A 72,089-nucleotide genomic window follows, 5' to 3' on the forward strand; every position below is an offset into this window, starting at 1 on the left:
TATCGCAGCACACACTGCAGAGACCTTTGGGAGATGGTGCCAACCATCTGGTGAAGCGACCAGAGCACCTTTAACCATCAATGGTCATCCGCATCTGTGAGCAAAAGTTCCATCTGTCCACCACTCACCCTGTTCGGGAGGACTTACAAAATATTGATTACCACAGATTGTGCCTTGGGAATTTATCCCCCATCGTGTGACTGCTACATATGTCCAATTTGCCCAATCTAGGACCTGGTAACTATTTGTTACACATTTTATTTCTATGCTAACGTATTGATATGGCCTTTTAATGTAATATTGCATGCATGCAATTTATTTATGTTTCATGTTTTTTGTTATTTATTTATTATTTGTTTAATAAATTGTATATTAGTATACAGGAGGTGCCCACTGGTTCTCTTTTTTTTTTATTGGCCGGTGTATGCATCATCAGGGGACAACAGAGAGATCCCTCGCCGTAATATTTTGCGAAACAGCAGCCCATAGTCTAATGTCATCAGGAGATGGCATTGCCTATCGGAGCCAAGTTCTGCTTGATAGACCCATCTGCATAGCATCCGCCTTAGAAACCTGCTGCAGCTTCAACAATGAGTGATAAGGTTATCACTCACTACGAATGATAAATGGTGCTCTAGCCAATCAGCTGTATGCCATTGTTGAACGATAAATAGTCCCCTTGTAGTGCCGGGAGCGGTTACATACTAGCGTTCCACAAACCTCTATCCACCCATGACAGCAGGATAAGCCATAAGGTGGGTGGGTGGGGGGTGGCTTTCCATATTTTGTTATGGGGGCAACATAGTTCTAGTTACACCTCTGCTCCAGACCTTCAGCTCCTGTCAAGTGTTTGGAAAATGATGGGATCTGATTGGCTAAAGCCCCAATTATCATACAAAAGGACTTTTAAATAGCTAGAACTCATTGATAAATTGGGCCAAATGCATATTCTGTAAAGATAAAAAGATATTTTAAACTATATGTACATAATGGCTTCACTGGTTCTCCTGGTCATATTTCAGCTATAACCTTTTTGTTCAGCGAGGCCAAACACTTTACAGCCAATAGGAAAGAAACATTTATATTTTATGGTTTCTTTTATTTCCAAGCTCTGCTTCATTACTGTGCTATAGTGCAATAAGTGCTAATTATTCCGTTAACCTAAATGTACACGTGCTTCATGCTTCATTGGATTTGGGTTAGCAGGGTAATTGAAGCCTTGAATTCTTGATGACAGATACCCAGCAAAAATGTTTTTTTCTTCCTTAGCACTGCTATAAATGGGAGAATGTATCAAAGCAAACGTTCCTTAACCCCTTCCTGACAGAGCCAGTTTTTGCGTTCCTGACAGAGCCCTTTTTTTCAAATCTGACATGTATCACTTAAGTGGGGATAACTTTTTTTTGCTTTTACTTATCCCAGTGATTTTGAGATTGTTTTTTCGTGACACATTGTACTTCAAATTAGTGGTAAATTTGGGTCGATACAGTCTGTGTTTTTTTGTGAAAAATACCAAAATGTCGTGAAAAAATGGAAAATTTAGCAATTTGCAAAATGTCAAATTTTCTGCTTGTGAGACAAATAAACATACCACTCAAAATAGTTAATAACTAACATAGACCATATGTCTACTTTATGTTGCAATCATTATTTCAACCTCCTTTTCATTTTTTTGGACACTAGGAGGCTTCAAATATGAATAGCAAATTCTCAAATTTTCAAGAAAATTTCAAACTCTGATTTTTTTAGGGACCAGGTCAGTTATGATGTGACTTTGAGTGACTTGTATGTGAGACACCCCCATAAATGATGCCATTTCAAAAACTGCACCCCTCACAGTATTCAAAACAGCATTTTGGAAGTTTGTTAACCCTTTAGGTGTTTCACAGGAATTAAAACAAAGTGTAGGTGAAATTTCAAAATTTCATTTTTTTTGCAGATTTGCAATTTTAATACATTTTTCTAAGGAACACAGTACATTTTACTAGAGAAATGTGACTAAAAATTGATTCCCCCAATTCTTTGGTTTTCATAAATATCCTATATGTGGCCCTAGTGTGCACGGTGACCAAACCACAGGCTTCATAATAGAAGGAGCACCTACTTGATTTTGGAGCCTCCTTTTTATGAGATTATTTTTTAGGCACAATGTAGGTTTCTAGGAACCATAAGATGCTAAAAGTTAGGTACCCCCCCACAAGTGACCCCATTTTGCAAACTACACCCTTCAGGGAATTCATCTAGGGGTATAGTGTACATTTCAAACCCCCAGGGGTTTCACCAATTGTGGTACAACTGGGCAGTGAAAATGAAAAAAATTAATTTTTCATTTTCACAGCTCAGTTGTATCAAAATTGGTGAAACCCCGGGGGGTTTGAAATGTACACTATACCCCTTGATGAATTCCCTGAAGGGTGTAGTTTGCAAAATGGGGTCACTTGTGGGGGGGTTCCACTGTATGGGTGTTTCGGGGGTCATTCAACCAGAATCTGTGCTGCAAAATCCAAAAATCACTCCTTCCCTTCTGAGTCCTGCCATGCACCCAACTGGTATTTTTTGGTCACACATGAGGCATTGCCGTACTCGGGAGAAATTGGGGCACAGATTTTGGGGTGCTTTGTCTCCTTCATTCCTTGTGAAAATGAAAAATTTTGAGCCAGATCTGCATTTTTGTGTAAAAAAATGTAATTTTTTACAGAAAAATGCTGTTCTGGCTCAAAATTTTTTATTTTCACAAGGAATGAAGGAGACAAAGCACCCCAAAATCTGTGCCCCAATTTCTCCCGAGTACGGCAATGCCTCACGTGTGACCAAAAAATACCAGTTGGGTGCATGGCAGGACTCAGAAGGGAAGGAGTGATTTTTGGTGGTGGAATGAATGGTGGGTGCTATGTCGCATTAGCAAGACCCCCGAAGCACCAATACAGTGGAACCCCCCCACAAGTGACCCCATTTTTGTCACCAGCTTTGGGAGGGGGGCTGGCGCTGCGGCTGGCAGGGGGGTGGAAGGGGTGCTGGCGCTGCGGCAGCCGGGTGGGTGGGAGGGAGGGGGGCTGCCGGGTGGGAGGGGGGGGGGGGCTGGCGATCGGTGGTAATCGGTGCGGTATATACAGATGGGGCAGGTCCCATCCTTGCTGGCGGGTCGCCAGAACGTACGCGCTGGCGACCCGCCAGCAGCCTCGCCAGCGAGAAAACTGAGACGCGCGTGCGTCTCACGCGCACGCGCGTCTCAGTCTCCGTCGCTAGCGCGACGGAAACCCTGTCCGTCTCCGCCTCAGGGAGACGGACAGGGTTAGGGGGGGGTTAGGGGGGGAGCAGGCAGGCGGCGGGGACCCCGGGTTACCGCCGGCAAGCCGGCGGGGACCCGGGGAAACTTATGGAAGCGCCGTCGGAAGGGGACGCGCGCGCCTCTCGTGCGCGCGCGTCCCCTTCTCACGATCGCCATGGCGCTGGCGGGGGATGGCGGCTGGCGACGCCAGCGCCATCCCCTGCCAAGATGGGAAAAGACCCATCTGTACACACACACACACACACACACACACACACACATATATATATATATGTGTGTATATATATATATATATATATATATACATATATATACACACACACATATATATATATATATATATATATGTGTGTATATATATATATATATATATATAAATATATTTTTTCAGTGCATATATTTTTTACTTTTCCTGCAGCTTGATGCTGCTGCTGCTGCTGCGGGGGGGAGGAGGGGGGAGGAGGGGGGAGGAGGTCAGCGCTGCGTGCGCTTCAGACGCTCCGGGGGAGCCGGGGGAGCTGCTGCTGCTGCCGGGTGAGTGCCCGGCGGGTTGGAGGGGGGGCTGCACATCGGAGGTGATCGGTGCTGTACTTGACAGCACCGATCACCACCGATCCCTGTGTTACCGAGCGGCTTAGCCGCCGGTAACACAGGAAACGCTGTGAATGGCTGTTCAGATTTGAACAGCCAATCACAGCGATCGCCGACCGGGGGGGGCACCCCTGCCCCCCCTGGGCGGCGAGGGGGGATGTCTGCTGTCAGGGACAGCAGACATCACCTAACTGTCACTGCGTCTCTAGACGCAGTGACAGTTAGAAGTCATGACGTACATGTACGTCAAATGTCGGGAAGTACTTCCCGACCATGACGTACATGTACGTCAAATGTCGGGAAGGGGTTAAAATGTGAAAGAATTATGCAAACGATAATGAAAATGGTATTCAGTGCCTCTCTTTTTATCCATTAATTGTTCCCAAGAAACTCTATACTACAGTTAATTAAATACTTTTTTTTCTCCGTTGCTCATGTATTTATATTACATTTTACCATCAACAATACTTATTTTATACTTCTCTGAAAGAAAAAAAAAATATTGACCAAGGACCGGGGTCCAGGGCCGGTGCAAGGCACCGGAGCGCCCAGGCGAGTCGGGGTGGGGGCGCCCCGGTGCGCGGGGGGGGTACCTGTCCTGCGGCGCTGTCCGGTGCCGGGGGAGGGGGGTACCTGTCCTGCGGCGCTGTCTGGTGCCGGGGGAGGGGGTTACCTGTCCTGCGGCGCTGTGTATTTAAAGCTGGCGGCGGAGGCAGCGGGGGTCCCTGCAGTCCATTAGAAATAACAAGCGCTATCCGCCGGGCTATGCGGAAGCGCTTCTGTTGTGAAAACACTGGCAGCACGCTGATTGGCTGAGATCAGCGTGCGCCGTGCTGCCAGTGTTTTCACAACAGAAGCGCTTCCGCATAGCCCGGCGGATAGTGCTCGTTATTTCTAATGGACTGCAGGGACCCCCCGCTGCCTCCGCCGCCAGCTTTAAATACACAGCGCCGCAGGACAGGTACCCGGGCGGCACGGGGGGGGGCAAAATGCCGCCCCCCAGTGGCCGGCGCCCTAGGCAAATGCCTAGATTTGCCTAGTGGTGGCGCCGGCCCTGCTGGGGTCTAGAACAAACGTAAGGGTAAGGGTAAAAACAGTGGTGGAACTTGGGACAGGGGAAACCTTCCAGGTCTGAGGCCCACACTTGACTGCCCCACACCCTGATTGAACTCCATCAATTTGGCCACATACAGGGGTGAAATCTGTCCTTATGACTTTCAGGCCAACTGGCTTGTAATACAGGGTTTATTACTCCCTTTCACTGGGATCAGGGAATGACACTCATCCAACTCCATTTTAAAAACATGTCTGATGATTATGTTATTGCAGATATAGGGGGAAATTTACTAAAGGAAATTTGTAAAAAATAGGTGTATTTGTATCCAGAAATACACTTATTTTTGACATTTACTATCCCGAAAATACGGCAATTCGTATTTGTATTGATGTGCTATCAATACGAATACGAATTGCCATATTTTCGGGATAGTAAATGTCAAAAATACCTGTATTTCTGGATACAAATACACCTATTTTTTACAAATTTCTTTTAGTAAATTTCCCCCCCATAGTTTGTTTCTGCAGACACAAAAACATTGCATTGCATTCTGCCTTCTGAACGGACCTGAATAAGGTCCACTGTCCAGAAACACATACAAGCGAATGATATATAGTACTGTATATGATTTAACACATAGTTGCCTACCCTCCTGCATTCTGCAGGAGACTCCCTGAATTAGCAGCAATCTCCCTCTCTCCCTCATTAGTCTAGCAATCTCCCTCATGTCACCTAGCCCACATTACACTATTACATTTTGGGGGAAAAAAGGAATGAGAGACAGATACAGTTACATTGAATCATCAGCACCATTTCCCAGCACTTTACCAAGTATAGTAGCTCTTACTAACTGCTTTGGGGCTCATCTACATTTGGATATAAGTAATTTTAAATCACACACCCACGCTTCTAGGTGCCACGTTCACAATCTTTTTTCCACAATTTCTCCATATATGGAAGTAGCCACGCCCTTTGGGTGGAGCATGACACACCCCCTCAATGGGGCGCTGTGCAAAATTCTGCTACCAACCATAATCTCCCTGAAACTACTTTTCAAGAGTAGGCAAGTATGATTTAACATTACTTCTTATGTGGGATGTGCTGTAAATCGCACCAACATATTATCTGGCCATACACACTGCACTACATTGCCATGTCCAACCAGAGTTGGTCACATACGACAAGCGCACACTAGACAGTGAAGATGATTTCGATGATTTGTTGTGCCGATAACGGCGAAAATTAGAAATATTGTTCAGGTATGTGGTGCACTGCCTAAGCCTTAGAATGAGAGAAAGTACCAACCAAATCCTTTATTTTTCACAAACACAGCCTGTAACATGGTAGTTAGACACTGATTGGCTGGTCCTTTAACTTCGCCCACTTTATCTCTCTTTAAAGATTAGTACATAGACACCTGTGACCTAATGAACTAATCCACCAGCTCATCACACTGGAATTTAATAAGCCTGTGAGGGATAACCCTTGGTTCCAGTCATCCAACAGGAAACCATTATTGTAGGAATAAGAGATGGAAAACCACCATCAAGCAAAACAATACAAAACCATAGCTTAAGATATACCACACGCTACTATAGCAGCAGTTGCTGCATGAAACATTCCAGGTGATAAGGAGGCCAACAGCTATTTTAGTTTCGGCACCACAGGTAGTGGTATCCACTATGGCAGTACCAGCAGCACTAGTGATGTAGCAGCAAATTCAATGCTCATATTATTAGCATAGATCTGGTGGTCTGTCAGCACTGGTCTGGGATTCCCCCAGACCTGCTCTGGAGTTCCCTTAGCATTTGACTTTAGTTCCCTTGGTAATGGTCTGGAATTCCCTCGGCATTTGATTAGAGTTCTCTTGGTGTTGGCCTGGAGTTTCATCGGAATTGGTCCGGAGTTCTCTAAGCACTGGTCTGGAGTTGCCTAAGCACTGATCTGGAGTTCCTTCAGGATTGATCTGGAGTTCCTTCAGTATTTGTCTAGAGTACCCTCAGCACTGGTCTACAATTCCCTGCTGTTATATCTCCCATGCTGAGCATGCTTAGCATTGTGATATTGCTGCTACAAGAACCACACTTCTGCAGCCAATGATGTGGTCTGGCTAGAGACTTATACAATGGTAAGCCTGTGTCCATGAGCATCTATTAAATTGATTATTAGTTATTAACAGAGCGGCTCCAGAGGAGGGGCGGGAGTGCAATTTAGAATTCAAATAGGAGAGGCACAGCAACTGCCACCAACAGAAATTCCAAACAGACTCACTGGCAGTGGGTGTGGCTCCCCTGTTTGAATTTTGAACTGTGCTGCAGCGCCACCTCTGGAGCCGCCACTGGCATTAGTCCTTGCTGCAGCTACCTAGACTTGGGTGCCGCTTCTCCGCCCACTGTCTAAGATTTCTGAACGATTTGTTGTTTTTTTTCAAATGTGTCAAATTGTATATCTATGTTATACTTCACAATTTCTCAATTCTAATTTCCAATTGACTTAAAGCCTCCCAATGTTATATAATATTCTCTGTTGTGGTAATTGCCCTATATAGGGCTTGATTCAGTTTTGTTAGCAGCAAAGGAGCAAAACTATGTTGTGATGCAGGTAGGGCAGATGTAACGTGCATAGAGAGTGAGTTAGATATTTGAGTGGGGTGTGTTCAAACTGAAATCTAAATTGCAGTGTAAAAAATGGGATTTTTGTAAGAACTTAACGTTCAAATCCTTTTCTCTGAGTCCATCCTGGTGACACAGCTCAACCATGGGACGTAGTAGGGTCCGTTTTTGCCAAGCACCTATGCTATGACTTTGACAGAGGCAGGCTCCTCCCTCACTGCACAAAAGAAGGCTTTTGCAACACTGATAGCACCAGGGACAAATCCCAAGAAGCTACTGGTTGACGATATGGTGGTCTAATTCGCACAACCCCCTGAAAGCACTGAACCTCAGGTAAAAGAGCTACCCATTTCTGAAAAAATATAGAATATATATATATATATATATATATATATATATATATATATATATATGCACCTTTAGAGATGGAAGACTCAATCCTGCAGAAAACCCATCTTGAAGAAAGTCCAGTTTGAATCTAGACATATGCACCTTCTGTCGCTCACACCACCTGATGTATATCTTCCATACATGTAGTAATTTGCAGAAGAAACAGCCTTTCTGGCGTTCATCATAGTTTCAATTACTCCATCAAAAAATCCCTTCTTTTTCAACAATGAGCTTAGCCACGCCGTCAAATTTACTCGAGCTAGGTCCTGATGAAGAAACGGACCTTGCTGAAGCAGATCTGGTCGAAGTGGAAGGCGCCACGGAGGTGCTACTGATAATCTGAGAATGTCCGAATACCAGGACCTCCTGGGCCAGTCTGGGGCCACCAGGATCACCTGCAACCTCTGAAGACGAATTTTCTTGAAAACCCTCGCCAGCATTGGAAAAGGAGGAAACATGTAGGCCAGGCTGAACGTCCAAGCCACTGTCATGGCGTCCACATCCCACGCCCTTGGATCTCTGGTCCAGGAACAGAACAGGGGAACTTGACAGTTGTGCTGAGAGGCCATCAAGGCCATCAAGTCCACCTCCGGAATCCCCCAGCACCTCGTGATGTCCTTGAACACTTCTGGGTGTAAAGCCCACTCCACTTTCAGCAGTTCCGATCTGCTGAGTAAGTCCGCCTCCACATTCCGTATCCCTGGAATGAACATTGCTGACAACGCTGGGTCATGGGACTCCGCCCAATGGAATAGCTGAGATATCTCTTGCATCGCCATCTTGCTTCAAGTACCTCCTTGATGGCTCAGGTATGCCACCGTTGTGGCATTGTCCGACAGAATTCTCACTGGAGAACCCTGTATCACAGACTCTGCTTGCAAAAGGGCCCTCAGCACCGCCATGAGCTCCAAAATATTGATCAGCAGAAGAGCATCCGACTGTGACCATAGACCCTGAAGCCTGAGATGGAGAGCCACAGCTCCCCACCCCTTGAGACTCACATATGTTGTAATCACCAGCCAGTCCCAAGTCAAGAGAGATCTGCCCATCTGCAGAGATTTCACGTCCATCCACCACAACATGGACACCCACGACTCCTGAGAAAGAGAAATCCTTTCTGTTCTCATGGTATCGGTATTCCCCGACCAAGAAGTCAGAATGTTCCACTGGAACACCCTGGAATGAAATCTTGCATACTGTAGTGTCTCAAACGTGGCTATCATCTTTCGGAACAAATGAAGGTGTGGTGGCGCTGAACTTGTGTGTCCCACGGAACGTTTTTTTGTATAAACAGGAGCTTTGACACATATAAAGGTATCTTTAGTGACACATAACAGCTTATCCAGAGATCATAGCATATAAGACAAATCAATCCAATTGCCAAGATGGGTGCTGTTATGATGTCCACCGGGACCTGGGGAGTGAACGTTGGTGGTGAGAGCAGGTGGTTTAGGCGTGAGCCCGCAGCCGGGACCGCCGGTTAGGACGGCCACAGCGGATGCTACGCTAACTCTATTGAGCCCCTGAGGCCGATGGTAAACCCCTGCAGAGCTAGGCTTCACCTGTGGCCGCCGCGTCCGAAGGAGCGAGTTAAGCCCACTCCGACCCCGATGCAGCCAGGTCTTAGGAATGGACAAGGGGTAAACGATCGCCACAGGGTACTCAAGAGGACCACTGGCTAACGGGCCTAGCTGGGAGTTGACCCCTGACTGCCGGCACCTGGCCAAACCGGGATGCGACCGAGTCGCAGGCACAAGGAGGACCGGTAGAGGAATCCCCAGCAGGAAGCACCACGACTCCTCAAAACACTGTATCCACTGCGAGGTACGACCACGGCGGCCACGAGCAGGAACAGGACAAGGGAAAGTAAGCCCACGGAGGGGCACGGCCACGGCAAGGAGCCGGACACTGAAAAGTAAGCCCACGGGGGGGCACGGCCACGGCGGGCCACGGGAAGAATCTAGACGATAAAAGTAAGCCCACGGAGGGGCACGGCCACGGCGGGCCACGGGAAGAAACTAGACAATGAAAGTAAGCCCACGGAGGGGCACGGCCACGGCGGGCCACGGGATATGAGAGAAAGAGACCAAAGCTCCAAAGGAGCACTTACGTGACCCACGGATGATGGGAGATGTGGGCAGAAACGCAAGCTCACACTGAAGCTGGGACACAGGCAAAAGTAAGGTACTGCAGCAGACAGGACGCTGACAGGAGCAGGACGCTGGAGCTGACAGGTCACTAGGACCGAGGACCTGGGAGCCTCGGGGACCGGGAAGCGAGCATAGGCAGTGAACCAACCTAAAGCTATAACCGGCGTCTGTGCCCAGCAGACGCCGGCTATTTATTTGATTTTCGCGCCACCTGACTGACGTCAGGTGCGCGTATCTGCGGCCGCCGCGCGAGAGCTCGGGAACGTTGCCTAGCAACGTCCCGACGCTCGGCGCTAGAGTGAGGCTTGGGACGCTGCTTGGCAACGCCCCCAGCCGCGTCACTCAATGCCGCATCCGCCGTCCGTCCGGGTGCCTTGCAGCCCGGGCGGCGGCGTGCAACAGTACCCCCCCCTTGAGGAAGGGTTAACAACCCTTTACCACCAGGTTTATCGGGAAATTGCCGGAAATAATTCCTCTTCAGATTGGGCGAATGCAAGTCCCTATCGGGAACCCAAGACCTCTCCTCGGGACCGAACCCCCTCCAGTGTACGAGAAACTGCAGAGACCCTCTCACGAGTCTGGAATCAAGAATCTTCTCAACCCGGAACTCCTGTTGCCCCTGCACAATGACTGGGGCGGAGCCACTCTTCAGTCTGCGAGGAAACCTTTGCGAGAAGACCACTGGTTTGAGAAGCGAAGCATGGAAGGTACTGGAAATTCTAAGGGATTTAGGTAATGAAAGGCGGAACGCCACCGGATTAACCCTCCTGACAATCCGGAACGGGCCAATGAACCGAGGCCCCAATCTTGCCGATGGTTGGTGAAGCTTTATATTACGGGTGGATAGCCACACCCAGTCACCAACCTTAAAACGGCAAGGACGTCTGGATTTATCAGAAAATACCTTCTCTCTGAGGGACGCTTCTTTAAGGGCCAAATGGACCTTTTTCCAGATGACTCTGAGTCGAGAGGCAGCTGACGATGAGGAACTGGGGGCATCGGGTCCCAAAGAGTTGGCCCGCGGGTGGAATCCATAGACCGAAAAAAAGGGTGAGGCCTTGGACGCTGAATGATGTGCGTTATTATACGCAAATTCAGCTAATGGCAGAAAACTGACCCAATCATTTTGCATCTTGGAAACAAAGACCCTTAAATATTGTTTGAGGGACTGATTGAGACGTTCTGTTTGGCCATTGGCCTGTGGATGGAATGCAGAGGTGAGACTGATCTTTACTTTCAGGGCTGCACAGAACAGCCTCCAGAACTGTGCCACGAATTGTGGCCCACGGTCGGACACAATATCACTGGGCAATCCATGCAGCCGAAAAATGTGCTGAAGAAATAAAGTGGACAGTTCCTTGGCCGAAGGTAACTGTTTTAAGGCCACAAAGTGTGCCATCTTGGAGAATCTATCGATCACGACCCAGATGACCTGACACTGGGACGAGATCGGAAGACCAACAATAAAATCCATGGCCAGATGGGACCAAGGCCTGCTGGGAACAGACAGAGGCAACAATTCTCCTAATGGTCGGGCGCGTGGAACCTTATGACGGGCACATTCCGGGCAAGACAATACAAAGTCTTTGTTATCCCTGGCCATCCCTGGCCACCAGACCACGCGAGAGAGGAGAGCAAGAGTTTTATATACTCCTGGATGGCCAGCAATTTTGGAGTCATGACATTCTGCCAGAACCCTGCGTCTTAGTGACGGAGGAACGAACAACCTGTTCTCCGGAGTTTGGGCTGGAGCTTGTCCTTGTGCTTGACGGAGAAGGCCCTCCAAGGTTTGACTCACTCCAGCATGAATACAGGATGTGGGAACGATGGGCCCCAACTTGACTCTACTCTCCTGTTGAGGCAGAAAACATCTAGAAAGAGCGTCTGCTCTGATGTTTTTGGATCCCGGCCTATACGAAATAATAAAATTAAATCGCATAAAGAAAAGGGCCCACCGAGCCTGGCGAGCGTTCAGTCTCTTGGCTGACTCAATGTACTGAAGATTCTTATGATCTGTTAATACAAGAATCTGATGAGCTGCACCTTCTAACCATTGTCGCCACTCGTCAAAGGCCCATTTTATGGCAAGTAGTTCCCTGTTGCCAACGTCATAATTGGACTCCGCCTGGGAAAATTTTCGGGACATGTAGGCACAGGGGTGGAAAAGTAAAGACTTCGGATCTCTCTGAGAGAGAACCGCCCCGGCCCCTACCTCCGAGGCGTCGACCTCAACAACAAAAGGAAGCTCGGGATTGGGATGTTTCAGAATTGGAGCCGAAACGAAGGCCTGCTTCAACGTTTTAAAGGCCTGTTCCACCTGAGGACTCCATACTGATGGATCCGCCCCTTTTTTAGTCAGGGCCACTAAGGGTGCCACAATGGACGAAAAGGCATAAATAAAACGTCTATAATAATTGGCGAACCCAAGAAATCGTTGGACTGCTTTTAAATTAGTGGGCCTGACCCAATCCACAATGGCCTGCAATTTCTTGGGATCCATTTGGAACCCCTGGGAAGAGATAATATAGCCAAGAAAAGATACTTGGGTCACCTCGAACTCGCATTTCTCTAATTTAGCGAATAGCTGGTTTTCCCTGAGTTTCTGTAGCACCTGACGCACTTGTGCTCTATGTGACTCCAAGTCTCGGGAAAAAATTAGAATATCGTCTAAATAGACAACAACAAAATTGCCCAGGAACTCCCGAAGGACGTCGTTGATAAAATCCTGAAAGACGGCCGGGGCGTTGGAAAGACCGAATGGCATTACCAGGTACTCGTAGTGCCCCGTCTGAGTACTAAACGCCGTCTTCCATTCGTCCCCCTCCTTGATTCTTATCAGGTTATAGGCCCCCCTTAAATCGATTTTAGAAAAAATAGTAGCAGACCGTAGCTGGTCAAAGAGAACCGTGATCAGAGGAAGGGGATAGGTGTTTTACACCGTAATTTTGTTAAGGGTCCCGGAAATCTATGCAAGGCTTTAAAGACCCATCTTTTTTAGATACAAAAAAGAAACCGGCGCTGAGAGGGGATTTCGGGGGTCGAATAAAACCTTTAGCCAGACTCTCTTGGATGTATTCATCCATTGCTTTTGTCTCTGGGCCAGACAACGCATAAAGTCTGCATTTAGGAAATGAAGCATTAGGAATTAATTGGATGGCACAGTCATATGGCCGGTGTGGGGGTAACCTGTCGGCCTTGCCTTTAGAAAAGACGTCAATAAAATCCTGATAAGGAACAGGAACCCCTGCTAAAGAGGTGGATTTTACAGAGAGTGAAGAATGGAAGCACTGTTCCTGACAATAAGGACTCCAATGGGCAATCTCCCCCAGATGCCAGTCTATGACGGGATTATGCTTCTTCAACCAGGGGAAGCCCAACACGATGGGTACTGAGGGGCAAGATGTTATAAGAAAAGTAATCTCCTCCTGGTGAAACAGACCAATAGATAATAGTACTGGAGGAGTTTGAAATGAGACAGCCCCATTGGAGAGTACTCCACCATCTAAACCCCGTAGGGAAATGGGAACCGGGAGCGGAAGTTGGGGAATCCCCAAGCTCTGGGCAGTGACTATGTCTAGGAAGTTTCCTGCCGCGCCACTATCAATAAAAATAGACCCAGAAAACTTATATCCCTGAAAGGATAAACACCCCGGTACTAATAGCGAATCTAGAGAGGAAAATAACTGAAGGCCGAAGTGAACCCTCTCTCCGTTCACTTGGCCCGGCCTTTTACTGGCCGGTTGGGGCAATTTCTCAGAATATGACCTTTACCACCGCAGTACAGGCAAAGGCCTGAGCTTAGTCGGCGAGCCCTTTCCTCTGGGGAAATACGGGCTGCCCCGAGCTGCATAGGCTCCTCACTTTCCTCTGAGGTCATGGGTACATAAGGAACTACCCGAGTGAGAGAGCCTCGTTCAGACCTCCGCTCTCGGAGGCGACGGTCGATTTTAATGGCTAACTCCATTAATTTATCCAGCGTTTTGGGTGCTGGGTACTGAATAAGGCAATCCTTAATCTCGTCAGCCAGACCACAGCGAAATTGGCTGCGTAAAGCTGGATCGTTCCAGCCGCAATCGTTTGCCCATCGGCGGAACTCAGTGCAGTAGGCCTCCGCTGGATCCCTCCCTTGCTTAAGGGCTCTGAGATGAGTCTCAGCTGAGGCTTCTCGATCAGGATCATCATACAATAACCCCAGGGAGCTAAAGAAATTATCCAGCGAGGTCAAGGCTGGACTGTCTGATGGTAGCCCGAAGGCCCAGGTCTGGGGGTCACCTTGCAGTAAAGAAATCACCAGACCAATGCGCTGGACCTCGGAAATGAAAGAGCGTGGTTTGAGCCGAAAGTACAGTTTACAACTCTCACGAAAATTAAAAAAGGTTTTGCGATCCCCAGAAAACCGATCTGGAAGGTTCATCTTGGGGTCTGAACCCTCAACCTCTGGGGGCCGCGTCCTTTGCTCTTGGGCTGTAACTTTTAACGACAACTCCCGCACCATCTGGGTAAGCCCCTGGAGCTGATCCGAGAAGGTTTGGGAAGTGCTCATAGTAAACAAAAAAAAAAACACCCACACGAAAAAACTGTTATAAGACCACTAATGGTCTGTTTTGTTCTGGCCGGTTATAATGTTATGATGTCCACCGGGACCTGGGGAGTGAACGTTGGTGGTGAGAGCAGGTGGTTTAGGCGTGAGCCCGCAGCCGGGACCGCCGGTTAGGACGGCCACAGCGGATGCTACGCTAACTCTATTGAGCCCCTGAGGCCGATGGTAAACCCCTGCAGAGCTAGGCTTCACCTGTGGCCGCCGCGTCCGAAGGAGCGAGTTAAGCCCGCTCCGACCCCGATGCAGCCAGGTCTTAGGAATGGACAAGGGGTAAACGATCGCCACAGGGTACTCAAGAGGACCACTGGCTAACGGGCCTAGCTGGGAGTTGACCCCTGACTGCCGGCACCTGGCCAAACCGGGATGCGACCGAGTCGCAGGCACAAGGAGGACCGGTAGAGGAATCCCCAGCAGGAAGCACCACGACTCCTCAAAACACTGTATCCACTGCGAGGTACGACCACGGCGGCCACGAGCAGGAACAGGACAAGGGAAAGTAAGCCCACGGAGGGGCACGGCCACGGCAAGGAGCCGGACACTGAAAAGTAAGCCCACGGGGGGGCACGGCCACGGCGGGCCACGGGAAGAATCTAGACGATAAAAGTAAGCCCACGGAGGGGCACGGCCACGGCGGGCCACGGGAAGAAACTAGACAATGAAAGTAAGCCCACGGAGGGGCACGGCCACGGCGGGCCACGGGATATGAGAAAGAGACCAAAGCTCCAAAGGAGCACTTACGTGACCCACGGATGATGGGAGATGTGGGCAGAAACGCAAGCTCACACTGAAGCTGGGACACAGGCAAAAGTAAGGTACTGCAGCAGACAGGACGCTGACAGGAGCAGGACGCTGGAGCTGACAGGTCACTAGGACCGAGGACCTGGGAGCCTCGGGGACCGGGAAGCGAGCATAGGCAGTGAACCAACCTAAAGCTATAACCGGCGTCTGTGCCCAGCAGACGCCGGCTATTTATTTGATTTTCGCGCCACCTGACTGACGTCAGGTGCGCGTATCTGCGGCCGCCGCGCGAGAGCTCGGGAACGTTGCCTAGCAACGTCCCGACGCTCGGCGCTAGAGTGAGGCTTGGGAGGCTGCTTGGCAACGCCCCCAGCCGCGTCACTCAATGCCGCATCCGCCGTCCGTCCGGGTGCCTTGCAGCCCGGGCGGCGGCGTGCAACAGGTGCATACCGTACTCACTGTGGGTATGGATATGATAAGCACGTAGCGGTTTCTTTAAAGGACAGGTATAGCCTTATGCCTCATGGGCAGAGGTGTATATGCAAAAAAGGGAGGAGGACCGGTCCCAGTAAAAATATTTAATATTGGTACAGCTGAAATGTGGACAAATTGTCCAACAGTCACAAAATCAGGTAGTCCAATACACAAAAACAATAAAAACAGAATAACATGTAAAAAAACTTCTCTGCCAACATGTTTTGGTGGTCATAGCCACATTTTTAAAGGTAGAGAGTGAGTGACCTGGCAGTGGTTAAATAGCAATATGGAGGAAGTACTTCCGGTTCACCTTAATTAAGTGAACAGGGCTTTAACGCCATAATGTAGCACTTAGATGTACTAAATTTGTATAGCTTTGTGGCTACCATCTTGCCCAACAACCTTAGGCAAATCCAGACAGATGGATGAGATTCTTTGGTACTTATGTATTATCTGGGCTCCCATGTTAAATGCACCCCATTTTTTCATACCCCTACTATCCAACTACGCATGGAGTTAATTTTATATAGTGTGGCGAGCGCAGCGAGCCACCGTGCCCGAAGCGTGGCGAGCCCCGCGAGGGGACGCGGTCTCATAAGAAAAACGGGAGCCCAGATATTACATAAGTACCGATTCTTTGAGGATTTGCTCTGTCAATTTTTGAACTGCCCTGGCCTTTTCCTCTGGCAGGAACCCGATGGAGATGAGTGTCCAAAATCACGCCCAGAAACTGCATTCTATGGGACGGCACCAGGTGAGACTTTCTGGAATTCCTTAAAAAAATGTCAGGGCCACCTTGCAACAATTCTGCTGACTCCGCCTTGAACAGAAGGTCGTCAAGATATGGAATAATTACAATTCCCTTCAATCTGAGTGACACTGCCATGACAGCCATCACTTTGGTAAATACTCTTGGAGCTGTTGCCAGCCCAAAAGGTAGAGCCTGGAACTGCCAATGCTGTGAGCCCACAGCAAATCTCAGCAGAGATTGATGTTCCTTTAGAATGGGTACATGTAGATAGGCATCTTGAATATCTACTGCCGCCAAAAATTTTCCTGACTCCATACTGAGCAGGACTGATCAAAGAGATTCCATTTTGAAATGATCTACCCACAAATGCTTGTTCAGGGATTTGAGGTTCAAGATGGGTCAGAAAGACCCATCTGGCTTGGGAACCAGAAACAGAATCCCTTTTTCCGGTCTCGTGTCAAAACTGCAATAACCACCCCGTTAGGACACTGCCCCTAACAGAGCTATTCTCCTCCCTGCTTCCTTTGGTAAGGGAGTAAGAATAAAAAGCTTTGGAGGATCTCCCTTCAAGTTGATTTTGTACCCCTGAGATACAATGGTATTTACCCATTAAACCTGAGTGGAGCCGAACCAGACTTCTTGGAAGAGCAAGAGGCGACCCCCCCACCCTGCACCCAGAATGGGGAGTCCGCCCCCCCATCATGCAGAGGACTTATATTCAGGCTTGGATGCCTGCTTCTTTGAGTAGGTTTCAAAACAGTACTTGGATGCCTTTCCCTTTCCCGGCAGGAAATTTTCACTTACCAGACTGTCCTCTGCCAGTGGTCAGTTGCACCGTCCCGAAAGGATGAAGGAAAGGAAGGGCAAAAAGCACCAAAGGGAGACCCACTCTGCTTAGACGCAGGTGTTGGAAGAAAGGAACTCTTCCCTCCAGTGGCCTGTTTAATTAAGGCTTCCAATTCAGAGCCAAAAAGGACCTCTCCTTTAAAAGTCAAAGTTTCAAGTGACTTCTTTGAATCACCATCCGCCCCCAATCTTTTAACCATAAGACTCTCCTAGCCATGACAGACACAGCCAATACCCGAAAAGCCATTCTGATGCCTTCCTGATCTGCCTCACAAATCTGCAGCACACTTTAGCTTTTCCACTAAAGACAACAATTCAGGATTAGCTGCATCTCTTAATTGAGCACACAACATGTCCGCCCACACTATCATGGCCCTGGAGACCCAGGCCACAACTATGAGAGGCCCGCAGGGAAAACCCTACCCCTTCAAACATAGCCTTAAGACTCCCTTCCAACTTTTAGTCTACCGGGTCCTTAAAGGCCGCACCTCCTTGGACAGGGAGTGCCGTGGTTTTGGATAGATGGGCCACAGGTGCATCTACTAATGGGACTTTTCCCCACAATTTAGCATGATCCTCTGGCATGTGGAACTTATATATAATAGGCTTGCCTGAAGAGGTGAGTTTTCAGGGAATGCTTGAGAGTTTGGAGGCTAGTGGAGAAACACAGAGGCAATCACAAGGAAGCAGACTACCTGTCGAAGATTTAGATAGTGTTAAATATGAGTTCCTTTAGCGAATACCTAATCCCAATGGATCTGGACCTTATACTGGCTAAATAATGTGACACCGCAATGTACATCATTTATCAGACTGGGCGGCCATCAGCGGCAGCCACACTGGGGACAATTGCTCCCAAACCGGGCAACATGAATCTGTGTCTTGGCTCTGAGGCTGCCACTTCTGGGTATACATTATATGGATATAGACATGCCATATCCGTATAGGCAGAGAATATGTATACAGCACTTTGGGACCGATTCAGGCCTGTTCACTAGGCTGCATACAGTATATTAGCAGCCTAGTGAACGGATAATCGTTCCCGTTTCCGCCCCCTGCTCGCTCCTCACAAAAGCCGTTTGCTCCCGGGGGTTTGCACATGCGAATATTCACACATGTGCAAACCCTGACCATCGGGGGACAAATTCGGCCTGCTGCGAACGCGTCTGAATCGGCCCCATTGTACAAACAGAAGCTTTAGAAGTGAATGGCCCCTAGAAATCCCCTACTATTACAGTCATTCATTTCTGACAGCATCTCCGTCACTTTTCCCTGTACACTTGTTGGATAACTTTGTTCACTTTCTGATAAGGAAAATACCATTTAGGTGCATTGTAGGATTTTCTTAAAAAAAAAAAAAGTTCATTAGTACAAAGTGGAAATACTGCGTCACGCAGCTGTGCTAGTGTCACCTAGCTGAGAGTGTTTTTATATATGACTCACTTTCCATGAGTCAACACGCCGGCGCAGAAGAGCCATTAGCCTGCCTTGTTTACAAAGGCTAGCAGCATCTCCATTATGTGAACTCATCCTCCTCATCCTCCTCCTCCTCCTCAGCCGCACAGGAGCTGCCCACTCCCTGAGAATCCAGCAGCAACTCCTGTCCAAGTTTTAGGTTTTTATTTTTTGCCTTCTACAGCAACTGGATCCGTAACTATCGTACCCTGACCTTCACATCAGAGTGTACGAGTATGTTTCTATGCAGGACAGTGGCCAGGATGATGTATGTCTAACAAGGCAGATGGAAGTTCTCGGTCATTGTTATCTTATACTGATTGGTAGAGAATACTTCTGAATAACTGATATGGGAAGAAAACGTTATAGTCTAGTTTTCCTCTGTCAGTAAAGGATTTGCTGACATTTTGTGGCACTTCCCAGCATTTGTTTTGTTCTTTCCAAAACAAAAAGTGGATGTGGTCTAATTTATATAGCGCACTTTCTCCAACAGGACTCGTCACGAAGATTATATTGATGTAGTATTAGTGTTAGGGTCCTAATCCTATACCAGTCACCTATTCTATTCTCCCTCTATGGGGGTCGTGGACCCCAACGAGGGAAAATAGCGGGTGGCCGCTGGGCACCCAGCTGTCTGCGTTTTGACAGTCGGGATCCCGACGTCGGGTAAATCACTGTCGGGATCCCGACTGTCGGGAACCCGTCCGGCACACCATGAGGAGTGAGGGCCCTGCTCGTGAGAGCTTACATTCTAAAGCTCTACCAGTGAACAGTTAGTCAACTGGAACTTTTATGTGGACAGCACAGTAGCGCAGTGACTAGCACTACTGCCCAACAACGATGGGCAGAGGATTTAACCCAGAGGTTCCCAAACACGGGCCTCAAGGCACCCTAATGGTTCAAGTTTTAAGGATGTCCTTGGCTACTGGTACGTGCAGGACGGGCCCTGCGATATCATTGCAAAAATCCAATCGCCTCTGCCTGATAAAGTGGATGGAGATAAAGTACTCGCTCCAGCTGTTGTCAAACTATACATCCCAGCATGCATTGCCACAATTTTAGCATAGCCAAATAACAAAATTGTGGCTAGGCATGCTGGCACTTGTAGTTTAATATCTGGAGAGCCACGTGTTGCCCAAACCTGTACTAGCCAATCAGATCCTAACTGCCATGTTATAGATGGTGTTTGAAAAATTACAGTTAGGTGCAACTTGGCTGGTTCTTTCTCTCTCTACAAATCTTAGTACACAGACCCTTAAGTCACCAGTGGGCAATCATGGATATACTTTTAACCGAACTGTTCGATCGCCTTAAGGCAGGCATGTCCAAGATATGGCCCTCCAGCTGTTGTAAAACTATATGTCCCATTATGCCTAGCCACAGTTTTGCTATTAGGTATTGCTAAAACTATGGCAAGGCATCCTGGGATGTCTAGTTTCACAACAGCTGGAGGGCCACAGTGTGGACCTTCCTGCCTTAAGGACCATGGGCCTTATTCTGATCGGTGCGGCCCGATCAGAAATATGCGGTCATGTCCGTGCAGGCGAATCCCCGCCTTCCATACGGATCGCCACCTCCGTCCGTATGCGGATATGTGGCGGTCCGCATGAAAGTGGACGGGGATACGCCTCCTCCATGTTGGGAGCAGCCCCTGCATTCGATGGTCGCCGAACATCGAATGCAGGGCCGCACGCTCCACCAGGTCCCGCCACCCAAGACCACACGGACACTTGTCCGTGTGAAATCATGTATGGGGGCGGGCAGCTGACATCCGGCGATGTCAGATGCCCGCCCCCTACACACGCGTCACGGCTTCATTACCATGCATACGCCCCGCGTTTGCATGGGAACGCCCATGAAACGCGGGGCATATGCATAGGGTAATGAGGCTAAGTAGCCCCTCACGCCCCCCTACGCCCCCTGTGCGGCGTATAAAGAATATGTGCGGCGAAATCGCCTGCACATGCGCAGAGTGACCTCTGCACATGCGCAGACGATCAACATCGGCGGGACGTCCGCATGCGGTAAAATCCGCACCGATCAGAATAAGGCCCCATGTTTGGAAACATCTGATTTAGCCTATAAAAGCCAATGGTTCACAATAGGTTTGTGCTTTATATATAAAGCTTAATAATAAAACAGCAAATTATTTCTGTATCAGTTGGACAGGAAGCTCAAATTATCTGTCTGCTGCTTGTCACCACAGATGATGACATTGTCAAAGTACAGAATTTATAGCACTCTCCCCAAATCATGAAACAGTCAGTAACATGCAGCCGTGCCCTTCCTAACATGATCAGATCAGCAATAATCTGCATCTGAATGGTTACAACAGGGCTGGCCAAAACGGTCCTCGAGATCTACCAACGGTCCACGTTTTCCAAATCCCCTAGCTGGTGCACAGCTGTAGTCATTACTAACTGTCACATTCCCCAGACTTCCTAGCTGCTGCACAGCTGCAGTCATTACTGTCACATTCCCCAGACTCCCTAGCTGGTGCACAGCTGTAGTCATTACTAACTGTCCCATTCCCCAGACTTCCTAGCTGGTGCACAACTGTAGTCATTACTAACTGTCACATTTCCCAGATCACCTAGCTGGTGCACAGCTGTAGTCATCACTAACTGTCCCATTCCCCAGACTTTATAGCTGGTGCACAGCTGTAGTCATTACTAACTGTCACATTTCCCAGATCACCTTGCTGGTGCACAACTGTAGTCATTACTAACTGTCACATTTCCCAGACTCCCTAGCTGGTGCACAGCTGTAGTCATTACTGTCACTTTTTCCAGACTCCCTATCTGATGCACAGATGTAGTCATTACTAACTGTCACATTTCCCAGACTCCCCTAGCTGGTGCACAGCTGTAGTCATTACTAAAGGTGGCCATACACACGCAGATTTATCTTCAGATCTGTCTGGTTGGAACAAAAACATGGTTATGAATGAGAGCAAATGACAGTTGACCATTTGCTTGGAAATGCTGGAAAACTGACAAACTGTCACTCATCCATAATCATGTTTTTGTTCCAACCAGCCAGATCTGAAGATAAATCTTACTAGTGTATGGGCACCTTAACTGTCACATTCCCCAGACTCCCTAGCTGGTGCACAGCTGTAGTCATTACTAACTGTCACATTTTCAAACCTGCTGCATTAATTCCTACTATAGAACCACAGGTTTTCTGAAGGTGCCCATACATGTTTCTATTTTAGTTTGCTGTGCTTTTTGAACTTTATTGGTGCTGTGTGATTTTGGCACATGTATGGGATGCGATGCGATGTACTGTGCGATTAAATTTTAGCCTTTTTTTAGAGTTATATAGTGACCTTATGGTCACTAGGTGCATCGCATCGCATTGTACTACAAAAGTGATGTGATGCAATGTAGCACAAAAAGTACTGCCTGCTCATACTTTTTGTGTTATATAATAACACACTCGCGGGGACGCGCATCGCATCCCCGCAGAAACATGGTGCGATTCTAACCACATGCGAAGCGTTTTGAACTTAAAAGTTCAAAACACATGCGATAATCGCAACGTGTATAGGCAGCTTGAGACACATGAACTGTTGGGAGCATACTGCAGCATGCAGGTTTGGCCACTCCTGGTTTACAGGTTGTCTTATCCCCGCCATGCTAACATTAGGACAAGCTGATGAGAGTATGAAGTTTGAGGTCATGTATTCGATTCCCACCATGGCCCTTCCTGTGCGGAGATTGTATATTCTCCCCCATGTTTGCGTGGGTTTCCTCCGGGTACTCCAGTTTCCTCCCACAATCCAAAAATATATTGGTAGGCCAATTGGCTCCCAATAAATTAACCCTAGAATGTCTGTGTGTGTGTGAGTACATGTGGTAGGGAATATAGATTGTAAGCTCCACTGGGGCAGGGACTGATGTGAATGTTCAACTATACTCTGTAAAGCGCTGCAGAATATGTGTGCATTATATAAGAAACTTACTAAATAAAGGACCTCTGAGCCTAGTTCCCCCAATGGGTGATGTAACAAGCAGTAAAGAAGCAGACTAGTTGCAGAAAGAAACCAGCCAGCTTCTAGAGAGCATTTATACGGTGCGATCTGTAACAGGGGAAAGCAATCTGTGACAACGCAACTGCTGTTGATCTACATATGCTAGCATGTCCTGCCATTTACCTTGTGCGTAAAGCTGTGTACACACGGGGGTGATAGGGGCTGAAATCGCTGGAAATATGGTCGCAGGTGACCATATTGCCAGTGATGGGAGTGTGCCCCGGCGATAAATCACCGGGTGCGCGCTCCTGTTTTCAGCCCCGTTATGATCGCTGGTCGCAGAAGCTTGCTCCTGCGACCAGCTGATTACCTCTGCGGCACCGCCCGGCAGAGGTTCCCTTTCATCAGCGACCATCTCTGGTCGCTGATGAAAAGGAGAAACTGAGCAATATATCCCCCCCGTGTGTACGGTGGCTTAAGGTATGCTGTGATGCACACAGTAGCTGGAGGGCCACCAGTTGGCTACCCATTCTATAAAATTATAGAATCTAATAAGTTGCAATGGGCAACTTTACCACTCCTTAATAAATCTGCTGCAATATTTGGACAAACCATTATGGAATGAAGACCTGCTACTCAATAGGTTCCAATATCATCCAAATGTACCCATACTGTACTAGGGGGAGTATACCTGTAGGTATGAGGGCCAAGGAGACTCCAAAATTCACTTTTATGGGAAAGCATATTCCATTGTACTATACTTAATCATTGCACAGCAATTTATGTCAGGAGATCAGTTTCGGAAGCAAGTATTAAGCTGTCCAATCCTCAGTTCCAGGATCTCTTTCAAATTTGTTCACACCCGGTTAGAAGGATCTAGCACGAATACAGATCGTCAGATAGGAGTCTTGTTTGGAGACCTACACCGTGCTCGCCTCTCCTATATGTTTGACACTAGCCAAATTGGACTTCGGTGACCATAAAATAATGGGGCCTACACATAGGGTGATTTTAGCGCTATTTCTAAGCGATCCAACTAGATTGCTTAGATCGATCCTTGTGTGTATAGCCCCTGAGCGACGCGCTTCGCCTGACTATATTTATACTGCATACAGTGTAAACTCACCAGAGAACACTGGTCGTACAGATCGCTCAACACACATCTGGTGCATCGCATGTGTGTCAGAGACCTGGACTTAAGCACACTGCTCAGCTCCTATTGCCCCGTGTGTAGGCCCCATAAATGTGATTGTTTAATATGAATTATTGGTACTCTTTACCTAGAAGGGCGCCCACGATTTTGATCGTGGGCATCGTTAGTAAAAAAAAATTGCGTCAGTCGCATCGCATGCGACCAAAAATCGCATGCGATGCGACCGACGCGATGCCTGCAATTTGCCATAGGGAACAATGTTAAATGTCCCAATTGACCCGATTTTCCTGTTCAATGTCTAAATTGACCCGATTTTCCATAGGAAACAATGTTAAATGGGCCACAAAGGCCAAATAGGCACCCTGAAGTGTGAAATGGCCCCCACAATTGTTAACGCCACCCCACGATCAACGTGAACCTGAAGCGTGGCGAGCGCAGCGAGACCGCGAGGGGCGGCGGTACGCGTCCTACAACCTTTTCATACCCCCACTATCCACGTCGGCGTGGAGTTGAGAATAGAAAGTGTGGCGAGCGCAGTGAGCCATCGAGCCCGAAGCGTGGCGAGGGGACACGGACAGCTGTGAAGCCCGCGAGGGGACGCGTATACCTGTGAAGGTGTCCGTGTGCCACGCTTCGGGCTCGGTGCGCTCGCCACACTTTCTATTCTCAACTCCACGCCGACGTGGATAGTGGGGGTATGAAAAGGTCGTAATAGGCGTACCGCTGCACTCGCCACGCTTCAGGTTGACGTTGATCGTGGGGTGGCGTTAACAATTGTGGGGGCCATTTCACACTTCAGGGTGCCTATTTGGCCTCTGTGGGCCATTTAACATTGTTTCCTATGGAAAAATCGGGTCAATTGAGACATTGAACAGGAAAATCGGGTCAATTGGAACATTTAACATTGTTCCCTATGGGAAATCGCGGGCATCGCGTCGGTCGCATCGCATGCGATTTTTTAGTGCATGCGATGCCCGCGATGGGCGCCCTTCTAGGTAAAGAGTACCGAATTATTTAATCTTTCACTTCTTTACCAATACACACACCAAGAATAGAGCGTAGAACTAGTGTCCTATTGCTCTAGCACAGAATCAGAGAATGGAAAAAGACAACTTTGATTGCAATGGCCTGGAATGGCTTTGGTTATGTGTAATATTACCGGTGAACATGTGGTTATAAAATATTCAAACCCTCAGCCAAAGCTTTGTTTCAGCAGAGTACACTGTGTTCTTACATATAACCCCATTATATTGCACTGGTAACACCTGAGCAGCGCAATGAAGCGCACATCTGCAGCTTGTAGTAAGAGGTAGTTCTATACAGAAATACAGTGTCCATGAATCACTTCACACTGTTGGGAGAGTTATAAGTTTTAATATAAAGTACTCACAAGGTAGTACACGTCTTACTATGGATATCACACAGCTGAGGAGATATGTGACCATACAGATAAGCTCACGCATTTATACAGGATATATGCCGGTATATCCTCTACGATATCCATAATAGGAGCATAGAACGTGCTAGTCCTTATAATACACAAACATTCCTACTGAAGTGATGACACTAGAACCTAATGATGTTCCTTCTTCTAAATCCCCTCACACACTATGCAATATGTGGCACCACAAACCAATTTGTGCTTAAAACACTGAATAATAACTCTGTCACCAGGACTACGCCGAACATGCAGTCGCTGAAAATAGTGTTCCCGCTAAGCTGTTTTAGCCAGGCACTGTGCCCTGCCCGATTTGTAAAGGGCAAAATGCGCCCTGCTAGAACAGCCTGCTGCCGATGCGCACAGGGAAGCCCATGTTTAAGCCTGGCGCTTCTCCTGCAGTTACTTTGGCGGGGCCTGGCCCACCCCCTTTGGTGAAATGGCGGCCCTGGCCTGGCCCCTCTGGTGAAGTCGCGGCCCAGGCCTGGCCCCTCATGAGGTCAGCGGGCCGGCCTGCCCACTTTGGTGATGTCGGCGGATTCAGTCCGCCCCTTTCTTTCTGCCCGCGCCCTGCCCAGTTCCTAGAACCTTAAAGGCTAACCTTGACACTCCAGCATGCTCTACTTCAGTTTTGCTATTTGGCCATACTAATTCTACATAGTAACATAGAAATTAAGGCTGAAAAAAGACGTTAGTCCATTGAGTTTTTAACTTATCTGATGCAGAGCATGCTGGGATGTGTAGTTCAACAACAGCTGGAGTGTCAAGGTTAGCCATCAAGGTCCTAGAAGGAACACTAGGAAAATATTGTCAGATTTGACTACATGTTCAGATGACAATGGGGATAATTAACAATCTACAGGAATGTGCATGGTCAATTTAGCAGGTACACGAACTGTATTGTGTACATTGTCTGCCTTTATCGCAGATTTAAATTTATACCCCATCGTAGAATAATGCGATTGCAAATGCAACCACATGGTGGTATGCACAGGTGGCATTGCTAAGGATCTCTGCGAGCAGCTTATCATACGCGATCCTTACTGAATTAGGCCCCTAATATCTATTAGATAAATATTGCCAACTGTGTTTTATAGCGACTAATCCATTTTCCAAAGCTAGGTCATGTCTCCTAACGTGGGCATTAATGTGCCGCATAAATGGAGTGCAGAGGACACTGTAGCATAATAGATATTGCCCGCCATAATTACCTATTTATACATTCAAATCCGTAATTAGGTAAGTGGGAAGGTTGCGACAGAAATATGGATGCAGTAATTATCTGATTCATCAAAGCAGCCCTGACATTCAGCGAGAGGTAATACAACCCCGCCGCCTGTCCTCCGCAACCCAAATCCAGCTTATTTCATGTGTCACTTTGTGGTACAGACAAAGTCAGTCATTAAGTGTGGTATGGTGCAAGGAGCGCTAACTAAAATAAATAAATGAATAGATCAAACAGTATTGTGACCTGTGGAGAAAATAATTTGTTAAAAATGTTTACACTCTTCCGGGGAGTGCCCAGTGACAACCTATCTATCCCTGCTATCTGGCAATGTTTACCAGCACTGCGGCTGGTTTACCTGTTGGCCGCATTTCCTCTCTCCAGGTCCGGTGACAGCGGGAGGTACGGTGTGGCATTTGCCAGAGGTCAGCTTTGCGACTGTACTATAAGGCTCTGTAATTCAGCGGGAGTTAGCTATGCCGGCATGTGGTCTCTCATCGGATGTTGGTGGTGGCACGGGGCTTCTCTGTGCTGCTCTAATGCGTTTCGTGTCTGCTTCCTTGATGTTATGGTGGTGGCTGCTGAGCACAATCCAGTCACTTAAGCCCCGTACACATGGGGGAGATATATTGCTAGAAATATGTGGCTGAGCAATATATTGTTCAGTTTCTCCTTTTCATCAGCGACCAGAGATGGTCGCTGATGAAAGGGAACCTCTGCCGGCGGTGCCGCAGAGGTAATCAGCTGGTCGCAGCGACCAGTGATTAGAACGGGGCTGAAAATGGGAGCGCGCACCCAGCGATTTATCGCCGGGCCACACTCCCATCACTGTCAATATGGTCGCCTGCGATTTCAGCCCCTATCGTCCCTGTGTGTACACAGCTTAAGTGTGACTACTGCAAATGCTGATCATGTAAGTGTGCTAAACTTTAAAAAAAAAAAAAAAACACAACTCACACGCATGTTTTAACCAGTATTTATTCAATTCATATATCTACAGTATACGCCAATTAGAAGAAAACTAAAAGAACCTTAAGAATAAGCACTGGAAATAAAAACATGTAACATTAGATATTTTTTTTTCTCTCTTCACATGAAAAGTCTTTAAGAACAAACGTTTACTAAACCAGTACAAAAAAAGCTGTCTCGCGTCACGTTTCAGTCAGTCAGCTGAGGGTCATGTCATAACTTAGTCTCTGTTCTGTAGAAAGAGCACAATACAATTATGAAAATAATTATCTGTATAAAGGGATACCACAATAATAACCAAGTACTGCATAACTGCCTATTGTACAGGCTTCCTCATTTAAGACAAGGAGGCAGATTTATTAAGCCTGGTGAAGTGATAAAGTTGTATATGATAACGTAGCAAGCCAATCATCTCCTAACTGACCTTTTTCAAACCCAGCCTGTAACTTGAAAGGTAGGAGCTGATTGGCTGGTGCGTTATCACCAGCCACTTCATCACTTCCCCAGACGCAATAAATCTGGCCCAAGGATATTGGGCAAGTTTAAAAGGTGAATGTTACAGGGTTTACATAACAAAGTATAAAAGGTTTAAACATTAATGCAGGCATGGCCAAACTATGACCCTCCTGCTGTTGTGAAATTACACATCCCAGCATGCCTTGCTATTATTTTAGCATTCACTATTAGCAAAACTGGGGCAAGGCATGCTGGGATGTGTAGTTTGGCCATGCCTGCCTTAAGGTCAGTAAGAATAATCAGTTTATGTCCCTTCAGAATACTAATGGTTTCATGGGACCGGTTAAATGGGACAGACTCAGAATTGTTATTCTATTGCCAACAGTCAGGAAATTAACCGACAACCATTAGAAAGGGCTACAGATCTACAGTTAAACTACATAAAAACTGTCCCATCTGAATAAAAAACAGTCACAGTATTGTCACACCATTTTTAGATTTCAGAGCGCTAAGAACCTCAAACACCCATTTTGCTGTTATTTAAATTTTGTTCTACAATGACGTGTTGGCTGTAACAAGCAACCGTGCACTAGGCCTTCACACATTTACCTCAGAAACCTAGTATTGTCCAGAGAAAAATGTCGCTTAGTAAGGTCAAGAGACAGCGGTGTCTGGCTGCATGAAGCCGGATCCTCAAAGTGGAAATGTTTTACAATGGAAACCATTGGTAAAGTGGAAGGGAAGAGGAGACGAATGTGTAGTTACAGAGTCTGCACCACCATTATTGACCAGTAATATGTTTGTTTTTTTCTGTTTTAAATGAAGAGCTGCTAGCTATCAAAAGCATTTAACCTACTCCAGTCCAGCAGAATGGGGTTAATAAACTACTTTAGACGATATATAAATAAAACAACCTGTTATGTCAGACATACTTTAACACTTAACTTCAGGAGAACACCACCATAAGACCGCATTTAAAGATAATATACAACATTTTGCAATATAAACTAATTGCGTAATTTAGAAACATGACCTCATGCGAGTGAGCCCAAAGTAAGGACATATTTAGCGGATGACTAATAAAGATCCCGCTGAATAGGTGGGCAAATGATTCATTAGTACACATTTAATGATTTCCATGAGAACAAAATCTGTAACGTCATTTGTATGTACAGACAAGAGAAAGAAGTCCTAGTTTCTCATAGGTGAGGATTTCATTAGAAGCTCGCCGGATTGTCCAACTATATGAAGAATGCTTAGTGAAGGACACATGCAGACTGACAGAGGATAGCTAGAAGTCATCAGAACTGTACCACTAAAGCGGTTGTCCCTTTAATAGAATTTCAGTCAACCCACACTGCCCCTGAACTCAGGTGGCATTAGACCCTGTGGAATATATTTGTGAAACCCCCCTTACGACATACAGAATAGGGATCATTTATGCATGGGTCCTTACACTGTGCTCCAGCTTACCTGATTTGAAAACTCTGCAGGATCCATGTAGTCATGTTCTCAATATGGAACAGAGTTTAGAACAGAAAACCAAAATCGCATTGAGAGAGGCCTAAAATCCATTTGAACTACTATGAACGAACACTATGGCATCAGTTACATCAAATTGTGTATTGTGGATCGGTGCATTGAGGACACATCTGTATCTAACGGCGGGTTTCCTAACAACTATATATTCACCAGATACCTTAGTCTGAGTTAAGAACATTACAGTGGACCTAGGGATGCCAATCCCTGGGGAATTTTTTTCAATCCCAGGATTCGGGATTGAAAAATGCTCAATCCCGGGATTCCCAGGATTGGCCTCCTTAATAAAAAAAAAAAGTGACCCACCCCCCAAATATCAATATAAATGCCCTCTTACTCGGCCCCGCCCGCCACTCTTCCCCATCGCCCTGCCCTGTCACTTACAGAGGTAGTGGTGACAGGCAGCAGCAGGAGCGATGTCCATCCATCCAGCGGGCGGGCAGGAGGCTGAGCAACAGTGTGCTTGTGCTGCAGTGCACTGACAGGCATGGCGACGGACGGGCTAAGCAGCATGGCGTGATGTCAGGGGTCACGCTGCGCAGCCTGGGCACCGTCATGCCTGTCATCACAGAGCACCTGCACACAGTGACAGCGGAACCAATCGGCCACCGGGGGTCCCGGCTCAGTACGTAGCAGACAGCCGGGCAGCATCTGAGCCATTATTCTAAAGTGCTCAGCGCTACACGGCTTTGAAAAAAAAAAAAAAAGGTACATTTTGCACTGGGATACTAATCCCAAAATCCCGGGATTGAAAGCTTCAATCCCGGGATTCAAATCTTGACGATTTTAGGCCTAAATCCCAGGATCCCGTCGATCCCGATCCTGGGATTGGCCTCCCTAAGTGGACCCTTTAAAGTATAGAATTATTTTCAGATTTACTGAAAAATTGATTTTTATAAGAGGTCCATTATGTTTAATGGTCTCCATACAGGAGATAGAACTGCTAGAAACTTTAAAAATGGGCCTTCATTATTATTTTTTTTAGCTTTAATGTCCATTTTGTAGACTCTTCCCAATTCCCCTTCACCATTCTGTACTGTTAAAAGGATGCAGCAAGCCAGCTTGATGTGCATTGGAATACCTATCTATAGGCATCTGTGATCCTCCCTCCTATACCAGCAACAGGTGCTGGGTTGGCCAGCTCGCCGACTCCCGATCTACCTGCGCTCTTCTACATTTACCAATTTTTACATTACAGGTCTAGTAAAATCTAAGCGGGTTCCAATGTCTAGGAAGACAGCCAACAGGCTGACGTGAACTGGTTGATGAGCACAAAGTTGACAGGTATATAAAAAAAAAAAGACATTTTTCCTACATCAAAATGTTTTGCTACTCTACTCTGATTAAAGAAAATGCATATAAGATCTATTATCGCTGGTATTTGGTCCCAGTTAAACTAAATAGAATATATAGCTCTGCTTCGCCTTATTGCTGGAGAGGCTGCGGCGAGTTGGGCTCTTTCTTGCACATATGGTGGTCTTGTCCTAAAATTGAGGCTTTTTGGAAAAAGGTGGCAAATTTATTGAGTAAAGTCTTACTAACTAATATAATAAGAGACCCATGGTCTTTCCTTTTGGGACATCCAATAGCTTATTTAGAACCGCTTTCAGATAAATTAGCAAGCCAGATATTAAGTGCTGCAAGATGTTTAATTGCATCACATTGGAAAAGCCTGGATCCCCCTTCCTCTCAGGCATTGTTAAATAGGATATGGTTTGTGGCCTCAATGGAGAAGATCTCCGCATTTTTACAAAATAGATCCATAAAATTTATTGAAATTTGGAAGCCATGGTTTGTTTATATGCAATTGTTATTTGGTGGGAAAAAATGTGCCCAACTTGAGCAGTATTTATTCTGATTATTTATGTCCTCTTTCTATAAGGGCTTGAGGGGTAAGGGAGACTCTTAACTGTCTTTTTTTTTTTTTTTAAATAAATTCTCCTGGGCAATTATCTTTATTTACTATATTTATTACAATTTATTTATTTATTTTTTATTTATTTAAAAAAAAAAAAAAATTATTATGTGTGTATATATATATATATATATATATATATATATATATATATATATATATATATATATATATATATATATATATATATATATATACATACAAGGTGGGGGGGATGGCGGCACTCGAAGAAATAACAGACCACACGGTGGTATTGCAGACCAACGTTTCTGAGCCTCGTGGCTCCTTTATCAAGGTGCAGGAAAGACAACGGAGGGCACCGGATCATTATACCACTAGCCATCAATGGCATCTGTATGATTGCGGGAGTGCCACCACACCACGTATCTATATATATATATATATATATATATATATATATCTTTTAATTTTTCTTTTTATTGTATATGTGTGTCATTCAACAATTTTTAGGTTAATGATTAAGTGTGAGTTAAAGATAGAAATTCAAATGCTCAGGAAAGAGACACAGTGATCCTTGCAAAATTTGAAAAAAATAATATTTTGTTCTATGTATATTTGTTTGTTTCTATTGATACTCTTGAACATTGTAAGCTGTATATCAAAAACTGAATAAAATATATTGATAAAAAAAAAATGTTTTGCTTTTTTGTTTTAGGGGCTTTTTAAAAAAAAAATTTTTTAAATAAATACTGTTGCTTATCTACCATACACATATGGACAATGATTGGAGATAGTAACCTGCCCGTGGCGGGTGATGCACCAATTGTGGTCACACGTGATGAAACATACAATGGGATACCCAAAAATATATGCTCAAACATATAAAATATATATGGGGATTTCAATTATTCAGGGTACTTTAACAGAGATCTGGGGGCAATTCAATTCCCTTCCCCCAGCAGTTATGAGGGATTTTGTTTTATATTTTTCTGTGCAGGGTAAATACTGGCTGCTTTTACTCGTAGCCCAGAAATGTCTACACCATTCTCCATGCAGTCATCCTATCTAGAGGACCAATTGCTTACCAAAGTCTCCCAACCTTGTATATTGCACACATTATCTCTATAGGTCCCTCTATGCCTGTTGGATAGTCTTGGAAAAGAGCAATTTGTTTAACTCGGTTGCCAGTGTTAACAAAAACACTATGTGGCAAAGCAGACCATCATCCAAAGCTGCTGTAGATACAGCGAGCTCTGTGGTTACATTTGTACTGCATATACTGCTGACCTTCTCAACAGTCGGAATCCTGGGCCATTTATGCCCAGTTTCTCGAAAGGCGGAACTTAATGTGCCACCTGTCGAGTGTCAAAAAGGGAGCATGTCAGCGAAAAAGACTGCGGATTGTCGGAAAACTGCCGTGAATTGGACAATCTACAGCCTTTTCCTACAAAACAGATCAGACTTGTTTTAAAGTCTGATCTGTTTTGTTGAAATTCGCCTTCAATGCGGTCAGAATCCGTAGCATTGAATAGGCGGCGGGTGCTATTTCCCCTGTCGGAAATAACGGCCGACATTGAATAGCCCCCTAATATTGACACTAAACCACAAAGTAGTAAACGGATAATGCCAGGACATTAAATTAGTATGCGAGGATGCTCCCCACATGGTTAATCGTCTAATTAAATAAATAATGACAATCATAACGACACTACTTTTCAGATATGCAAGCTGGGCATGCAAACGCTTCCCTGACAAATTGCTGGCTTGTATTTGCTAAGTGCCCAGAATAAAAAATGACAGCACTGTAAAATAATTCTGCCAAGCTGGAATCGGGAGGATTGAGCGCTGAACGGATGCCAGGACAGCACAGGAGGAGCAGAGAGTTCTGGTAACAGGACACCTACAATTATCTCCTCTTTACCCAAACACGAAACAGCTGAAATAAAAACACTCTGCCTTTTAGAACGCAACCTCAAGAGAATCCTCATAACGTTGGGGTAAATATCACACCTTATACATAAAACAGTCATCCTGTATCTGTGGTCAAAGCTAAAACAATACAGAGCCAATTCTATTAGCAGCTATATAGGCTGCAAACTTTAGCAATTCAATTAGAAAACCGTGTTTCGTGGGATATCGCAGGTACTCAAAATTGGTTATAACTTAATAGCTCTTCTAATATGACAACAGGAGGAGGGGTGTAGCAGAGGAACATTAATAAATATTGTATGTATAAGTGTTTAAATAAAAACATAAAGCAAGTAATGCCAATTCTATGTAATTCTCTCTGAAGAATGTAATAATGGGAATGATGAAATGTTATATTTAATGGACTGGTGGGCTTATTGAATTGGCAGCTGGTCGCTGCAGATATTGTACAATTAATTACCATCTGCAAGTTCAACAACCTCTATTCCATTAAAAAATGTTTTGGGCATATTTGGATACCCGCATATCAAAAATTCCAAGAGACAATTAAATTAAACCCAAAATACTGTAAACGCTTGTATTTGCTGAAAAAGGCACATGCTGGTTATAATTATATATAAACGTTTTAAAACGTAAGCCCTACACCTTATACCAGCCTTCCCTTAAGACAACTCTTCCTCCCCTAATGTTATAGCCAATGGTTAGATCTTATTTAACCACTTTGTTGTGATCAGGGTGATGTCCCTACACTTCACATATCTCCCCCACTTCCAAGTCAATGTGCAATACCTAATTGCGTGTGGTGTTCAGGTTTACTAAAATATCATACAATGTCCTCAAGAGGTCACATTGCAAACCTCGTAGTTAAGTGAAACTACCCTGTATCGATAAGAAATATTGTGTAAACTTGGCCGTAGTATGTACTACCGATGCGCAGAGGTCCCATGCAACTCAGCGGTTCTGAAAAAAAAACCCAGATAAGTCTTTCATCTGTATTCCCATAATCCTCCAGGGTTCACGGTATGATATAGCCCTTTCCTACAGGATTTCGATGCACTGGGCCAATAAATCGCACGAAAGTGTAAAATCATAGGTCATTAACTTATGATTCTGATCTGATGTGATGTGTGGTCCCACGAGTCGTATCCAGAGATGGTCACCGCTGCACCAAGGATAAATCGTATCCCGGAACGATGAATGGGATCAAATGTGATGGCAAACGATCTAGCAACCAGGCAGTTGACTGGTATTTTGAGGCTCACGCGTAACATCTTGCCCTAGCGTATGGAGGCACTAACTTCCAGCATATTGTACACTGGACAAGTAAACTTGAGCTACAAGTCCAGAATGACCATGTAAGTGCAGAATTCAGTGCAGCTGGAGTATCTACTCCAGAATTCAGGTATGCTAGTGACCGGTTACAGATGGAGAACGATCTGTTCCGGAGAATGGTAGGATCGTGCATAATGTCTTGTTTTTACCACCCTGATACCAAGACACAGGGGGATATTCAATCTGCCGCTGCCATTTCCGACAGGGGAAATGGCGGCGGGGCCCTATTCAATGCGGTCTTCCCTGACCGCATTGAACAGGGATCGCGGCAGAACGTGCCCGACTTTACAAGCAGACGGGCAAGTTCTGCCGAGAACGGCCGGGAATTGACAAGCTCCTGACCGCAGCTCGTATCCTTCTCGGCCAGCCTGACAGTCGTGACCCTACATTGAATACCCCCCACAGATATGTGCTGTGATCCGTAAGCCCAAGCGAAACCTTTGCAACTGTAGTTTTCCCGGCTATGTTATTTGTATCGTAACATTTCATATGTGTGTATCTTAAATACCGATACAGAAGTTCAGAGCAAATGTTTAAAATACATCTTCACTTTCTGTAGGAGGTTATTGAAACATATAAACATAGGACTCTGCATAATACACAATAATAAGATAATATGGACAATGTGAAGGTTATGCAGGTAGAAAGTTGGAGGAACCTAGGGCTGATCTGGCCTATGCCGGACATCCGTGCACCTGTATATGGAACGCTGCCCTGCCCACTGTTTTCCTGCATGTAGCAGGAACGGTCACCATTATTACCTGGGCATGCCACCTATCCATGCTGGGTGCAACAGACCCCACAGGTGAAACAGGTGTCCCACCTCCATCCGTCAGCCACTGAGCGCACTAAGGGGGTTATCCTGGTTGATCCGCAAGGCTGCAAATTAGCAGCCTTGTGAGTCCACCAAACACCGCCAGGCCCCCCTCACAGCGTGTTCATGCACACAGGTTGCTAATGGATTTTTAACATAAGCATCCATTCGCAGGCTGCGTGGGAACACCCACATCGTTCAATGGTCGCAGACCATCGAATGATGTGGAAGGCACACGCACATCTAAGGTTGCTCTAGGGCATTCTGAAGAAAGTGATGTCAGCTGCCCACCCCCGGCACCCACGTCACCAGGTGATTTCCATGGGAATGCCAATGAAACGCTGGGCCTTCCCATGGGTTAGTGCCCCGGCCCGCCGCCCCCACCCACAATGTTGGTTGCGTGCACCTGGCGAACACTTTGTTCGCCGTGGCCGCACACACCCTGCGTCTGCGCAAAAGGTCCTCCGGCGCCTATCCCCACTGAATGAATATCGGCCCACTGAACATGCCCAATCCTGCTTTACATGTGGAACCCTATAGATTAGAACATAAGTGCCTCCACCATGACATTATTATATAGAAACATTTACAAACATAAACGATGGCTACTGAAAACGTGTCTTCCCTACTCGGCCTATGTTGTATCCCAAGTGGTTTAAGTGGACCATTTGCAGTCTGGAGATAGACGCGCTGCAGATTGTGTTTATTCACCCATGAGTAGGACTAAAAGTAGCAGGAATCACTCACCACAGGGCCGAGACTTCGCTAGGTATGCAGACCACGCTTGGCATCTCCACTTTGGAGAGGTTCTAGTGTGTTGAAAAGGTCAAATACAAATTAAAGTGAAAAGAGTGCCAATGTCTGTCTACCCCTGCTGCAGACTGTACAGTCCCCCAGTCTTGTTTTGTTATGGTGTGCGGTGGAGTACTTGTTGGCTCACCGCCAGTTGACTACCCACCCAAGATTACTGGGAATCCCCTTCTGCTGCCCCCCACCACCATTCACAGCAGTGACCAGGCAGCAGGCTCAGGGATGTTCGGGGCAGCTCGCCCCTGAAATCCCAAGCAGCCCCGAAGTTTCCCAAGCTGGGCATGCCGCCAGCACCTGTTCCCTGCAGTGAATGGTGGTAATGGCAGTGGAGCGCCAGCGTACGATTACCGGAGAGGAGTGGCAGGGGGGAGCAAAAGGAGAGGAGAGTGCCCCTAGAGGTGGAGCGCTAGTGGTGCACAGCTGGAGGCACCACTGGCGCACAGCTGAGCCATGAATATTTCCGGCCATACCACTTCAGTGGTAAAGGAGGAGAGGGGAGTGGGCAGAACTTCACCCAAGGTCTGCAATAAGTTCTAGGGTCCAGCAATGAAATAAAACTGTTAGCTGGCTCCAACTCTGGGCTTCCCAGTGGTCATCAGGGCAGAGGCCAGGCTATGTAGAGCAAACATTATTCCCTTTACTATTTCCTTTGGTCTTCACTGCCCAGCAACATGACACCAGCTCATAGGTCTAAGCATCAGTAGCACTGCCAATGACGTAGAGAACCATCAGCCCGTCATCACTGCTCTTCGCTAACATCCGTAAATACCCAAATGGTGGAACCCTAAAATGCTATCTACAGGAATATTAGAAAGTTCCATTTGAAGCCATTTTTCAATTGGCTTCTAAGTAAGGAGTAGCAAGCTGTGCCAAAAAAACAAAAATAACCCAAAACAGGTTCCGGCTGTTTGGTCGACAAAGGGGTCAAATGGCATATGGTTGACCTGGTGAAATCGTCAACATAACAGTGGTCGACAAAAGGTTTGTATTTTTTTCCCAAAACTTTCCACATATAAACCATTTGGGGTCGACAGTCTGGCTTTTGAGTTACACGGGAAAAAACGCTACTGTATGAATTTGGCAGCCGGACATCTATTACCAGGGGGCTGTTACATTAGAAGTGTGACTATCAGATTAACCTTATCAGCAGGTCTGTCCATCTGGTGGCCTGCAAGCCAAGTGTGACCCGTCTCCCCATAGCTTCCTATGTGGCTTCCTAGCTTGGGGAACCCACCGTATAACGCACACCTAAACGCCTTCTCATTTACTTGCCCATTACGGCTGTGGAGTAACGAGCTGATGTATATGGAAGTGGGTCTTCTAAATATACTATTACCCAGTTACCCGCCAAAAATCTATTAGTAGATAGGGAATCTCATTGGAAGAATAGGTCCAGAAGAATATCTTTATTTCATTACTGAGGGGGTAAATTGACTAAAATGAGAGTTCTAATGAAGATAGGATATTGCCCATAGCAGCCAATCAGATTCTACTTCTTAATTAGCACCTTCTAGAGCAGGCAAGTCCAATCTGAGACTCTCCAGATGTTGTTAAACTACACATCCCAGCATGCCTTGCCCCAGTTTTAGCATTCCCGAATAGCAAAACTGTAGCAAGGCATGCTGGGACTTGTAGTTTGACAACAGCTGGAGGGCCATAGTTTGGGCAAGCCTGTTCTAGAGGATAATAGTCCTCCCATCTTAGTAAATTTACCTCTGAACCTCCGACACCCATGTGGAAAGGAAAGTCAATAGAAAGCCGGGAGTTCTTATGTCTCCCGCATTATCAGCATGTCACCATATTGCGGCCAGATCCCCGACTGCGCAGCCAGTCTGCGAAAGTAATATAGCGAGAAGAGAGAGAGAGAGGTCAGAGTAAGAACAGGCTGTACTTACATGAGACTAACACTCAGTAGGTTCTCTGTCTCTTATTGGACTCATCTCTTGGAGATTCCGCTTGCATCACCTTCAGCTTCACCCCGTTCACCGTCTTTCCATGTAATGCAGAAATGGCTTCATTCGCACTGGACACTTCAGCATATTTGACGTACGCTATGGTCTTCCCCGGTACAATGTAAACTTCTATAAGATTCCCAAACCGACTGCAGTGGGAGAAAAGGTTAGAGTGTTAGCTTCCCCGTAATCGGGCCATTTATACCCCTTTCACATCGCATCTAAATTACTGGGTTCACACTGTTTTGACCTGGTAATTGGTGTGATGTGAAAGGGGTCCCGCAAACCGGTAGCAACATAGCAATACGAACCAGTAAAAAAGAAGGGTTCTTTTCGGTTTGTTGCCAGGTTGCTCTGCTGTATGAACGGGTTAGTCGGGTCGAGGGACCAGTTTCCCGTTCACACCGATGGAGGAGGCAGTGCTTGGAGCAGAACCAGCCCTGGGCGCTGCCTTTGCCCCCGAATGACATCAGCGAACCAGCAATATTGCTGGTTCGCTGAGGAGGTCTGAACAGACCAAAATGCAGGGTCGCACTGGGACTGAACCGTTTCAAAGTCCTGGTGCGACCCTGCCTATTGCGGTCTGAAAGGGGTATTACTCACAGACAATCTGCTTGTACCCTATTGGGAGAACAGAACCTGTGGAGAACGCAAACCTGCAAAGGGCTATATTTTGCTTTCCCCGCTGTTGGAGTAGCTGCAGACGTTAGCCGGAATACAGGCAGACGTCGGTATGTCGTACCCCCATGCCCAACATAACTAAAGTGACTCAAATGTGTCTGGATTTGTTAGTAGCTGGGCAAAATATTAGTTTGGGATCTTCTGCCCTCTTTATTAGAACTTCTTGCTATGATCTGGCTGAGATTCCAAATATATTGTGACATCAAATTAACGTTTCCGCCCTTTTACCATTTTTAATTTATTCATTATTTCATATAAGGAACTTTAGAAAGATTTGGCCCATTTATTTTGTGGTTACCATCACCAGGTATAATTGGCACACTGGCTATTAATGTCACCCTTCCTAGTTATTTGGAAGCTGGGGTGTTTTATCAGTATTGCAATGAATTTGGGCCCTTCACGGAAAAAAATGCAAACAAAAAAAATCCTAAACATGCCCTCCTGTGGTTGTGTAATCTCTTCACTTGTTTTCATACAGTGAATGACTGTCCGTGCTCTGATTGGTGGATAGCTCAAGCCATGAACCAATCAGCATGCTGACAACCATTCACTGGCTGCAGGCCGGAAAAGCATGCTGGCCTGTGTGTGACTCACAATCATGGCGGCCAGGCAGCGTTCTCTACTGCCTCCCAATAAGCTCAGAAGGCAGATGCCCACAACCCAATCTGCCCCAGCTTGAAGCCCCCTACAATTGGGGAGCTCTTGGGCAGCTGCCCATTGAGCACATACATTAGGATGGCCCTGTATAGGGGGCTGCCTGTATGCAGTGTTCTATTTTATACACTCATCACAATCCACTGAGTTACAGGCCAAATGAGCATTAATGATATATTAATTACAAATCTATATCCATTCTGAACATGTAACAAATCATTTCTGATAGTATTTCTCTAGCTGTGGCTGCTCGCACATTATCTGTAACCTTTAATGAAGGGTCTGCAAGCCTCACCTATAGACAGAGGTATCAGTGTAGGGAAGGGAAACCTTACCAGAATACATCTTCCATCACATCAAAGCTTAATGGGCGAGGACTGAACACGACAAACAGCCTCTCCTTGCTCTGTGCATCGCTGGGAGCTTTCTTTTTGTATGCTGGAAGGGTAGCGTCTGTGTGCAGCGATGCGGCAGCGGGGGAAGCGTACCCTCGATCGTAGGCCTGGAGACAAAAACAGAATCACTTTGAAAACCTTACTGAATATTACTAAGCAGGCAGCACAAAAAAGCAGTCAGTGGGATGGGGACCAGAAAAGTACTTAAAAAATGTTAACCCTAGGGAACAAGCTAGGCAAGCTACAGTTCCTCAGTGTCTGTGGGGACTGGCTGGAAATACAGGGACCTGCAAGCCACGACACGTGCTTCGTTTTAGTGTCCGTGTGTCATTTAGCAATTGTAATGCAAATGCAATAAACCCTTAGGGGTCAATGGAAGGATCTGCCATTCAATTTGCTGTGCAAGTCAAGCTGGGTACAGTCTAGACCAGGGGTGGCCAAACCGGTCCTCGAGATCTACCAACGGTCCACGTTTTCCAGGTTACCTAGCTGTGCACAGCTGTAGTCATTACTAACTGTCACATTTTAAAACATGCTGCATTCATTCTTACTATAGATCCACAGGTTGCCTGGGAAACATGCACCGTTGGTAGATCTTGAGGACAGGTTTGGCAACCCCTGGTCTAGACAATATGTAGTATTTTATCACTGGCCAATCAGCTCCTAACTGTCCCATTTTAAACCCAGCCTATAACTTAACAGTCAGGAGCTGATTGGCTGGTGATAAAGTACCAGGCACCCTCATCACTGCTTCATACATCCACCACTGAATGTGCAAGGTGTTAATTCTCCAGCCAATCAGATCCGAACAGTCAATTTACATATCGGAGCCGATTGGCTGGAGCATTATCACCTTGCACATAAGGTTCTTATGGGGATAGATACCACTTCTCCAAGCTTCACACATTTACCCCTTAATTCTATATCTATACACTGCTGTATGTAACAGTCAATCAACCTCTGGGCAAACTGCATGTTACATGGAACCTCTGTTAAAAGTAGTTCATAATACTACAGATGTACAGGTCTGAAACTGCTGCTGTATAAATCACTGCTGAATTTAAACAGAAGTAAAACATCAAAATAGCAGATCCATAATATCCCTTTTTTACTGCCGCAATTACCTGCTGGGTCTACCCTGGTCACAGATTGTTGAAAAGATAGTCTGGGTGGAGCAACCTGGGAATCCAACTCTGCTACCAGGGTCAGACCTGTGTAACTTTGTAGTGTGAACAGCTTGACTGATTATCCAACCCAGGTTATGTTTAAAAGCCCATTGGCTGTGTAATGCAGAGGGCCACCTCCAGGAAGTGAGTGAGAAACACGCAGGGCAGAGCCGGGATTCAGTGTAAATGGGGCTGACCCGGAAATAATCAAAGTCCGGTGTAAACAGGGCCTGACCCAAGTTAGAACTAAAAACTGGCATCTGCCATGAGTTTTTGATGTAAGAGAGTATAAACCCCTGGGATGCATTTCCTGTGCTTTGATTAAGGTTTAAACCCTTTCAAGTCCAACGTCTAGTCAGGTTCAACAGCCCTAGCGCTAGTAGCAGATCCAATGGCGAGCCACTTTAAAATAAGAACATTAATATTGTTCCACAATCAATGTAGACCATTTTTTAATTTAAAAAAAAAAATAAATCAATCAATTTATTTAAACCAGACTGTTTGAATTACAAAAAAAAAAAAAAGTGACTGCAAAAGGTTAATGGCCTCAAAACTGGACTGACTTGTAAGCCTTAAATTATGCCAAGTATACAGGATCAGAGACAAGTATCCCAGGCCTACTAATCTCTCAGGAAGTTGTCCCTGAGAAGGGGATTCTGCAAGAAGCTGACGGAAGACTGGAAAAGTACAAGCAAAAATAATTGATAGAAGCTACTGAGCGAATGCAAAAAGAGAAAATGTAGTTAAACTTTCCCAGCTTGGGCTTTTCACTGGCAAACATTGGAGTAACTTCTGATGTAAAGGTATTCTTTGCAAAGCCCAGAAAGACTTGGTAGAAAATTGGTCAGATGTGCGAAGCAATAGCTGTGATTAGTGCAGAGGACATGCAATTACGTTTAGGTGGCACCACGGATAAGTACATTAGCATTACCAGAAGGAAACCTTTTCTACATCCTCTAACAGAACTTACAGTAAGTATTGCTGCGTATATTTGAGATGGTAAGCCAGAAATTTTGGTGCAAAAACTGCTAATGAATAAGGAAATTAATAAAAAAAAATTAAAATAATATAAAGAAAAACAGATCATTTTGTAGAACAGACTTTGCCAAAAATAAGGCATGGGGGCCGATATATTATGTTTTGGTGCAGTGTTCAAAAAAATGCTGCATTTTTCAGCAGGACAATGATCCAAATCACACGCACCTTAAAAAAAAAAAAAAATGTGCCCATGAAATACTCACAGGAATGAACAATGAATTCTTTGGAAATGTCTTGTCTTATTAAAGAAAATCTATAGCGTAAGCTAAAGCTAACTGGCATCCAGCATATGGTGCCCATTGGAGAGGATGCCCAAACCCTAGTACCTGCCACATTCACCATTTCATTCATTTGCAATCTATTTCAGCAAATTGTAACGGTGTGGAAATGCCTCATGTCTGCGTCTGGCTTGTAGCGAGTCTGTATTTGGGAATTTCCTGGTAATGATACAGAGGCTGCGATATTAGCTACAGTTACACATACACAGCATAGGCAGATAGAGGAGGAGGAGGAGAGGTAGGTTTCTAATGATAATGTCACCTGAGTTCTAGTAACTAAGGATAGGTCTGATTAACATCAATATATGTCTAGTGTCCGTTTGTGTGTCTCTGAAACACTGCCATCTGCTGGCACCGAGTGAAACTACTCCTTTCTCTCTGATTCATGCACAAACACAGAGGCAACCACAAGGGAGTAACTAGCTTTGGAAGCTTATTAGTGTAGAACCGCACTATATTCAGAGGAAGACACACCATAGTACTTACTGCAGGTGGTGGTGGTGGTGCTGTTGCAGCTGCTGCTGGGTATTGCGGTGCACCCTGGGGACCCCATACCAAAGAATTCACCTGGGCAGCCACCATATGGGAGGACAAGTTTCTGAGTAAGCTTTGGGGGAAAAAATAAAATTACGTTATACAGGAAAACATACTGCTGTCACACATACCTGAACTTGAAATCCAGAACACCCCTAATCATGAGCACACACAGATAGATTAAGTAAAAGATCAAAGGTTTTACATAATCGTTCTGTGTAGCCAAGATCAAGGGTGTTCGAGGTCTGGGTGAAATACATTATCCCAGAAGAGAGGACACAAAATGGGCTGATTGCAGCGGTTCAATGCTCAGAGTACGGTCCCGACAAATAAAAACACAGTCAGGTCCATGTATTTTTTTTATCCCATCCACAAGTGCACCAGGTGAGGCAGCCATGTTGGGGCGCACTACAAAGGTTATACTGTGGAATGTGGGCATACAAGGCACATATAGGAAACCGGACACTTGTGTAGTAGTGGGATATACCCTGTACGGAAAGATCCACGTGAAGAACATCCTGTAGTGACTAAGGGGTAGATTTATTAAGCTTGGAGAAGAGATAAACTGGAGATAAAGCGGAGAAAAGGTAAAAGGAGATAAAGCACCAGCCAATCAGCTGTGTTTGAAAAAGACAGTTGGGAGTTGATTGGCTGGTGCTTTATCTCCTTTTACCTTTTCTCCGCATTATCTCCAGTTTATCTCTTCTCCAAGCTTAATAAATCTGCCCCTAAGGGGTAGATTTATAAAGCTTGGTGAAGTGATAAAATGTCTGCTTTTTATCACCAGCCAATCAGCTACTAGCTGTCCTTTTTCAAACCCAGCCTGTAACTTCAGTTAGGAGCTGATTGGCCGGTGATAGAAATCAGACACTTTATCACTTCACCGAGCTTAATAAATCTGCCCCTGAATCAGAATGGACTGATACTGACACGCTGACCTGAACATTACTATACTCACTCTGCGCCATCACCGCCATCGCTTAGGTAAGTGACACCAAGCCGGTTCCCGGGTGGGTACTCAAAGCCGTGCAGCTTGTATTTCGCATAAATTGCAGAGGAGATATTCTCATACTGAACGATTGCATGTGCTGCCAAGGTGGGAAAAACAAAAACAAAATATAGTTAAAAATACAATAAGAAAAATTAAAAGCCATTGCAGGGAATACAGAACAGGATAGCGGCTCATTGTTGGTCAGTCATTGCTAACATAAGCATCTAACCCAAACCTTGCAGATTCCGAGGTCACTTGTTATCAACTCATCTACTTACCTTGCTTCAGCGATTAAGCAGAGAGAGACTGTCAGTAGGATCAATGCAATGTAGTGTTTTTTTACACTTTATTTATGCAATGCTTACTGATCAACATGTATTAATTCAGTGCTTAACAATCAATATTAATTATTTTTGCCTACTTGTCCCAGCTAACAATCAAGACACAAATGTCGACACCAGGCTCAGTTATGTGGGAAGCCAATCAGCCTACTGTGTTATAGAGCCAAGAGGCAGATGTTAATACATCTGTCCCTCTGCTTTATAACAGTAGGCTGAGAAGAGATAAAGTGAAAGGAGATAACGCACCAGCCAGCCAATCAGCTGTGTTTGAAAAATGACAGTTGGGAGTTGATTGGCTGGTGCGTTCTCTCTTCCTCCACTTTATCTCACCAGAATTATTACTTCTGCCCCCATATGAGAAAACTGAAGTGGTTCCCATAAATCCATATTAAAAAGAAGTTGGTAACGTGCAAAAAAATGCACCAAAAATTCCAGCGTTGCTCACATTGGTTATATAAATTCAAATAATAAAAAAAAAAAGGTGATACTGGCCCCACATCTAGTGAAACTTTTTAACTCGATGCTCCAAGGAAACCCTGCCCCCACCAAATTTAACGAGGCCAGGATAGTTGTCTTCCCAAAGCCAGGAAAAGACCCTAAACGTGTACAGTCATACCGACCGATCTCTTTATTAAACCAGGACTTAAAATTGTTTACGAAATTATTGGCTAGTAGATTGCAACCCATACTACAACGCATACTTCACCCAGCTCAAAACGGGTTTGTTAGAAATAGGACATCGGTCCATAACATTCGCACTCTAATGGCGGCAATATACAGCTCAAAACAAGCAAAAGAGCATAAAACATTAATAGTCAGTTGTGATGCCGATAAGGCGTTTGATCGGGTTTCATGGAAACACATACAAAGAGTTCTAGAGACACAACAGTTTGGCACAAACTTTATTAAGATCTTTAATATTTTATATGACAATCCAGAAGCCTTTTTAACAATTAACGGACTAAACACAAAAACGTTTAAATTATATAGAGGAACACGCCAAGGCTGCCCCCTATCCCCCCCTACTCTTTAACTTAGCCCTTGACCCGCTGATCCGCGCTTTCACTCAGGATACAACCTGGCAGGGCGTCAAGATAGGTCCCCATGATATTAAGGTTTCCGCCTTTGCGGATGACCTATTACTATATTTTCATGAGCCGGCAGTGGCTTTCCCATCCATGCTGACAAAACTAAAAAATTTCAACTTAATATCAGGATTTTTAATCAACTTTGATAAAACGGAGGCCTTGGCAGTGGGAACGGCAGCGAGGGACGGATGGAGAAACACGTTCCCATTCAAGTGGGCAGACAGATATATAAAATATTTAGGCATACGAATCTCAGCCGACACAACGGAATGGTACACGTTAAACTTTTCCCACCATATAGCCAAGATGTTAGAAGACTTCTCGAAATGGCAGCACCTTCCCATATCCTTCTTAGGTAGATGTCATCTATACAAGATGGTAGCATTTCCCCGCATACTATACCCAATTCAGATGCTCCCATTTTTATTATCAAAAAAAGATATACACACCATAAACAAAGCCCTCTCAAAGTTCATATGGGCGAATAAACGCCCACGCATAGCAATGTTCAAACTTAAACAATTACCCTCACTTGGAGGTATAAACCTTCCCTGTCCCGAAGACTATTCTCTAGCAGCTAATTATAGATATGCTATAGATTGGATAGGAAATAGAGACAACTATGTAAGTAAAAACCTTGAACAAGCCTTACTACCCCAATATGATCTCTTAAAGATATTGCACTTTCCAAACTCAACCATGCTAAGAGAACTACGACTCAATCCACTCATATGGGCACCATTCAAAGCATGGACCCAAATACGTAGACGCAATGGCCTTAAACCAGATAATTCCCTATTCCAACCATTGATAGAAAATACAGCTTTCCAGAATGGAGAAGCTAATGAGGTCATTTATAGTTGGCACCTCCAGGGTCTGCATTCTATATTTCAATTTCTGAATGAGGAGGGCACAATGGTACTAACTCTGTCACAACTAAAAAGTAAACATCCTACTATAAATTTCCCTTTTTTCGCCTACTTCCAAATGCGCAGTTTTATTACACGTATACTAACCCGTCTCCAACCTATTGAGAAAGGCTTCCCCTTAGATACCATGCTACGACAACGTCCTCACTCATCTTATTCTACAGCCCTGATATATTCTTATATAAGACTAGAGATAGATCATACCAAATGTGGGACGGGGTTAGCAAGGTGGAAGGATTCATTCCCAAACATGACCCTAAAAAAGATTATTCAAATGACTAACTCACTTAATAAACATCTAGTCTCTTCCTCATATGCTGAAATGAATATGAAAATACTTCACAGGGCATACTACACTCCCCGACTACGGTTTCTCACTGGGACCTCAGAGGACTCCCTATGCTTTAAATGTGGATGCCCAGATGCGGACATAGTACATTGTTTATGGTCTTGCTCGGTGGTGCAAGCACTCTGGAAACTAGTTCAGGATTATATTAATACGAGCCTAAATATACCTTTTGTGACCACTATAGAGTGGGCTTTTTGGAATCAAATAGAACCCCAAACCCCACCCATGAGCAAAGAAACAACACTATTACTGGCCCGCATAGCATCCGCCACGAAGAAAACAATACTATCCCAGTGGATACAGAAGGAAAACATACCTATCTCCCTAATGATGCCCCGATTGACGTTTTTGTATCAAATGGACTGGATAGAATGTTCATTAGACGCAGAGTCGCGCTCAACAAAATTTTTTGCTATATGGCTTCCATATATACTAACACTACCTTCTCCCACCAAAGAAAACATCCGCAAAGTAGTGAGATTAACAACCTGGTATAATACAGAAACACTTGCTAAAGGAACGCCACCTTTTTAGACATATAAAGACTGTATATGGACGAAAGCCTTTGTACTATACATTATGTCAACTTTGTATTTTATGTACCAGGATATTGCTATTACTTGCTAAACTGTATGAATACAATAACAGACAAAATGGACTCGGAATGTTAACACTGTTATATCTTTATTGCAAACAATGTGTGTCAATGATATATTTTTCATATCTATTCCAATAAACACAAGTTTCAAAAAAAAAAAAAAAAAAAAAGGTGTGTAACAAAAGATCATATTTCCTATATAAGGTAAATATTACAGGACATTATAACGAATAAAAATGTTTGCTGGCCAATTTTAACAAAGTCACATGGCAATTAAAGGGTTAAGTTAAAGATAAAGGTGGGAGAATTTAATTAGCTGCAGGACTTACAGTTCACCTGCAGTTCCTGGGTTTAATGCCCTGAGCTATTTAATTAGCAGCATGTATTCTCATACATAGGGCAAAGATCTCGGGCTCAGTGACTGGAGCTCTGTCTTATAAACTCTTGGGGAGCCACAGTGGGCCCTGAAAGCCTAACCCCCATATTTCTGTTTGAAATCTCAGTAGAGTGCAAATAGAAATCCATGTTTAGTGAAGCCTGTGGGGCTCATCTGCACAATGCAATTGAATACAACCCTTACTCAGGGATAACATTCCTTGGGGTTGCTTTTATCTGTGGTTACATTTACATTTTATATGTGCTCTTCAGGACTGTTCTGGTGCAACAATAAATTCAGCAGAAACCAGCGACCACTACAGACGGGACCTTAACTAGAATGTGTGAGCAGTTTCGTCGCTGCCCCAAGGCATTTGGCACACAGAAAATCCTGAAGGCCACTCTGCAGCCAGTGTCGCCATCGCAGCGGTTTCCGGTGAGTCAGGGTAGGAAAAAACAGCTTAAAAAAACAAAAAACCTTGGTACTTGTGTAGTTTCATGGCGGCACTTCCCTGCGGATCGCATCGCATGCAAATACCGCATGCGATTTGATACGCGATGCAATTTAGCATACCCCCACTATCCACGCCACCCCGTGGCAAGCACAGCAAGCCCCGCGAGGGGACACGGTATGCATCCTCGTGACCTGCGCATACCCTCCCTATCCACGTCAGCGTGTAGTTGACTTTATAGAGTGTGGTGAGCGCAGCGAGCCACCGAGCCAGAAGCTTTGCGAGCACACCAAGCCCCGCAAGGGGACGCGTAAAACGAGCCCGAAGCGTGGTGAATGGACACTGATTACTGGACGTGTATTCTGCGTCCACTCGCCATGCTTCAGGCTTGTTTTACGCGTCCGTTCGCCACACTTCGGACTCGGTGGCTTGTTGCGCTCGCCTCACTTTAGAAAATCAACTCCACGTCGACGTGGATAGTGGGGGTATGAACAGGTCGGGAGGACGCGTACCACGCTTCGTGCTGACGTGGATAGTAAGGGTGTGCTAAATCACATCGCAGATCATATCATACAAATCAGATGCAAATATTGTATACAATTTGCATGCGATCTGCTGGGAAGTGCCGCCGTGAAACTACACAACTACCAAAAAACCCTTTTTGGTTTAAACCAATTTTTTTTTTCCATTGTTTTCATGAATGAAAAAAATTTAACCCTGTATGTAATACTGTGAAACATTGGTACATATAAACCTTGATCAACCATGTTTTAAGGCTAACATTAAGGGGAACATTTATTAAGAAATGTACTTCTATTGAAGATGGGATATTGTCCATAGCAACATCTCTATGTTCTAGAACAGGAATGGGGAAACCTTCAGTCCTCCAGCTGTTGCTGAACTCCTATAGATTGTAAGCTTGCAGCAGGGCCCTCCTACCTCCAAGTCTCTATGTTGTTACCCAGTTTGTTTTATCACTGCCTACTATTGTAAAGCGCAACGGAATCTGCTGCGCTATATAAGAACCTGTAAATAAATAAATAAATAACTCCATATCCCAGCATGCCCTGCAACAGTTTTATTATGGCCAAATAGTAAAACTGTGCAGTACAACAACAGCTGGAGGGCCGAAGGTTCCCCATCCCTATCTTCTAGAAGAACCACCTATGCAGATTGGGGCAGTCTGGCTGCATAGATGTGTAAAGGTAAATATATCCATTCCTGTACATCTGACGTGTTCAAATTATATTCAGCATCAAAATGACAACCATGGGGTAGATATATGACAGGTTGTTATGTGGGAGAAGTGGTATAATCACCGCTATGTGCTCAGATACCGCTTCCCCTCCTTGTACGAATGCGGGCAGGTGTGCTCAGTTACCGGGGTATTACGCGCCTTGGTCTATATCAGCGCTGCCATTTACAAATTAGAATGCCAATATGCAGGGCTTTCTGACACCTGCAGGTGTCACTGCCTTATCTCCGTAACAGGGACAGCACTGTCCCTGGCATCTGCCGGTTCTGGCCTGTATGTGAGATCTCATCCATGCCCAGCGAGTGAACATTAGGCTGATTGCTGTGGGAAGGTCAATCCCCATTTGTGAATACATGTCAGCGCTGCCGCTGTCATAGAGGTGAAGCAGGAAGCTCTATACTCTCATGATACGTGCAGGTATAATACATCAACCCCCATGTGCCTTAACTAACAAACCCTTCCTAATGCAATTTCACTATTGTGTGCAATCAATTGTGAAGGGAGAAGCAGTTTTACCAGACCATTATCTTACCATAGGGTGCGTACAGATCCCGCTGCACTTCACAATGCTCAAGGCCAGGAATAAGGTCAAACAAACCGTACAGCTGTTCCTGGACCAGCGGCAGCCGTGACGTCACCGTAAGCCGCTTGGACACGGCCTCTTGGGTTCTCGCCTCTGGTGCCTTGTCATAAAGGGAATAGTCGTATTGTTCTTTTTAAAAGGGAAAAATAAGGACAAGACTTATAAACAGGAATAATCCAAATATTGAGACATAACTGACGGCTGCACAATGTTCTCGCCACTAAGGAATCAGATTCCGAAACCGCCCAGTTAATCCCGACGGCTTTAACAAGTCTTCCCTGGCAACCAGTTTTAGTGGGAGGGGAAGCATGCAACGTATAAGGACGATATGTGCGCAACTGGGCATCACCGGGGAGCCCAGCAGCACATTGCTCTGAGTTAAATTTGCCCCTGAAAAATGTATACCCTGTACAGAAACAAAACCTATCTGAAAACTAGAATAGCTCTTTACTAAGGTTATATAAATGCAGAGAAGTAAAAATTAGAGCTGTGGGGGTCTGGATTTACGCAGTTCTCAAAGCGGAAACTTCTAAAACATGCCGATAGCCAATAAGATCCCGCTTTGAGAGCCATCGGATGTCACATGCTTTAGATAGCCAATAAGCTCCTGCTTTGAGAGCCATCGGATGTCACATGCTTTAGATAGCCAATAAGCTCCTGCTTTGAAAACCGAGTAAATCCGAACACTCTCTAATAAATATATAGCAAATATTCATACACGGTTCACTAGGGCCATACAACTGCAATTTATTTTTAGATGGATTCCTTGGTGACCTATATTTAGGTCCTATTAATAAACAGCATACACTATTAATTAGACTACTAACCAAACTGATTGTAGGAATACATAGCAACAGCGGGGTCATGCAGTAAGGACTCCGACTGGCGACTGGAACTGTGGTGATCGGACATCTCAGGTCCTGCTCCTTTGTTTTTTGGTTCTGCCAGGATTGCCTTGTAGCCTACACAGTAACATGGATGACACATGGTATGGCATAATTACAATGGAACATAATGCCGACTATCCGAAATACATATATAAAGCACTAATGAAGGCGTGTGCAAAATAGACTGCATCCTGTGTTATCCAATAAGAATATAGCAGAAAGTGCCCACAAGTGCATATACTAACGTAATTAATGACTCGTATTAAACTTTAGGCAGATAAAATGATGTCCGATACAAGAGTTAGCCAGTTAGTAGACAACAAAATTAGGGATCAATGGAAATGACTCAAGAGGGCTTCAGAAAAGTTATGGACAGAAGTCATTAAATTACTGGCTACCTGTAAAATAAAATATAGGCTGATTTTAAAAGTTAATTAGCTAATACAAATGTAAAGATTTGCTGTTAAATCACACATAATAAGTTACTTACATGTACAGATCAGAAAATAAAATGTAATACTATTCTAGGTTTCCATGCAGGACTGTCACCAATGAGAGCCGTTTCGGCAGTGTACGACACACACACACACACACACACACACACACACACACACACACTTACTTCGTTCACAGTTTTCAATTGCCAAAGCCGCATAGGAAGGTTTGAGGAATCGCACGTATCCTAATCCTTTACTTTCGCCTGTCGTTTTATTTTTAATAATTGAGCAGTATTCTATTTGCCCATATTCCTGGTGAAAGAGATGAAAAGGTTATCTTACAATAATTTAATTCAGAGAAGCAGCCTGAACACATATGATCAGATATGTAACATACAGCAGTTCTCCCAATACTCAGGAGTTTGCAGCACGAGTCAGATCTCAAATCTAATAACACAACTGGAAACCGGCTCTGCGCAGTTAACTAGCTGCCTCTAGCTTGTACAATTAATATATGAACTTTAAATCACAAAAAAAGCACACACACATACAATCAAAAATGCGTATAATCCTTAATTGATCTACCAAGAAAAAGTTATTTGCTTATTTTAGAATTGGAATTCTAGAAATTGGAGTATTACACCTACACTAAATAATTGACAATATTATCATCAATAACAAGAATACAAGCTGATTAGTACTTTAATAATGCTGGAGGGTCAGTAGGTGGCGCTGTGCCCTAAGATATCTCTGTGCAGTCACTCTGTGTTGCTTCAGTGTACTCTTATCTCCTGCCTATATAATCCTCCATAAGGTTATGTTATGCATACACTTCTCATTGTAAATTTCTTCCTTCAATCTTCCCTGTGAGGAATCTGCTTGAACACTTATGTTGTTCTGTCATTTTAACTGGCTAAGAACTATTAAACGTCTACTTCCCTTCTTACTGGGGTCCGTGTGGACATCATAGGTGACATGGCATAGAGATGACATCTGTAACAATCTATTTCATCAGCCTACAGTATTAACACTTGCTTAGAAAGTGGCAGAGAAAACAAGACTGTAGATAGGCTACAATCAATTTTTTACCACAAGTTTGGCATACAAAAGACCAGTGTACAGGAACAGCACATGTTGTCAAGCCCTCAAGCTTGTGATCAATCAGCGCAATCTTCATCAGAATACACATCAGTAAGAACACCTTAAAATCCTTCCATTTATCTCCCTACTACACCGACTGTAGCAGCACTGAAAACAAAACCTACATTACTTCTTTTAGGTCACATCCCCACTAACAAAGGGAAGAACAGAGCCCTCTGTACACAGGAATACAGAAAAGGATATACAAGGCCCGTGACAGGATGCGAATGTTGGGTCTACATGTATATCTTTGTTTAACCTTTTAATGTTGTAGATCACACACTGTTCTAGGGTATCTGGTTAATAGTTCGATACCACATGATTTACTTATTTTTTTGCATTTTCTTTTTTTTTTGAACTCTTCGATACTTTGCCGTCAATGTGGACTCTTATTGGAAAATGGTAAAGTGCGGAGAGTGCAGAATTAGCGGAGTGAGGATTCGATGGGGAACGCAGTGCACTTAATTGGAGTCCATGTGCTGAAATCAACAAATTGGCACCAAAACCCTCATGTGAAACTTTTCATGGTGGACCCTTTACACCAGGGCTGGGAAACACCGGCCCTCCAGATGTTGATGAACTACACATCCCAGCATGCCTTGCATCAGTTTCAGCATGGCCACATAGCAAAACTAATGCAAAGCATCCTGGGATGTGTAGTTCATTAACATCTGGAGGGCTGGTGTTGCCCAGCCCTGCTTTACAGCATAACCCTATTATAGATACTACTATATATGAAGTCTTAGGGACTTTTAAAAACATTATAAATTTACAAGTATCCAGAGAGTATATCCTATATAATAAAAGGCTAATGCTATCCCTCACCTCTATGGGGGATTTCAAGTGTTTTGTGCGTTGGCGGCTACTAGATGGCGCACAGCTGCCGGGCTGACATTACTGTTATTAGTGTTCCCTCTAGAAATTGTGCCGGGCAGGGCACCGGGGGGCGGGCCGGGGCAGCCGACGGCACACTTGTGGGCGGTCCCGTACCGCCGACGGCACTAAAGTGGGCGGACCGGGCCGCTGACGACACTAAAGTGGGCGGGCCGGGCTGAAGATCCTGTCACCACAGGGGGAAGGTGCCTTGATGCCGGGGAAGCGCCGGGCATCGCCGTCTAAGGCAGCGCTGGGCTTCCCCGTGCAAGGAGTCGGGCAGGCACCAGGCTGTTTTAGCGGGGCGCTGCTAGAGGGGCAGGGCGCATTTTGCCCTTTAAAAAACAGGCAGGGCGCAGCGCCCCGCTAAAACAGCCTAGCGGGAACACTATGTTATGGTGTAACGTCATTTTGACGGGCTGGTAACTAGTATTACAATAAAATGCAGCTATGAGATAAAGAGTTTAATACCTTGAATTTGTTCTTGATATCCTCCTCTGTGTAAGATTTTGGAATCATTACAAAGATTCTGGTCAGCTCCTCATCTTCCACATCCCTGTGCTGTGAGGAACCACGGGACTGTGCTATAAATACCTGAAATGAATGTAAGAGAAGTACCTTATGGTCACAGACAAAAGTAGATACTATATGCCTGACAATTAATCTGTGTACACAGAGTGCGATTTGGACGCTGAGCGATTTTGACTTAAAATCGCTCAGCAATATACTACTCAGTGTACTGTTTTCATCAGCGACTTTGGCTGAAAATTGCAAGCTATTCTGTCTCATTCTGTATCTACCTCATTTTAACTAGAAATCGCTGGTTGCTGGTGCACAGTGTATTGTGCACCGGTGACCAGAAATTTTTGGCCATAATTGGAGGAGCAGGCTCCTGCGACCATGAAGGTCTGACAGCGGGAGTGCGCTCCGAGCGATTTATCTCCCACAGCACATGAAATCACTGGCAATATGGTGGCTCAGGGACCATATTGCCAGCGATATGTGCTGAAATCACCCCTGTGTACACAGATTAAGGCATCTAAAATCCTTTCAGATCACACCTTATTACCGGGTTCATGCTGGTTTGACCCGGTAATAGGTGCGATATGAAAGGGCTTACCGGGACCAGCAATCTGGCATTACGAAACTGTAAAAAAAGAAGGGTTCTTACTGGTGTGTTGCGTGCAGCGTGAACGGGTTAACCAGGGAGGGAAAGAGGGGGAAGAAGGGAGGGTATCTTTCTCATAAGTACACAGCGCCACGGGCAGAAGAATTAGATGGATAATATCCTATACCATACTTGCCAGCTGCCTTTTCCGGGAGAAAGCAGCCAGCTCAGTGAGGCAGGGGGCGGGGCTGCTGCTGCAAGTTGAAAAGGGGCATGGCGGGGGCAGAGGAAGACTTTTGGGCGTATCAAAGCGCTCACATCATTGTGTAATGCCGGTATTTCAGGCATTACACTGCAGTGGGCGGTGCTAAAATGACGCAATTCGCATCATCTGACCAACGGACCCCCGTCGAGGGGGCGGGTTCCTGAGAGTCAGGCAGCTTTCTGGAAGGGGTTGCCCCCTTTCCGGGAGGGAGAACCGATTTCCGGGACCCTCACGGCCATTCCAACCCTCACGGCCATTCCGTGAGGGTTGGCAACCCTGTCCTATACATAATGGTTGCAGCTATAACCACTTGTTTCTTGACTTGTCCCATCATGCACTTGGTCCAAGTACACCTTCTGAGAGACTATATGCCCCCTTCCCTCCTCACCTTGATGGGCTTGGTGCTCTCGGTGAGGCAGCGGCCGTGCATCTCCTCCATGGCCCGGCATGCCTGCGAGGACTTGGCGTACTTGACGAAGGCGATGCCCTTGGACTCCTTGGTGTGTTTATCCTTCACAACCCAGACGTCCTGGATGTCGCCGAAATCGGAGAACCTCTCCCGGATCATATCCTCCGTCACCGACTTACTCAGTACGAGGAACACCCGGCTGTTGGGAGGGTCATCAAGGTTCCCGCCCGACGGACGGAACCCGCTATCTTCCATTGCGGCTGGCGGTGGCGGAGATAACGGAACTGCGGGAACAGGGACAAAGGTACCGGAAGTCGCAGGCACAACTCCGTACAGCGGCTCTAGCCGGAGGCGCCCGCCTCTTCCGTTGTCGTCAGTAACGTGCCCAACTGTCTGCTCAGAACGCACATTATTGGAGCAGCGCTCTCTGGTGGCCGGAAGAATGACATTACTATCAATTCTATTAATGGGATGGTACATTACTATAGTTCATCTCCTTTCTGACGCAATGCTAGCCACACTGTACCAGACAGTGTACATGATATCACAGGAATTACACTGTTTAAACCTTATTATTTTTATTGACATATATAGGGCTCTAATAATAATAGAGTCATGGTTTTCAGACACGGTCCCACCTGCAGGCCGCAGTGTTCTGCGTTAGGGGACTAGAGGTTGGAATTGTAAACCCCGCTCGCCCGCTCTTCTGCCTAGCAACAGTGAATAGATGCTGTGCATAAACATTTAAAGGATTCAATTGAATCCTGAAAGGTTTGACAGCAGCGGGCATCTGAGGGCAGTCATGCGACATTTTAGGAGAGTGTACCAGACAACGTAGACCTGTCTGATTATTTTTGGGGCAGCTCCCTGTAAAATATGCATTAGAAAAGACTACCCTTAGGGCCTGATTCTGGTTGACTCAAGCTGCAAAGATCGCAGCTTACGAGTACCAGAGAGCCCGCCCCACTGAAAATCTACCACAGCTACCATGTGAGGGGATGTTTACCGAAGACAAGTCGCCTCGCATGTCTCAGCTGCAGGAGAAATCATTCACACTTTAGACCCCCCGCGTAGCCATGGAAACGCTCAGCTTTTTCATGGGCACGCCCATAAAAAGCTGGGCGTTCCCATGGCTGCCCTGGCACCATCCGCCCTGTCCCTCCCTGGACCTTGCGAACATCTCAGCGACTATGCAAGGCGCCAAAGCCATTCACAAAGGGGAGCTGCACGTGCGCACAAAAGAACGTGCGCATGTGCAGGCGCCCGAACATCAGAAAACAATATAGTGAAAAATAAAATACTGTGCAGAAAATCTCAGTAGTTGTCTGGTATAATTGAATGGTTGTTATACCAGCAGCATGACTTGCACAGTGTACAGTATAAAGTCTTAGGTCAGGTCGGGCATACATGAGGGGATTCTGTATCAGAACACCAATTCTCTACATCGTCTAGTAGTGTGTACCCACGATGATATGTTCTGGTTGGCCGCGCTGCACAGCCAACCTGAAGATATCATTTATGATGTCATAGCACTAAATGCAGCATGCAAGGCTGGTTTTACCATAGGGGGCTTTATGCAACAGCAGTCAGTGGGAAGAGAGGGAGAGATTACATCCTCACTGAATGGTCCATTACCACTTCCCCAGATCATACAGAAAAGCTATCATCTCTCCCTCCCTGTCTCTCCAGTGACCGCTGACGCATAAACACCACACAGCCACAGATGGGTATTGATGGGGAAGTGCTCCACTATCTTCTCATTGGCTAATGCTGACCTTACATCAGACCAGTGGCATATTTCTAAATGGTGCAGAGTGCATGGTGTACACGGCCCCTGAGTCCAAGGGGGGCCTCACACCACACAAGCTGCACCCATTTTTGATTCTTACCCTCTGGAGTCCAGCAGTGGTGGCAGGAGCGCTGCTTAAAACACTGGGGAAAATGGCATGGTAGCTGCCCTGATGACGCGGGTGCTGGGGGTGGGCAGCTGACATCACCGGATGTCAGCTGCCTGCTATGTTCCCCTCCAGAACACATGCAAAGCCAAGACACCTGAGAGTGTCTTAGTTTCCGTGTACTCAGCACATCATTGGATGGTCAGCGACCATCGAATGATGTGGGTGTCATCCCATAGGCTGCAAATTAATTTTTATGCAAAACATCCATTTGCAGCCGTGCGGGCGAATTCTCCCTGCGAAGGGTGGCGGCGGCCTGTGTAAGTGGCGGGCTTAAAAAGGTACGCAGGGAACTTCGTAGCGCTGCGTGTCAAGCAGAATAACCTCCAATGCGCTGCTCCTTGTAGAGCAGAGGGCCTGGCCGGAGGAGGCCTCCTCCTCTCTTAAAACTCTTCTGCATCAGAGCAATATTCATCCCACTAGTTCGTTGGACTGAAAACTTTATGGGAACTTTACTTTATGGGAACAAATGGCAATCAGCCATTTGCTCACAAGGAAAAAAATTGAATCACCACAAGGTGATAAAAGGCGCTGGAGAGATAGGGTGTGTTGTTGTGGCAGCTCACACGTAGGGGGGGTTCAGTCCCCTGAAGGTGGGTACACAGAAAAGACAAAAAGTAGTGTAGAGCGCCAAAGGGATTGAGTTTCCCTAAAATTAACTAAATACTAAATAAAAATTGGATCAATTGGGTATCACAAAATATAAAAATACATTTATTTAATCAAAACATATTCGATATAGATACACATTATTAAAAATTATTGCACTTGTAGGAAATACGGCATACAGTAAACCACTATGTCAAAGAATGTAATTGTGTTGGATACTTAAGTGAGTCCCGCTTGTTCCAAGTTCTGCTACCTTCTCAATGGAATTGGATGGTCCCCAAGTTGGAGGGGGACAGAGGGGGGGGGGGGGGGCAGGTGGAGGGAATCCAAAATGACTTGATCCTGCTGGAGGCCTTGGTCTCTGTTCCACTGGTGGGCAAGATGTAAATACCTCACTGCTCGGATGAGAGGCTCCAAATTGTAAGCAGGTACTGAATCCCAAAAATTTGTACATCCAGGTTGAGAATATTTAACACGGTGCTGGGTCCATGAAAAGAGAAGTTGGTAGCTGGTTCAAGGGGTGATGGTGGGTATCCAAAGAGATGTTCACAAAGTGCAGACAAGGGCTACCTGACGCGTTTCGTTGCGCTCTGGCAACTTTCTCAAAGGTATGCCACTGTTAGTATGCTGTGGGTTTATATACCTACTAGCAGGAAGTGCATCATCACAATACAGGAAACAGTTACCCAATTGATCTTAAAAATTAAATACACATTATTAATAAATTTCCCTACTTCTCTCAAATGAGATTGTGTAGGGTGAACGAATAGGAGGCAGTCAAAAATTAAACAAATACATAATATGCACAAGATAACATGAAAAAGGCTTATATTGTTTCATTTCCGGTTGTTGTAACGCACGCTGCGTCCAACTTCCGGTTTTTGGAACGCATCATAATGGTTAATGGAGGGATCTATTAATTGTTGTACAAAAGGCTCTGAAATCTATGATTGGATGCACGTTTTCGCACTCTAGCAGTGGGGCAGTCAATAGCGCTGGAAGGGGATCGCATCCACATGTTACACTACTCTTTGGTGTGTTGACGCCGGCTAATAGCTTAGAGCCGGAGCGTCATTTCCGGTGCGTGACACGCATATCCGGTGCGTGACACGCAGGAAGAAAGTGCTGTACTTCCTGGTTTTTTCTTTCTTCCTCTTACAGCGGACAGACGTCCAGGGAGCGGGTATTTGTACACAAAAACGCCATGGAGTATCAATATAACAAGTGATCATCTCAGCAAAGTGTATATATATTTTTTAAACTAATAAACATCATAGTCTTTAATAATACGAGTAGATCGCAATATAAGGACGGTGTTATTACACGGAACACCACAAGAGGGAGCTGAGGTACATTATATTACAACGATATATGGTAACAAAAGAGGTTATGACAGTATGAAATAGGGATTAGCAGGGATGTTATATGGTCACTATATGGAGTATTGGTTCAAATATCTTGTTTAGACGGGACAATATAATAAAACAAAAATATATAAGTAAATACAAAGAAAATATAATATAAAAAAGTCTAGCTAATTAATAGATCAATCATTATAAATAAATTAATTGAACTAATTAATCGAATTAATTGAACCTGAAATAGATATAACAATATAGGGTCCATTTATCGACCAATGTATCTTTCGAAATATCACATGGAGTTAGCAATATTCTATTATTCTTCGTTGAAGTGGTGTAATAAAATGAGGTAGGGGAGTGAGGAAAATAGTGTTTTTTGATAATATTAATCTAGAGTATATACACATAGGATATAGAGGTTGTGTATATAGACATTAACAAGCAGATGTATGAAATACTAGTAGATTGGTGTAATATTATTTGGATGTAGGATGGAAAACAAAAGTTCTAATTCATTTACAGGCATACATTCAGTTCTATTTGATCGTTAAGATGTATTGAATTCATGACATGCATCCAGTAGATCTCCTGGCGGCTAAGGATGTTAAAGCGATCTCCGCCTCTCTCTGTATTCTTAATGTGTTCCAATCCTATGACCTTGAGACATTTAGGATCACTATTGTGGTGATGAAAGTAATGTCTGGATACACTGTGATCCAATTTTTTATTTAGGATGTTTCTCCTATGTTCGAGAAAACGTACTTTTATTGTTCTGGTGGTGCGGCCTATGTAATTAAGGTTACATGAGCAAGTTAGCATATAAATTGCATAAGGAGTCTCGCAGTTGATGAATGTTTTAATTTTATATGTTTTATTTTCAGCTGTGGTGATACATTGTGTTTTATTACAGATGTGTTGACAAGTGATACATCTATTTTTGTTACATCTGTAACAACCGGAAAGAGAATTCTAAATGGATTGTAACCAGTTCGTGTTGTCTGGTTCAGTTTTTTTACTTTTGTAAAAACTAGGTGCCAGAATATTCTTTATCGTTTTGTTTTTCTTAAAAATAAACTTTGTTTTTTTTGGTAATTTGTCTCTCAGAACGGGGTCACATTTTAACAAGTTATAATTTTTATTAATGATCTGTCTAATTTGATTGGATTCATTATTGAAAGTGGAGATGAAGGGAACTTCCATCTCTATGTCTTCTTCATCTAAAGTTTTTTTGTTGTATTTGTTTTTGGGGATCAATAATTTAGATCTATCTGTTTTCTCGGCGTCACGTATGGCTTTATTTATTAGATGTTGTGGGTAGCCTCTTTCTAAAAAGGCAGCTGCCATTGTGATGCTTTGTTCTTGAAACGAAGTTATATCGGAGCATTTCCTTCTTAGTCGAAGGAATTGCCCTCTCGGAATATTTTGTTTCCAGGGGGGGTGGTGTGCGCTCTTGTAATGTAAATATGAATTAGTGTTTACTTCTTTATTGTAATTTGAGGTATGGATCTGATTATCTATGACGTTGAGTGTGATGTCCAAGTAGTTAATCTGAGAAGGATGGTAGGTATGTGTAAATTGAAGATTGAAGGGGTTGGAGTTCAGGTAAGTAACAAAAGAAAGTGCAGATTGTGCGTCACCATCCCAAATGAAAAATAAATCGTCTATATAACGGCCATAGAGGACCAGGTCAGCCCCCCGCACGCCTCCCCACACGAGCCGGTCTTCGACCATGCCCATGTAGAGGTTGGCGTAGCTGGGGGCGAACCTGGTCCCCATGGCCGTCCCCATCACCTGTAAATAAAACGTGTTGTCAAAAATAAAATAATTGTGCTCCAAAATGAAACGTATAGAATCAAGCAAAAAGGTGATGTGTGTCACTGAGGTCTCCATCCGACTTCAGTCGTTCTGATATTGCAGTTATACCCAAATTGTGGGGGATGTTTGTATAAAGACTTGAGACGTCGAGGGTAAGGAAGGCATAGCTCTCCCTCCACTCGACGTCCTGAATTAATTTAAGAAAATGCTGTGTATCCTTGATGTGAGACCTCAGAGTTTGCACCCGTGACTGTTAAAATTAATCAACATAAGCAGATAAATTGGCCGTGAGGGAGTGAATGCCAGAAATAATAGGGCGTCCCGGGGGTGCAATAAGTGTTTTGTGAATTTTGGGCAAATGATAATAAGTGGGAGTGATGGGGTGATGTGAAAAAAGGAATTGAAATTCTTCTTTAGAGATAATTTTGTCCTCCAGAGCCCTCTCATTTGCTCACAAACCCAGGAGAAAAGGACAAAAACATTCAGTCAAACAGCACAGTGTCTGGGCGACAGTTTTGTCTGTTTCCAGTATTTGGGAGCAAATTACTGAATTATAAATAATATTTGTTCCCATCCAGTACCAGATTTTTATTCTATCAAACCAACTAGTTGGATTAAAGTTGGTCCGGCATAAGTTTTCAGTCCAGTCCAGTTTTCAGTCCAGGTTCAGTCCAGGTGTACTGCGGGGTCCAGACAGTTTTGGTGTTTTCCCAATCATTTTAAATTCTAAACGTTTGTACCGGTTAAGGCCCCATACACTAGGGTGACTTGTATTAGGCACAAGTCAGACCTGATTTCCCTTGAATTTCCCCAGCAGCGGGAGTCCTTGATGTGCCATTTTTGCATGTGATATATCACATGTATAAATGGCACTGAAGGACTCCCGGGGTGGTGCTGGGAGAGATCAAGGGAAAGCGGTTGCGATACATTGGATGCAGTCACGATGTGCACTGACGGCTGTGATTCTGATCTATCACCTGTGCAGGAGGTTCAATCTCCAGATCCGATCCTATGCGCATTGGGGCCGAACATCTGATCGGATGTCAAACATATGCGATCCATTGGAACTGGGAGAAATCGGCCAAAATTGCATAAGTGTATGTGGGCCTCTACTGCTGAATAAAGCTGCAACACTCACATAACCATTAGTGAAGCCTCTTCCTACATGTCTGTGTTCTGCTCCGCAGTGCATTGTACTTATGTGTTAGATGCACCTACTGTTACACCTCTACTTGCCATTGCAGGAATTCTGCTTTCCATTCTGTGGTAAGGACCAATGATGTGCTAGACGTGCCCACTATTGTGTTGCCTGCACTCATTGTTGATTGGATCCATGTGCCACTAAGATCCCAATCTGCCCCTGATCAAAAACCACCAATTTTGGGCCATCAAAAATTTCACCCCACAGAGCTTCTGTTATCCACAGCCTACAGCCGGCCTGTGCCACATCCAAAGCATAGGCATTTCTATAACGGATGCAGTGTGCGCAGGCTCAGGGAGGCCCACACCGCACACGCTACTCATTCTCGCAGCGGCATCTCGGCACCAAAGACACAAATCACTTGAAAAATGGCCACCGTGACCGGTTCCGAGTGATTTGCACAATGCTAGAGTCTAATCGCAGTCAGAGAGGAGGGGGTGGCCCAAAGTGGAGGCTGCACACGTGTCCTCTCTTAAACCGCCCCTGGCACAAAGCAATGCTGGTATGCTCCGCCATAATGCAATGCTGGTATTTAATGCACTGCAATGGGAGTGCCACCTGGGCATTCTGGGAGAGCAGGCATAATGATCTTTATTACTTTTGACTTTGCTCATCTCCAGTTTCTTGATGTTGCTGCCTGTAGCTGACCCAGATCACCTGACCTCACTTGCTGCCTGTCCTGATATAACCCTGTGTACTGCGCTGATTTGGAGCAGCCCGCACTGGTCACCAGGCTGTGTAGCTTCTGCTTTGCCTGCTTATCCCTGCAACATGTTATATTTCCACAGTTAAAGACTAAAATAGACTGAGACCAGGTCACTAATAGGTCACAGCTCAAAGGGGCTGAAAGCTTCTTTTTATAAAGCCATAGCCATGTGACATTACTTAATCTCTGCTCATTGCCGAATTCTATATTCTAAATGTACAAACTGACCTGCAAATTGCTGATACAGGTTGAGTATCCCTTAAGCTGCCCACACACGTTGCGTTTCCCGGTGGTGCGATGTGTGCTTTGAGGTTGCGCGCTCCCGCGGCACCTCATCGCACCGTACAAAAAGTATGTGCTGCACATACTTTTTGTACTTGTTTTTCATCACATTGCATCGCATTGCATGCACAAGGCATGCACAAGGCATGCAATGCGATGTGATGGATGCTATTGTAGGCCACAACGCACGCCGGGATCACAGCGTGTATGGGCAGCATTATCCAGATCCCTGCTATCCAAATTATTCCAAAAATCATAATTTCCAGAAAGTACTTTTTGGGGGGCTAAAAGCTCTACTGGTGACATCTGTAACTGGTGCTACTGGGGACATCTGTATCTGGCACTACTGGGGACATGATATGTAACTGGCACTACTGTAGACATGATAACTGGCACTACTGGGGACATCTGTATCTGGCACTACTGGGGACATGATATGTAACTGGCACTACTGGAGACATGATAACTAGCACTACTGGAGACATTATATGTAACTGGCACTACTGGTGACATCTGTAACTGGTACTACTGGGGACATCTGTAACTGGTACTACTGGGGACATCTGTAACTAGCTATACTGGGGGCATTATATGTAATTGGCACTACTGGGGACTTTATAACTGTCACTACTGGTGACATCTGTAACTGGTACTACTGGAGACATCTGTAACTGGCACTACTGGGAACATGATATGTTACTGGCAATACTGGGGACATTGTAACTGGCACTACTGCGGACATGCTATGAAACTGGCACAACTGGGGATATAATCTGTAACTGGCACTACTGGGGATATTGGGGCAAATGTATTAAGCTTGGTGAAGAGATAAAGTGGAAGGAGATAACGCACCAGCCAACTCCAAACTGTCATTTTTCAAACAGTTGATTGTCTGGTGCATTAACTCCTTCCACTTTATCTCCACTCTTTTCACCAGGCTTTAAACATCTGCGCAATAATCTGTAACTGGCCCGACTGGGGACATGATATGTAACTGGCACTACTGGGGACATGATATGTAACCGGTGCTACTGGGGACATGATATGTAACTGGCATTACTGGGGACAAGATCTATAACTGGCAATACTGGGGACATGATCTGTAACTGGCAATACTGGGAACATGATATGTAACTGGCACTACTGGGGACATGATATGTAACTGCCACTACTAGGGACATGATCTGTAACTGCCACTACTGGGGATATCTGTAACTGGCACTACTGTGGACATGATGTGTAACTGGCACTACTGGGGACATAATATGTAACTGGCACTACTAGGGACATAATATGTAAACTGGCACTACTGGGGACATGATATGTAACTAGCACTACTGGGGACATGATAAGTAACTGGCACTACTGGGGACATCTGTAATGGGCACTACTGGGGACATGATATGTAACTGGCACTACTGGGGACATGATATGTAACTGGCACTACTGGGGACATGATATGTAACTGCCACTACTGGGGACATCTGTAATGGGCACTACTGGGGACATGACATGTAACTGGCACTACTGGGGACATGATCTGTAACTGGCACTACTGGGGACATGATATGTAACTGGCACTACTGGGGACATGATATGTAACTGGCACTACTGGGGACGTGATATGTAACTGGCACTACTGAGGACATGATAAGTAACTGACACTACTGGAGACATGATATGTAACTGACACTACTGGGGACATGATATGTAACTGGCACTACTGGGGACATGATAAGTAACTGACACTACTGGGGACATGATATGTAACTGACACTACTGGGGACATGATATGTAACTGGTACTACTGGGGACATGATAAGTAACTGGTACTACTGGGGACATGATAAGTAACTGACACTACTGGGGACATGATATGTAACTGACACTACTGGGGACATGATATGTAACTGGTACTACTGGGGACATGATATGTAACTGGTACTACTGGGGACATGATATGTAACTGACACTACTGGGGACATGATATGTAACTGGTACTACTGGGGACAAGGCACCTCAGGACTGCTGATGGGCCATCTATAAGCCAACTAAGGTTCACCAGTGCAGCTGTGAAAGCAGGCACCTTTGCCCCTGCACCCTCTGTCCTTGGGACATCATGCAACAAGTACAGAGGAACACAAAGATGGCTGACAGGTGTGTTCAAGGGGCAGACTAGGTGGGCCTCCAAAATCTGTTTCTATATTGAAAGGCACCAAAGGGCTACATGCCATGCAAGAGCCGGAGCGCACATCAGTCACAGCCTCGAAGGTCACTATTAGGCCCATTTATTGTTTAATATTTGTTGCTAAAACCCCTGTGTATCTAAAGGGTTCGTAACAGGAATCTCCGATCCATACTGCAATCCCTCCTGCAACACCGCATCCCCCATAGGTTTATCTGGGGGCTGCTATGCTGCCTGATGTATTAACATTGGGTGGCATTGCAACAGGTCCCTGGGCTACTGCCATTCTGAGATGGCAGTAGCCCATTGTAGCCTATGAGCTCCACACTGCACTGCCGCCAGGGCAGTGTGATCAGCGGGAGGGTCAGACCCCCATATACCCGTCTGAGCACATCACTGGGACTGGTGCCTTTCGGAGCCCTACCCCTGCAGGTGCAGGATGATACATGTGACAGTGATGAAATGTCAGCATTTCGTCCCTGGTTTCCCCTGCCATGACGTACCTGCTTCCAGTGGCTCCAGCATCCTCTTCCAAGTCCCAGGGTCATGTTACTTCCGGGTCCTCTGGGATTTGGGCGAGTATTTCCCCAATATCCCTTACCCTGATCACTACCCCTAACGACTCCTCCTTCTAGTGCCTAACCCTCCTAACCACAGCCTTACCCTAATGTTGGCATTCGGACAATGTTGACATTTCAACATTGTAACTGTAAACATTGATATGCTGGTATTATGAATGTCGACCTTTTGACTACTGGTGCCTGGCCTCTGGTGCCTGGCCCCTTTTGACTACGTCCCCTGTATATAGATATATGCCAAGTGATCACACAACAACTTTGTTAGTGCCAGCAGCATTGAACTTTTACAGGAACCAGTGTACTCTTACACAGATGCAAACAAAAGCAAAGGTACCTTAGACACTGCAAGCTGTGGTGGCGTTCTGCGGATCTCCGGTGAGAACACTGATCCTGACCGGCGATTAGCTAGACCTTATGTGCTGATACCACTTCTCCCCCATGTACTAAAGTGAAGGTGTATGTTAAATGACAGTGCTGCGATCTTGTAAGATGTATGAAACCCGGTGGCACTGACCATTCAGACAGCAGCAGTTGGGATTGCCTATACACCACAGCAGAAACCACTCTCTCTCTGGTTACCTAGGAGATCTCGTGTATTCCCAGTGGAGGCAGCCAGGAGGAGAGACACAGCACCCCTTCCCCCCTCCACACCCGATTTCTCTCCCAAATGACTCTAATGGCTTTACTGTAACTGCCTCACAAGCCTCCTCTCCTCTCACCACCGGGCAGCGAAGTCACACTGTGCCAAAGTGTAAAGCCATGTACACTTTGTGAGATTTTGGCTGGCGGTAATGACTAAATAATAAAAATTGCCTAAAAGTTTTGCCAAAATCTCAGTGTTTCCCCTGCTTAAGATATTGATGACCCCAGTATCGCCTAGCATATATAGACTGTGCAGGCAAGGCAATTTCAACTAGATAACAGACAAAAATAAAACATAGATAAAAAGTAGATTCAGACTATATTATCGTGCGCTAAATTAGCAGCCCCAGTAACCACTTCCAAAGAATTTGAAGAACCACTTCAAAAAGATTTTTACATACAATACCACATCGGTTTTGGCAGGTTTCCAAGGCGCTTAATAATATTCAATAGATTTCCAAGACGATAAACCCAAAAAGAAAAGAATTTAAAACAGTGTAATATTGTTAACATGAATGATACAATTATTTATAGTTGCATCAATGTTGACTCGTACCGGATGTATCGGTCTACATATCAAGTAGACAACAGCGCATAATGTGAGGGACAACAAATGTCACTTAGGATAGATTCTCCATTATTCTCCTCCCCGGATAAGATGGTGATGATAAAATGATAAAAGAGACATCATGGTGCAGTATATACACTTTAATAAAAACACATTAGAAACAGATAAAATAATCAGGATCATAGGACTCTCACCATTCAATAATGTCCGCAGGTAAAGGCAGACAAAATAAGCATGTTGTTTAAGCCCAACAGGCGTCCCTGGGTGCTGGATGCTAGGAGTATGGTAAGAAGTCCACCGAATCCTTTCACAGTTTTCCTCAAATGGTCACGGCCGAGCGTTTTCAATACCTTGCAGTATCTTTTTTAAGGCATAATGAATTCACCATTGGGGATGGTATTTATACTTCCTGTTCCTTATACAATGTTAAACCTAATGCCTGACATGGAATTTCTAATTGCTATACAAGAAATACAACAAGTCAATTTTAAAGGCCGAATCCGTCCCTTATTTTACTTGTCCAAAATGCCGCCCTTATGATGAACCACGTGTAGCATCTTATTCAGACGGTGGACTTCCGGTAGCGGCTCATCTCAGATGTAACTTCCGGCCGTGATCCATCCAAGCCGCAATTTCCGGGCATAACAGAGGGCGGAAGTGACGTTTGCGTGTCACTCGAGGAACTTCCGGGATGTGTAGTACGGCTCAAATACCGTCGTTGTTGTGCAATATCAGTATGAAATTCGAGTTTCTTTCTACTTCAATTTAAAGGGTCCATATGAATTTTTAAAGTGCATTGGTGTCACAATAAAACAATGTTACCTCGGGACAAATAGATATACTGTATATAAAAGGTATACAGTTAGTGATATAACAAAAAAAACATTGTATAAAACATTAGAACATTAACAATTGCTAAGAAACTTTTATAAAAACCACTTTGTCTCAAAATCTTTGTTCAATCCGGTTGGAGTTAAAAGTATTATAATTAAAAATGGTTGACATTTCGCATCTCGCTAGTTTTTTAGCTAGGTCACCTCCTCTTACATTGGGCACCACTTTTTGCAAAATGTAAAAAAATTAAATTCCTGATACATTACAATGGTGATGAAGTCTAAAATTATCTGAGAGAGCATGAGTACCAAACCTTTTTTAATATTACTCATGCGCTCTCCCAGTCTAACCTTAAAAGGTCTGCTGGTTCTACTATTGTAAAACTTATTACACTTGCATTAAATGGTGTATATAACATTTGCTGAATGACATGTTAAAAAGTATTTTATTGTAAAAGTTTTCCCATTTATACTAAGCTTCTCTATTTTCATGCCAAAATTGTTCAGGATATTTTTGCACCCTAAGCACCCCCCACAACTATAAATAATTGTATAATTCATGTTAACAATATTACACTATTTTACATTATTTTCTTTTTGGGTTTATCATCTTGAAAAAAAAAAAAACATACCCTGGTCCGATTTCACCCGATACCGACGAATCGGGCTGAGAAATCTGCCCAAATTGGATGTGTCTGACATCCCATCCGAACTGATGCATGGTCCCCTGCGCATCGGACTGGAGTTGGGGGTTGGACCTGATTGCATGTCCGACCTCTGACCCAGAACCCCTCCTAGTGGTTCTGAATGGGGTTGCATGTGATACATTGCATGTGAAAGGAACGCATGCTATCCTGCTGTCTGGGAAGGTCCTTGGCGGCTCCTGGCAGATCAGATGGCCATACACTGCTGCGAGTCACCTTATCATTTGTTAGACAAAATCCCCTGTGCATTTAGTCTAAATTGCTTTGTCAAAATTGGCCATTAGCCAATAACTCACCGTGTACACGGTTTTAGCTCAACATCGATGATCCAGGCTCTACCATAATTGAATGCATTATTACATAAATTGTACTTTATAATATTGGTTAGCCTCATTTATAGTTGGGGGTTAGAGAGCATCATATTTTTATTACGTATTGCTTTTTTCAAGCTAAAAAGTTTAGAGTATACCATAAAGAAAAGGGGTGGCCAAACCTGTCCTCAGATCTACCACCAAGTTCATGTGTCTCAGGCAACCTGTGGCTCTATAGTAGGAATAAATGCAGCAGGTTTGAAAATGTGACAGATATTAATGACTACAGCTGTGCACCAGCTAGGGAGTCTGGGAAATGTGACAGTTAGTAATGACTACAGATGTACAGCAGCTAGGGAGTCTGGGAAATGTGACAGTTAGTAATGTCTACAGATGTGCACCAGCTAGGGAGTCTGGGAAATGTGACAGTTAGTAATGACTACAGATGTACAGCAGCTAGGGAGTCTGGGAAATGTGACAGTTAGTAATGTCTACAGATGTGCACCAGCTAGGGAGTCTGGGAAATGTGACAGTTAGTAATGACTACAGTTGTGCACCAGCTAGGGAGTCTGGGAAATGTGACAGTTAGTAGTGACTACAGCTGTGCACCAGCTAGGGAGTCTGGGAAACGTGACAGTTAGTAATGACTACAGCTGTGCACCAGCTAGGGAGTTTGGGCAATGTGACAGTAATGACTACAGCTGTGCAACAGCTAGGGAGTCTGGGAAATGTGACAGTTAGTAATGGCTACAGCTGTGCACCAGCTAGGGAGTCTGGGAAACGTGACAGTTAGTAATGACTACAGCTGTGCACCAGCTAGGGAGTCTGGGAAATGTGACAGTTAGTAATGGCTACAGCTGTGCATCAGCTAGGGAGTCTGGGAAGCGTGACAGTTAGTAATGACTACAGCTGTGCACCAGCTAGGGAGTCTGGGAAACGTGACAGTTAGTAATGACTACAGCTGTGCACCAGTTAGGGAGTTTGGGAAACGTGACAGTTAGTAATGACTACAGCTGTGCACCAGTTAGGGAGTTTGGGCAATGTGACAGTAATGACTACAGCTGTGCACAAGCTAGGGGGTCTGGGAAATGTGACAGTTAGTAATGACTACAGATGTGCACCAGCTAGGGAGTCTGGGAAATGTCACAGTTAGTAATGACTACAGATGTGCACCAGCTATGGAGTCTGGGAAATGTGACAGTTAGTAATGAATGAGACTCTACCAACAGCAAACTGACCCTACAGAAATTTGGTCACAATGACATCATTATTCATCCATTTTCTAATAGTTAATTTTTCAGCAGGAACCAGCAGGAACTCAGTTCCTGAACCTCTAATTAAGTATGACATCATCAGGAACTGAAAATGTACTTTCCATAAGATAAGTTTTATTTTAAAGTCACCTGTGAGTGCCTTTGTTTCTAAATACAATATATACATCTATCTCTCCCTCCCTCTCTCTATTATATATGTTTCTTTTTATTTAATTGATCCACCCCCAGACCTGGAGTTCCTGAACCTATTTTTCCAGAAAAAAAAGTACTGGTTACATCTGAAAAAATACAGTAAAACAAAATTCAGATTAGAGTTTAGCATTGGCAAATCTTTGAGGAAAACCAGGTGCCGAGTCCTAACCTTACCTGTTGTTCTCTGCAGGAATTGTTTGGGGGGAGGATACCCTGTTTGAATACCTGGAGAACCCCAAGAACTTAGCCAACTAACAACTAATGTGAATTTTAATACAGACAGATAATACATAACTGCCTGGGAACCATGTTCACATTTCTTGTATGATCAGCTATATACTGTATGTTAAGGGAATCTGTTGTTAAAAGAACTGTGAAATATTTATAACTAGCTGACCCGCCCGGCGTTGCCCGGGAAAACCTTGGGGTTTCTTTATTTCCAAAATTGCTGGAAAATGTCATCTTACAGTATGCTGTGACAAAGACCTAAGATTGTAATTTGTTATAGATTCCACCATAATGTTAGAATGTGTTTGCATTGATACTCAATGATGGCAATGAAATCAGGTGTGGTGTTGTTGTTTGAAACACAACGCTCCTGAGTTGAAAACGTGTATGTGTTGATGAATTCCACATCCACTCCTGAGATTTAGCACCCACATCCACATCCACTCCTGAGATTTAGCACCTACCTTCTGAGGGTCAGAAATCGGTACAAAATCAGAAAGGGACATGTCCACACCTCAATTTCTATACTTTCAATGGTACAGTTTCTAGGGTGTGTAATTACAGGCGCTGAGTGCGTGGGGTCCGGGGTGGGCGTTACTTACCGCGCCATAATTAATTAAAAATTCACTGCTCCCTGCCACTCCCCTCACCGAACCTGCCTGCAGCAGTCTCTGAGGCCTGGGGATCTGTAAAGCACATGCACCGAGCATCTCTACCAAACAGTGGGGCAGCCCCTGAGTGTGGGAGCAGGTCCGCGGGCCTGGCCACATGATGTCATGACGCGACGCACGCCACCCGCACCACTGTAATGCACCACTGGGAATGGGTGCAATGGGCCAAATTCTTCCCTACACCCACCGGGCCAATCCACTGATCCAGCCATCACAATCATCAATGGATGCATTGATAAGGTTTGGAGTTTAAGAAGTTGAAGAATAAGACTGAGAAAAAGAATTGCCATGTTACAAAGTGTACAATTTACTCAATAAATCGTAAAAAAAATGTCAGTGTACATAGAAGTACAATCAAGAAATGAAAGTAGGATTAAAAAATAAGTTCTGATTCAAACTGATAATTGGGTACTTATGTATTATCTGGGCTCCCATGTTAAATGCACCCCATTTTTTCATACCCCTACTATCCAACTACGCATGGAGTTGATTTTATATAGTGTGGCGAGCGCAGCGAGCCACCGTGCCCGAAGCGTGGCGAGCGCAGCGAGCCCCGCGAGGGGATGCGGTCTCATAAGAAAAACGGGAGCCCAGATATTACATAAGTACCGATAATTGTTTGGATGGGTTGGGTTGTGAAACAAATCTATAGGTGAGGGTATGGATATTGTGGGCATAATTGGTGTTTGTTACACCTACAGGGGGCCCTCAATTGATGGGATT

General features: G+C 45.1%; 1 protein-coding gene across 2 annotated transcripts; it reads right to left on the reverse strand.

The window, feature by feature from the left end:
• Positions 1–27,708: 27,708 nt before the first annotated feature.
• Positions 27,709–55,608, reverse strand: RBM45 (RNA binding motif protein 45). Of its 2 annotated transcripts, XR_014450858.1 has the most exons (11): positions 55,231–55,608; positions 53,941–54,063; positions 51,642–51,768; positions 50,960–51,094; positions 50,082–50,261; positions 44,130–44,259; positions 43,124–43,244; positions 40,096–40,262; positions 38,369–38,574; positions 36,411–36,472; positions 27,709–27,949 (listed from the first exon to the last, which is right to left on the reverse strand). XR_014450858.1 is itself a non-coding variant. In XM_083154718.1 (10 exons), the coding sequence occupies exons 1-9, from the start codon at positions 55,504–55,506 to the stop codon at positions 38,382–38,384; spliced, it is 1,452 nt and encodes a 483-aa protein (XP_083010844.1). In that variant the 5' UTR covers positions 55,507–55,608; the 3' UTR covers positions 27,709–27,949; positions 38,369–38,381. The 2 variants fall into 2 exon arrangements, 1 of the variants encoding a protein (XP_083010844.1); XM_083154718.1 differs by lacking the exon at positions 36,411–36,472.
• Between the last annotated feature and the right edge of the window lie 16,481 nt (positions 55,609–72,089).

Source organism: Crinia signifera, chromosome 7, assembly GCF_055691185.1.
Source record: "Crinia signifera chromosome 7, ASM5569118v1, whole genome shotgun sequence".
Lineage (NCBI taxonomy): Eukaryota > Metazoa > Chordata > Amphibia > Anura > Myobatrachidae > Crinia > Crinia signifera.

What these genes read in the sequence shown, in the direction of transcription:
- RBM45 (XM_083154718.1), bottom strand. Translation starts at nt 55,506, where the DNA reads ATGGAAGATAGCGGGTTCCGTCCGTCGGGCGGGAACCTTGATGACCCT. An exon ending in GGATCTGTACGCACCCTATG is followed by an intron (nt 44,260 to 50,081) that starts GTAAGATAATGG and finishes CCACCTTGGCAG; the next exon opens with CACATGCAATCGTTCAGTAT. An exon ending in GTGATGGAAGATGTATTCTG is followed by an intron (nt 38,575 to 40,095) that starts GTAAGGTTTCCC and finishes CTCCCACTGCAG; the next exon opens with TCGGTTTGGGAATCTTATAG.